This window comes from Dromiciops gliroides, chromosome 1 (assembly GCF_019393635.1).
Source record: "Dromiciops gliroides isolate mDroGli1 chromosome 1, mDroGli1.pri, whole genome shotgun sequence".
Classification (NCBI taxonomy): Eukaryota; Metazoa; Chordata; class Mammalia; order Microbiotheria; family Microbiotheriidae; genus Dromiciops; species Dromiciops gliroides.
In genome coordinates, this window is record NC_057861.1 from 214,085,295 (window position 1) to 214,157,383 (window position 72,089).

The 72,089-nt window shown below is 36.6% G+C and overlaps 1 pseudogene; it reads right to left on the minus strand.

Moving 5' to 3' along the window:
- Positions 1-44,241: 44,241 nt before the first annotated feature.
- Positions 44,242-46,275, minus strand: LOC122736228 (annotated as a pseudogene).
- Positions 46,276-72,089: the final 25,814 nt, after the last annotated feature.

Sequence of the window (72,089 nt, forward strand, 5' to 3'; positions counted from 1 at the left end):
TTTCCAGGCCTTTCTGAAGTCATCATGCTTGTCATTTCTTATAGCACAATAATATTCCATCACCTTCATATACCACAATTGCTTTAGCCATTTCCTAATTGATGGGCATTCCTTTGATGTAAATTTGTATTCACCACAAAAAAGAGCTGCTATATATATTTGTGCAAATAGGTGTTTTTCTATTAGCAAAATGATTAAAAACATTAGATGTTCCTAGAGAAGTCACTCTTCAAAGCAGTTTTGATTGATTTATTTGTCTGAATTTCTACTCAATCCAGGATTTTCTGCTATTTGTGCCATTTCTGTTTTTTTTTTTAATTTCCTGGAATCGAAATAATTTGACTTTTTTTTGCGTGTGTGGTTTTTTTTTTTTGTTTGTTTGTTTTTTTAGTGAGGCAATTGGGATTAAGTGACTTGCCCAGGGTCACACAGCTAGTAAGTGTGTGTTAAGTGTCTGAGGCCGGATTTGAACTCAGGTACTCCTGACTCCAGGGCCGGTGCTCTATCCACTGCTCCATCTAGCTGCCCCTGAAATGATTTGACTTTAATAGGAGATTAACAAATATTTGTTCATTTTATTTTAAGTATTGTTCTTCTCACTAGATTTACTCAACTAGATGTCTTTAACTTTGTGCAATATTTTCTCAGTGTTTACAGTTTTAAACTTAAACCTTATAACTGCATGAAGATTTTGCATGTATTGTGCATAAGTCTTTGAAAACATATTGACATTCTACTCAATGGTCTAGTTAATGGAATGAAAATTTGTGGTTGGTAAGGTGCTAAAAATATATAATTGAAAGACCAAATAACATTCCTTTTGTGCATAAGAAAGAGAATTCATCCCACATAAGATAGATCTATCTTATTCACTGTAAGCTAAAGGCAAGGTGTCATGCCAGTGGTTACTTGGATAAAAAGATAAATAAGACAGGTTTTTCCTTCAAAAAATGTTTAATCCAGGAGCATAAGATATAAATAAATAACAATAATAAAATATAGAAGGAGACAATTGACTTGACAGGTACAAAGTGCTGTGTGAGTTTAGTGGACTGCAAGGTTATTTCTCATTGGAGAGGTAAACAAATTGAATAAAAAGCATTAGTTAAGTGCTTACTATGTCAGGAACTGTGCTGAGCAAAAACAAAGACAGAATGAAATAATCCCTGCCCACAGAAAGCTTACTTTCTAGAGACAATCTGCATACCTATATGTATATAAATGATATGGACAAAATGCATACAATAATTAATAATAATCTGGGGAAAGAATTAGGAAACCACTCCATCTCTGCCAAGAAAACCCAAAATGGGGTCACAAAGAGTTGGACAGAACTGAAAATTGAGTGAAACAACAACACACATATTGTTTTTTCCCTATTAGAATGCAAGTTACTTAGAGGCAGAGACTGTTTTTTCTTGGTTGTACTTTATACCTAACACTTAGCACAATGACTGGCATAGAATAAGTGATTAATAAATGTGTTTGGTTATTTTTTTACTGTGAGACAGGGTGAGCAAAGGAGAAAGTTGTGATCAGAAAGATAAAGGAAGACCTTGAGAGTCTAGTTTAACTCAAATCAACAAGGAAGTTTCTCAATAAAAAGTGGGCTCTCTCTTTTAGAACTTTTATGAACTTAACAGGGTCAAAATATTAAAATATAGCTTTTGTATCTGCCTCCAACAAACATATCAAAGAAATATGTTTAATCTTCCCTACAAATTAATAAACAGATCAGCAAAATAACATCTTATATTTCCTATAACGAACCAGATCAGAGAACATGATATATCTGCCTTTCTCCTACAAACAGAACAGAGAAATGTTTAATTTCTCCTACAAATAAGAGACAGACAGAAAAAATCATACCTGTCCTCCTACAAAAACAGAGACAGACAGAAAAAACAAAATATCAATTTAATATTTTAATTTTCCCAAGAAGAAAGTTAACAAAACACATGATCATGTGGAGACTTCCCTCCTAATAGAGAAGTTCAGAGGACTCCCAATTTCTGAGGGTATATAAGGTTTTAGTCCACTGATTACAGGGTATTTTCAGTTCCAATAGTATGATACAGAAATCAGCCCAGAAGCAAAAAGTATTTTAACAATTTCAGTTATAACAAGTATGGAGGAAATACAGAAGCATCATGATAAGACTATGGGATTCCAAAAAAAGGGTTTGGCAAGCATGAAGAAACTCAGATGTTACCATAAGATAGGGACTTACTATCCCGAGGGAAAAGTCACTAGGTAGGGTCTTTTATCTGCTAGCTATCTTGGTTAAGTTTGGAGTTCAGTTGAAGGACATTTTAATCCTATTAATCCAGGGTTTCATAAAACTCCCCTGGGATAATAAGGTACCTCCATCAAATCCAGGTGATCCATGCATTCATATTAACAAGAACAACAGAGAATTCCAAGCAAACATTTTCTTTTCCTCCTTTCTTTCTTTAAGGAATTCATAGTCAGATACATTCCACAGGACAGCAATCAAGAACATTTTTTTCTTTTTCACATTTTCCTCTATTTTTGAAAGGATGTTTAGTGTCATTAACATGCAGAAGAGTAACAATGATCAAGAATGAGAAGGAAAATCTTACTTTGGGGAAGAGTGAATTTTGTATGGGAGTAGAATAGCAGGCTTGGGCTTCTTTGGGCCAAACAGCTTCATTTTACAAATGATGAAATTGAAATTTAGAGAGGGAGCAAGATTGCTCCTCTTTTCGTTAAAAAGCTAAATGCAGGGGCAGCTAGATGGCGCAGTGGATAAAGCACAGGCCCTGGATTCAGGAGTACCTGAGTTCAAATCCGGCCTCAGACACTTAATACTTACTAGCCATGTAATCCTGGGCAAGTCACTTAACCCCAATTGCCTCACCAAAAAAAAAAAAAAAAAACCAAACTAAATGTTGCGAATTTGTTGCTGCTGAATATACTGAGGTATTAGAAGGTAGTGACCAGAACTGAAAATGGAATCTGTTAGTATTGGGCAGAATTGTGGCTGGGGAAGTACTTTGTCTATCTTCCAGGTTCCTGGGACAGACACTGAGGATAGCAGGACTCCAGGGATAGGGAGAAATGGTCAAGTTCCCCTTGTCCATGGAGTTTCATTAATGCTAACAGTGGTGGCTCAAAGATTATCTCATCTGAGAAGAGGAGAAAACCCAAGGATCAGAAGCAGGCTGAGAAAGCTATTCTTTTCCTCCCTGAGATTGGCCTGCAAAGTTTGGTAAGGGACGTACTATCTCTAAAAGATGGAAAAAAGATTTCATGCCTGTATATAGCACCTGTTTCCTTCACCAAAGTATTGGTCTTTGGTATTTTAAAGAGGCATGTTCTTCCCCTGCATCTGTGTATGATGTTTTAGGTCATATTTGTACAGAAGGAAAAGAACTGAACTTGGCGTCAGAAGCCCAAGGTTTGAATCTTAACTCTGTTACTTACTATCTTTGTGACCTAGGGAAAGTCATTTAATTTCTCTCTGTCCCAGTCCCCCAATCTCATAGATAAGGTCATTGAATTAGATGACCTCTAAGCACTCTTTTTTGCTCTAAATCTATGATATTGTGATTCTGAGATGGTGGTAAACCAAGTTGGTTTTGTGTAGAATGCCTGCAGGTAAGGTTATGATGGAAAAAGTGAGATAAGGGGAAAGTAAAGCAAAAGGGTAATGGAGAGGGAGAGGGAGAGGGAAGGAAGGGGGAGGGAAGGGGAGGGAAGGAGAGGAAAGGCAGGAGAAAGAAAGGTGGGACAGGGCAAGGGAAGGAAAAGCAAGGAAATGAAAATTCCTTTTAGTGTTTTGTTTCTGAAGGTAACAGTGGATAGAACTGCTAAAATATGGCCTTCAGATGATATTAAAAATCAACAAAGAACTTTCTGAATGATTGCTACTTATGTGCAGTAAGTCGTTTTCCCTCCAAACCAAATAAGTTATTAACTTTAGAATGAACAGGGGAATTGGTCCTCATTATGAAGCAATAGCTTGCAACATTTATTATTTAAAAATAAAACCACTTTCTAGTCTATCAGGTATTTATATTTCAAGGTTGCTGGTTTAAAAAAAACAGAGCTTTTTAAAGAATTTTGAAACTTTAAAGTAATGAAAAGGCAATGTGTAATGTTTTTTCTCTGGTAAGTCACCACAACAACCATGTTTAAAATTGAGGGAGAAATGTGTATATACATATCTATATGCATGTTATACAGATGGATACAAATAAATTAAGATTTCCAATTTAAACACGTACTTTTTCTTCTTTGGACCTCTGAAAAAGGTAATTTTATGATGTTGTTCCCAAGAGCTTTCTGACTTTGTCCTTATCTTACCATGGCATATAGTTTAAATATCACTGCATACCTCCTTTTCTATAAGCAAAATTAGAAAGAAACTGAAATTTATATGCAATTGAAGAAACATTGATTAAATGTATTTTGTGTGTGTTATGATTCACACATAATAGGCTAGGTACAGAGGGATAGACAAATTGAGATAATGAATGTGTAATCCTTGTCTTTATGGAAAATATTGGATATATAACCCATTACACATAACAATAAAAATAACATGATAAAGGATTATGAGAAACAAAGTGCTTCATGGATTCTAGTCATTATCAATCTGGTGATCAGTTTAGCCAGTTTTACACAAATTTATCTCTTATCAAAAGCACCCTCTGTGTATTTGCTTCTTTGACCCCACCCCCCTCCAACATACTTCTTCCTGTTCTCCCAATTACTCATGCTTGAATTTTTAATTGTTCTTATTAAAAATCTGTCTTTAAATCTTTCATAGTATTAAATCATAGATGTGTTATGGGGAGAATAGGGTCGAGTTTGGGATAAGGGGTAGGGTTTGGGGTTCTTAGGAATTCCTCTTTATAGAATTACACCCTCTTGCACACAAAACCAATTAAAATAAAATGTTTATTTAGGGGCTAGGGAAGGGAAACCAAGAGAGAAATTCTTGGACTTCTCATGGGGAGAAGGCATAGCACAGAAGTATGGCTCTGAGATATCCATCTTGTTAAGCAGGAGACAGGCAGGTACTTTTATAGAGGACTGATGGGGGTGATCATCTGACTATGGAAAGTTTTCTTATTGAGGGAGGACCATCCCCCACTGGTAGTGGCTAAGGGAGTTGGGGGGGGGGGCTGCAGATCACTTAAGCCATCTCTCTCCTCCTCCCACCACAAAGGCAGCAGCCACACTTAATCTTATCTCCCCGGGGGTGGGGGAGACTGGAATGAAGGGTGGTGGTCCAGGAGCTAGCTCAGTTGGGATCCAGTGCCACTTATCTCTTTAGGTATGTCTGTCCTTTGGTTTAGTTTTTCAAGGAGAAGGTTCTTTGATGTACCCCAGAAAACTTCTGGGGTGGTAGGCCCATAACAGATGGATGATGATTCTCTAAAGTATTAGCATATCCAAGGGTACTGGCACTGCAACAGGGTACTAAAAGACAGTGGTAAAGAGAAAAGATTCCAATGGCAGAAAATAAGACATCTAGTGGGTATGTGGGAATTGGTAAAGCACTCATTTTTCCTTCCCATTTATGAAATCACAGTACACAGGCTGTAATTTACTCTGATAGTACATAAATCTGATACTAACAAAAGTATGGTATGAAATCTCTAAAGAGATCATATGTCCCAAGTGATAATACTAATATGGAAACAGGTGGTAATAAAAAAATCAAGTGGTATTTAAAAAAAACACATTTCTCAAAAAGCAAATTGTTAACCTTTAAAGTCAGTTTCACATTTGTATTCATTCATTCATCCATTCATTCATTCATTCATTCATCTATTCTGTCTTACTCATAATGGTCTTCCCAGAATAAAGATCAGTAATTTTGGTGAGTGCTTTAGGAAATGTCCTGTCAGAAACACCAACAAAACCAATTTGCTTAAAGCAGGTGGCCTTGTTTAGACAATAGAATTCCACTGACAGGCAACAATTCAAATGCATTCATTTGGAATGGGTAATAATGGGGATGAAATTAAGAAGAGATAATTGTTTGGGATAAGCATGAAGTAGGTTTGTATAGAATACTCTATTTGGAAGCCACAGATAAGTAAGACTACACCTTGACAATACTTGATGCTTGCAGGAGTGGTGGTAACAAGAAGTATAATGTAATTCAAAACCATCTGATACAGGAAATCTTGAATTTTAATGCATGATTAACATTATGTTACATTATATTATTATATTAACATGGCACTAAATAAAAATCAACCACTGCAACCATCATCCAGGGAGTCAATCTTTGTGGAAATAAAACCTGGCAAGTGATTTTCCAGCTGATATAGTGTTACCTCTTCAGTAATCACAACTACTGAAAAGCAGGGGAGAAAGGAATGAATACTGTTTTAACAATGGAAATATGTTAAAGATGTTGCATTATGATTGGCTTTGACATTGCACCACTACTACTATATCCTTCTTTGTGACATGCTGCTGAAATTTCTTTTCTTTTTTTTCAGGGCAATGAGGGTTAAGTGATTTGCACAGGGTCACACAGCTAGCAAGCATCTAGTGTCTGAGGGCAGATTTGAACTCACGTCCTACTGAATCTAGGGCCAGTGCTTTATCCACTGTGCCACCTAGCTGCTCTCTGAAATTTCAAATATGTGTCGTTTCTCCTGGTAAAACATCAGCTCTTTGAGAGCAGGGGCTCTCTTTCTTTTCTATTTGTATCCCTAGCACTTACGATAGTGCTTTGCATATTAATAAGTGCTTAATCACTTGTTATTTATGCATCAATCTATTCATTATATTTAACTATGTTTTCTCCCCCCTTAAGGGAGGATAAGGTTCTATACATGATACTTCTATCTTCTTCAATTGACAAGTAGTTGTTAGGCAGAAAAATATGCATATGGCTTCTCTTTGAATACTGTCTATGCATCACATAAGGCTATGTCCACATATAAAACTTTTCAAACCATGCTCTCTTGAATTGCCTTTGTATTGCTAGTATTCAAATAAAGAGGAATAAAACATTTATCATAGACATATGTGTATTGGTGATCCAAATACTAAGCATAGATTTGGAAAATCATACTCTATCCCATTTTCCTTCTTGCCTTAAAATGAGTTTAATAACACAGATTCATGATCACCTGGTTCAAATTTGCATTCACTCTGCCATTTGTACACATACACACACACACGTATGTGTATGCATGTGTATAACATACCTATATACATGTGTATGCCTATATAAATACATGTGTATGCACATACATACATATATGTCTACCAAACAACTTCTGATATGTGGTTTCAGCTGATAGTAGCCTTTTAATGTAACAAGAAAATAATTTGACACAATGATTGTTTCCTTTCTTCTCTCCATTCTCATTAGTTATGCCCTAGGTTCAAGGGCTAACTATAAGGGCTAAAGGGGTATCAGGCTCCCCTATTCATCTCTCAACATTTAACAGCAAATATTTTCCAAAAAGAACTTAAAAGGCAGTCAGGATATATGTTCTGTCAACCCAGGGAAAAGTATACTAACTTGTGCTGAAAAGTTGGCTTAATTAAATAGACTTACATCTAGAGATGTGTATGGGCTGTTCTTTCTTTCTTTTTTTGTTGAAGTAAGGATAACTTCAGAATAACAATATATTGAGAATTACTAAAATTAATCCTGGCACATCTCAGATGCTTATGACAATGGTTTGGGATTAGAAAGATGCAGTTTTGGTTAATAAAACATTCTAGCTGCAATTCATGCCTATGTGTAGCTTTGGCTGACCCATGCTTTATTTAGCACAAATAGCTGTTGTCATTACTGTTCTTTCTCAGTGGGAGAATAGGCATGCTAATAAATACACAAACAACTGCCACAGAAACACAAGCTCTGTACAACTATTCTGCCAGAAGTCATTTGAAGTAGAACATTCTATATTCAAAAGTAATGGAAAGAAGAATAAAATAGTACAATGTCCTAAAAAAAATTAGATATTCAATTTAAAATAATCTTTCAGAGGATTAATCAATGACACTGAAGAGACTATTTCATTTTCTCTTACAAAGTTATTACTCAATTTAAATATGGGAGAATTTATATTATATATATATGTTTATATAAATATATTTGCAGATAAATACACATATAACATTTGTTATTTGAAAAGATTGTTTAAAAACTTAATCATTGATTTTCTTTCTTAAAACTGAACTTAGGGTTTTCATTTCATTTCTCCAAATTAAATTTGGGGACAGTTTGATAGGGGCAAAATCATCTTAGGGAATAACATTCATTACCAATTATACTGTTTTCAAGGCTTAAAGAATGCTTATAATTTAATACCTGAGATCATACTGGAGTCCTTAGGGGAACAAGAAATGTTACATACTTTAAGACTCTAATGCAAATTTTTCAATCTTCTTTTCTCATCATTTAGTCTCTAATCATGTGCTTTTTTATTAATTGAAGAAAACCACATATGACAGCCAAAAATTATCTCTTCCTCTTCCTCTCCTTTCCCCCTCTTCCCCCCTTACCTCCTCTACTCTCACTCTCTCTGTCTCTCTCTCTCTCTCTCTCCATCACCACCCTCCACCACCACTCCCACCCTTCCAACATAAGAAGAGAAGGGGGAGGAGTTCAGGGAGTTGATTTGTTAATTTAATTAAATGAATGAGAATATAATATGCAGCTGTCATATGTAGTTAAATTTGGCCCTGGGGAACAAGAGACATATAGTCATTGTTCGGGGATATCTATCTATCGCTATAGATACATATGAAGATATTTCTGTAGGATCAAAGAATTAGAGCCAAAAAGGAATTTGAAGACCATATAGTTCATGTTCCTAAATTTTCCAATAAGGAAAGTGATTTTACCAAGGTCATATGAATGATAAATAGCCTAATCAGGATTCAAAGGCTGATTCTTTTATTGCAAATTCAGCATTGTTTCTATCTTATGTCAGTGCTTCCCTTATTTGAACTTAACTATTTGTTTGAAAATTGTCCATTTTGACCAACTTCACATTATATAGGTCTTTATAATTTTACATATTCCTAAATCCAATTTTAGGAATATTCAATTTATTAAAATATTTTACTCCAATATTCTTTATACCAAATGACAAATTTGGTTAGCCATTTATTCTCTAATTCACTTGGATTATTCATTTTCATATTTATGTTAAAATTATTTTTCTTAGTAGATGAGTTTTATCAAAGTCTATCTATTCAGTATTTTTAAAAGTAACAGTAGTAATAATAAATGAACTTTATGTCACAGCTTAAGGTCTACGAAGGACTTGTTATAGAAAACCATATTCAAAGCTTGCAACAATCCTGGGAGTTAGGCATTATAGATATCATTATGTTAATTTTAGAGATGAAGACATGGAGGTTAAATGAGCTGCCCTTGAACATTCAGCTGTGGATATCAGAGATGAGATTTAAAGCCAGGTCTTCTCTCCCTAAACCCCAATTTTTCTTCCTTCCTCATTCTAAAACAAAAATATAAAGTATTCTGTTCCTCTCCACACAGGTAAAGATGGTCTCATCCATAAGATTAAGGAATGGCTCCATCTTCTATGAAAAAAAAGTGGTGAATAATGGATAAAGGTTGGAAGAGAGTTGGAATACTTACTCCAACAGAAATGGAAAAAAAATTTCTTAGATTGAAAATGAAGGAGAAACTATAAAAAGAAAATTTGTTCAGCACAGGTCTGTCCAAAGACACAGTCAGAAGCCATAGTGAACTAGTTTAGGAGTCTAACCTGAAAACCCCAGATTGTGAACACAAAACAAGGAAGACTTCCGGTGTGGAGGAAATAGGGGAGCCTAGGAAACCTAAATCCTATAGCAGAATTATTAGGAGCAGAGAGTAAAGACCATTACACCAAAACACTAGAGCTATATGATTCTGAAACTAGATGAAGGGCCAGAAGCTTAAAGGGAAAGAAGGGGAGAAAAAAGGCAAGGAGAGGAGGAGAACAGGAGGGATTGAAGGAAACTCAAGGGGAGAGGAGGGACAGAAAAGAAAGAAAAGATGGAAGGGAAAGGAACATAAGGCAAGTCAAAACAAGGGAACAAGAGATATCCAACAATGAGGATAATATTGCAGGTTTTGTCTTACCCCCAATCTCACTAAAACAGAGGTTCTTAACATAAAGTCTCTGAATCTATTTCCTATTTTTGTTACTATTTCATTATAAATTATTTACTTGGGAATTAAACTTATTTTATTTTATGCATTTAGATTTTTCCCCCTGAGGAGACTCTAGGCTTCACCAAACTATCAGAGGATTCCATGATGCAAAAGCAATAAGGTCCCCAAACCTAACTTCATTCAAAGGTGACAGGAAAGACATCTGGAAGTTACTGTTACATCAGCTTTCCATCTTCCTTCCTGCAGACTGAGAACTGAATGCTGGGTACAGCTTCTAGGGTCATTTGATTTCTCTTTTGATGTCTGTGCTGAGGAATCATGAATTTCTCCAACAAAAGCAGGGTCAAAAGAAATTAAGAAGAATTAGAAAATTTGAGCATTTTCTCCATCCTTCCCTAAGGGTAGAATGAAGAAATGATCAAACAAAAGAAACTCCCAAATTAAATGAAGAAAAACTATGGGTTTAACATGTGGGGGAAGGGGGTCAGGGCCATGGGAAACCAACCAAATAAGTATAACACAGTTTTGGTATGTACCCAGACTACCTAAAATTGCATCATCCATCTTTCAGGAGACAGAAGAACTGCAGCATCCTTGGATATTTCATACCAGGTGTGGTTTTTGTTGCATTTGTATCTAAGAATTGAAAGGACACCATCTTTTTTCAGCTTGTAAGAGCATCTGGGAAAGTGACAGAGCCACAGCTAGTGCTGACTCAGGCTTTTGGATAAACTGACAATTCTCGGTACTCAACTCATGGAGAAAAGGTTCTTCTTTCAATATAGTAGAAGAATGCATGTCAATGCGAACTTCAAACCTAGAGTCTCCAGCAAGCAATTTCCTACTGCCTTCCATATGGATACCATATTCAATAGTCAAGGAATTCACTATACCTCCCTGTTACAGGAAAAATTATTAAAAATCTAAATTCCCTAAGAAGAGACTATTCATTAAAAATAGAGCACCAGAAAAGAAAATGGATTGTCTCTAAGAATTCTTAAAATGGGATAGAAAGCTTCATGAGGAAAAAGAGAAGAAAAGGTAGAGATAAGGAAACAAATTAAAGCCAAAGAAAACTTGGAAAAAGAATAAAAATTTTACAATATTTTTTCATGTGAAAACTTCAACTAGCAAAAAATAAAGTGGAAGGAACATATCTTTTTTTAAAAAAAACACTCCAACAATAAATGTTAAAGAAAAATCAAAAGACAAAAATAGAAAAATATATGATATTTAATATTTTAAAATCTACAAAGACAGGATAATTTCACAATCACTGGAAAGAACAACCTGGAAATCAGAATTTAACAGAATATTTGAGTATCTATGGCATCTTGAAAAAGGTTGATAAAACATAAGAACAACGACAACAAAAAACAATGGGCTTAGTTCCCAAAGGACCATTGAAAAAATACTGACATTTGAAGCTCTCTTGGTGACTGTCTAGCCCAATTTATGCCTAAATTAGAATCTACTCTACAAAATCTTCCATAGCTTTTGAACCACCTTTTGAACCTTTGCTTTTAAAATGGCCTTCTAGGGGGCAGCTAGGTGATACAGTGGATAAAGCACTGGCCCTGGATTCAGGAGGACCTGAGTTCAAATTTGACCTCAGACTCTTGACACTTACTAGCTCTATGACCCTGGACTAGTCACTTAACCCTTATTGCCTCAAAAAAAAAAAAAAAATATATATATATATATATATATATATATATATATATACACCTTCTAGTGGGCAATGGAGAGCACACAGCTCCAGAAGCAGTCCCTTCTGTTTTTGATTAACTCTAATTATGAGGATGCTCTCTGCTTTATATTAAAGTTGTATTTACATCTTTGCAACTTCTACCCTTGTTTCCTCCCCTTTGGGTCTATGTAGAATGAACCCAGTCCTTCCTTCATATAAATATTTCACACATTGGAAGATGGTTGTCACATCCCTAAACATCCTCTATTTTCCATAATAAACATTCCCAAATGCTTAGACTAGTCCTTATATGATACTGTCTCCACTTCTCTGATTGACATCGTTATAATGACTTATTTGTCAATGTTCTTTCAAAATTGTGCATCAAGAACTGAATAAGAGAGCAGCTAGGTGACACAGTGGATAAAGCACCAGCCCTGGATTCAGGAGCACCTAAGTTCAAATCCTTCCTCAGACACTTGACACTTACTAGCTGTATGACCCTGAGCAAGTCACTTTACCCTCATTGCCCCACCAAAAACAAACAAAAAACCTGAATAAAATATTTTAGATGAGGTTCCCCAAAGCCAGTAAACAATGGCACTAGTACCACCCTTGTCTGGAAGAATTTGCTTCTTTATCAAGTACACCTCATTAGTTTCTTTGGTTCCTATATGACACTGTTGACTAATCATACTGTTGATTAGTCCAGACCTTGCATTCAGGTATTTGTTTTTCAGACACACTGAAATTTAGCTATACCTCCATCCTATATATATGAAATTGAGTTTTTAATTGAACAATAAAACTTTTCATTTAACGACATTATTTCATTTTAATTTAAACAACACTGAAGAAGAGTTAAAACAGGAAGAAAAAAATAAAATAAACATGTTAGTTACCAAAAAACAGTGTACCCATAGGCAGTCTTTCCAGGGATTTGTTTAGGTATTTTGCATTGTCAATTAAGTTGGAGTTAAAGTCAGGTACTTAGACAAAAGTTAGTACACTCATCAACTGGCCAAAATATTCACTCTAAGTTCATTTTATCATTCAGAGAACACTGAATTTGTATATTCCTGACACTGATTTAATAAAAGAAGCTTCAAAACAGAAAACTCACTAGCTGTCATGTAGGAAATGTACTATGGCCATATAGATCTGAACTTTGGTTAGGTGAGTGTCACAATTCATTCACTGTATGACACTCCCCAAATCTTCTGTCTCAGCTAGTGGCAGTGAATTGCTTAAGCATGTTTCATTTTGCATTTACAAGACTTATAAAGTTCACATCTCAGCCAATATAGTGTCAAAGTTTAAAGACCAAATAAACGCATGGCTTACTTCCTAACACTTTTTCCTCTCTCAATTTTCACTTACGGCAAAAGAATTGTTGTGCTATAAGAACAATGCACACATCTAACTCACAAATCTGCAGGGTTTTATATAGTGTTTTAACCTGCTACTGAGGGGGTCTCATGAATGCTTAATCTTACATTCTTTCTTGTAGAGCATTAGGAATGAACACTTTTCTCTCCCGCATTTCTGTTAAACCTCAGCTTCTTTAGTACAAATCCAGCAATTGGAAAATGACAAAAAAGAAAGTCAATCTACACAAATTAATGTCCAGACAACAGCATTTAGATACCTTCCAAATGATTCAGAAAATTTCACCATAGTGCCAACTGGAAGAGGTTGTGTACATTTTCTACAGCTTGCCTGGAAAGACTGTCAAAGCTGCCAAAGAGTAAGCTCAAATACATTATACAGGATCGGCAGGAAGAGCAGAGAAAATGGGTATCATTCTAGTGGCTACTGGTGTATAAGATTCTGCAGAATCTAGAAGTGGTCACAAAATGTCAGGGAAAACCAAACCAGCCTAGTAAGATAATCCCTTTTTCTCATTGCCTGTGTATCAGAGTGAAAATTGCAGGGCAGATTTTGAAAGGTTGGCACTACACCTCCTGTGAAGTTCTGTATACTCACTTTGACATGTACAAAGAATTTCTGACAAGAGAAATTCAGTTGCAGTTATTCAGCTATCCATTGTCCCCTTCTACTAAAAGTTAGAGTACCTACATTTTATTGCTTCTAAGATCAGTGAAAAACTTAAAAAATTAAGTTATTTTATTTGAAGTTGAATAATTATACATTTATATTGCATTGTAAAGATTTAAAAGGTGTTTTTATGAATTAGCGTATTCTTTATGAGAACCATGTTAGATAGTTCCCTCTTTTATAGTGAAGTAAGCTGAACCTCAGAGAAGATAAATGATTTTTCTGTCTATAATGAAAGGAAGGATTTGACTTCAGGTTTTCCTGATTGCTGAGAAGGCAAAAAACAGAAATGACACGCAGAGAAAACAAAAGGACTAGAGAAAGGGATGCCAAAAAATCTTCATGTTTTGATGTGTATCCTGTGTTGTAAAAACATTGGGGTTAATATCTCTTCCCTACAACTAACATCAACACATAACTTTTGTATATCTCTTAATAACACTGCTACTCTATTATTTACTAAAGTTCAAATCTCTGTAGTCATTTATCAGAATTACATAAATCTCTTTTGGATTTCAAAAGCTAATCCACATCTCAATAGTAAATCCATCTATAACATACTAGTTAATGATCATCCGACTCCTAACTGGTACCCACTACTAATAGTACCTAAAGCTGGAGCTAATTCTACTATGTGACAGAGTAAAGTCAACAATAATTTATTAAGTGCCTACTATGTTTCAGGAATTATATTATACTGTGTTGTAAAGGATTTGGTATCAGAAGACCAAATGGAGTTCAAATCCCATCTTTGCCACTTACTAGCAGTAAGGCCTTAGCTAAGTCATTTCTCTGGGATTAAGTTTCCTCATCTTAAAATGTCACACATATAGCCTGAGGGCTGTTTGTGTTCCATAGAAATCCTGAATGGAGTCCAAATTAAAGTATAATTTGGAATATTTAACAAAATAAATTTTAAAATACAGTAAACCATAGGTAAAATTACATTTCAAAGCTAAATCAATATATGAGTCCCAAGGATCCTGAAGTACTATTTAGTGGCCTCCATTTCTGTCTGACTTTAATACCATGGCCTACTTGCTTTCTAAGCTTTCTTGTAGCTTTAAATCAATGATCCCATGATAATTATTAGGAGAAAAAAGTCTTTCTTTTAAAAGATTGCAGATGACAGAAAAAAGGCAGACTCACCTATGTTCTTCTCCAAACAACTTTAAAATAATGTCTCAAAAAAAAAAATCTGGAGTAGTAGAACTTACAAAAGGACAGGGTAAAACAGTTTTCCAGCCCAAGACAACTTAGAAGATGGCAGGTCTCTTGCAGTGGGATGAAAGGAGAACACAGTCCAGTGCAGACTGATCCCCAGTAAACTAGCAGTAGTTTGGGGGGGAAACTGAATCAATGCCAGTAGTAGCAGCTTCCATATCTCTTAGTCCACAGACAGTAAAGAAGTCAGATAGCTATTCAAAAGGAGAGTACAGGGGTCCATTTGCTGGCACCAGAAGTATGACTCTATTGCATTGCCCACATTTGGATCTGGATCACAGTACTGGGTGTCAGTCCTAGGGTAAAGAACAGCACTAGCACACAAAAGGTTGTGGCCGGAGGAAAGCTGTAACACTGGACATAGAGGTAGGGCAGAAAAAAAGTACTTGTGATTATTCACAGACCAGAGTACAGAACAGGATAGTAATAAACACGCCTCTTTTAAAATCATACAACCTTGGAATAAATGAAAATATACCATTGCCTAGAATTATTTCTGAAAACATCAGCACAAAGAACCTGAAGCTTGAGACAGTGCCCACTCTAATTCCACTTTAACATAGAGTTAAAAGTCAAGAAATATGCAAAAAAATGATCAAACAGCAGAAAAAGATCGTGACTATAGAAGGTTATTATGGTGACAATGATGATCAAAATCCAAACTCAGAAGGAGAAAACATCAAAACTACATCTAAAGCCCCCAAGGGGAAAAAAAAGACTGGTCTCAAGCCATGAAAGAGCTCAAAGAGGATTTTTAAAATCAACTATGAGAAGTAGAGGAACAATTGGGAAGAGAAATGAGAGTGATATAAGAATCATGAAGAGTCAACGTCTTTGTGAAGGAGGTACAAAAAAATTAGTGACTATAAAAAGACCTTAAAATAGGCCAAATAGATAAAAGAGGAACAAAAATCCAATGAAGAAAACAATTGAAAAGCAGTATTGGTCAAATAAAAAAAAGATATATAAAACCTTCACTAATATCAACTCCTTAAAAAGCAGAATAAGACAAAAGAAAGAAGAGCTTCAAAAGTGAATGGAAGAAAATAATCCCTTAAAAATTACAATTGGCAAATGGAAACTAAAACTACACAAGATGTAAAGAAACAATAAAACAAAATCAAAAGTGTGAAAAAATAGAAGACAATGTGGCATATATCCAAGTGACCTAGAAAATAGAACGAGGAGAGATCAGTTAAGAATTGTAGGACTATCAGAAATACATGATTTTTTAAAAAGAGCCTAGACATCATCTTTCAAGAAACTATCAAGGAAAATTTCCTTGATATTCTAGAACCAGAGGGGAAAATAGTAATTGGAAGAATCCACCTATGACCTCCTGAAAGAGATCCCAAAAGAAAATTTGAAGAAGATTTTTTTTGCCAAATTCCAAAGATCCATGGTCAAGAAGAAAGTATTGCAAGTAACTGGGAAGAAACAATCTAAATATTGGAGCCATGGTCACTATAAGATGAGATTTATTAGCTTCTATATTAATATAGAGGGCTTGAAATATATTTTGCAGGGAGAAAGAGCTAGCATTGCAACCAAGAATCACCTATCCAGCAAAACTGAGTGGACCAGTAACTCTTTCCTCTGCTTCTGATAAATAAGAAGCAGTAGAAGACACCCCTGCTTCTGAGTCATCTGATCCTACTATGTCCTTAAATGATAGTATGAAAGACTCTTTTCCTGAACTAAACATTACTCAATCTTCAAACACCATTGCTACTTAATACAATGTTGGTATGTATGATTTGTGGCAGGGGAGTTTATAGGATGATTTCTATATAGCAAATGTAAAATTAACTCAGTCAGGACTACTTGTTATTGGCAATGATTGTCCCATGGCTGCTAAATGTTATGAGAATCCAGTATTGTTGCAGATTTAAGAAATGTTTTCAGGCTGACTTGCAGTTAAGACCTTCTGCAATAAAGAATTATCAAGCTAATGGTCCATCATGTATAAAAGATTTTAAGCCATCATTTTATGGAAATATCACTCATCCTCACTGAGTTTCTAATTCTGTAACTATTTACTAATATGGATTATTCTAGTAGTAGTTATCAAGTTTGAGTTTTGCTGTACTTTTTGATTTTGTAATTGTGTTTTATAAGTTGTACTGATTCACATTATTTTGAATGTACCTTTGTGCCTCAGTAGAGGATTGCCCCCTTTGGAAAGTTTCACTGGCCATAGAGGACTTCACACTATGCATTGAATTGTATACATATTTTAGATTTTAATTAAACAAGAGACAAATTTTAGTATTTATCTTTGGATCAAAGGAGGGATTATGTGAGTGAGATTTTCCCCAATCCTTAGAGATTGTGACTCAATGTGCTCTGAGTTTTCTTTAGTGGCCTAACTGAATGCAGTAAGTAGGAAAGAAATTGTGTAACATGTTCCTATTGTGAATTTGTCTCTTGGCCATCTCCTTTCATTGTGGTTAAATGTCCAACCAAGGTACTAAAAATAGTATCTTCTAAGCTGAAGGGAACAATCAACATTCAATATGATATGCATTAGAGTTCTGCAAAAAGCTCTGAGAAGAACCCTAAATTGGCTGGCTGCCAGGTATTTATTTGTCCCTGTTTTATCAATGAAGACCATTTTTCTGACTTGGGCATGGTGACAATATTAAAATGTTTAGTTCCTGTACTATTTGGATCATATTCTATACCATTTGCTATATGTTCTAAAGTTGCAATGAGAGGGACTTACCAGGGTATAAATGCCACTAAAGCCCTAGGTTCAGGGTCTTAGGATCCTAGACAAGAGACCAGCTTTATTTTGAGACAGGATCCCTCTCTCAATAAACCTATCTATCTACAGCTTGGATATTTCACTGTTTCTTTTCTTCACTGTACTTAGAAATTTTGTCAACACTATGACACAAATATAGACTCTGTACCTAAGCTGAGGAGAGCAAAAACAGAGAAAGAAAAGTATAAACCAATTTCCCTAATGAATAGTGATGTCAAAACATAAATTAAATTCAGTAATAGCAGAGATTACTATATCACAAAAATCATACACTATGACCTGGTTGGATTTATACACATACTCATGTTTGGTTAAATAATAGGGAAACTATAAACATAATTTAACCTCTAAACAAACAAACAAAAATGATTATTTCAATTGATACAGGAAAAGCTTTTGATAAAATAACTAACCTATTCCTATTATAAACATGAGAAAGGATAGGCATTAATGGAGCTTTAAAAAAAAAGAAGTAGCATCTATCTAAAAGCAAAAGCAAGCATTCTCTGTAATGGGGATAAACCAAAAGACTTTCAATATGATTAGAGGTGAAGTAACAATGTCTGTTATCATCATTATTATTCAGTATTGTACTAAAAATATTAGCTATTACAATAAGAAAAAATAGTGAATAGACATAGATGATGAGGAAATAAAGCTCATTTTTGAAGCTGATATGATGGTTTACTTAGAAAACCCTAGAAAGTCAACTAAAAACTAGTCAAAATGATTAACAACTTATTAAAAGTTGTAGGATATAAAATACATAAAATCATTAGTATGTATATATATTACCAAAAAAGTGAGTAGGAGGAGATAGAGAAATTTTACTTAAAAAATTATAGATACAGGGCAGCTAGGTGGTGCAATGGATAGAGCGCCAGCCCTGGATTCAGGAGGACCTGAGTTCAAATCCAGCCTCAGACACTTAACACTTACTAGCTGTGTGACCCTGGGCAAGTCACTTAACCCCAATTGCCTCACCAAAAAAAAAATTATAGAAACTATAAAATACTTGAGAATCTATCTGCCCAAACAAACAAGAATTATATGCACTCTTCAACCCAAATGAGATTTAAGTAATTGGTGATATATTAATTGCTCATTTGTTGACCAAGATAAAACAATAAAAAGGAAAAATCACCTACATTAATTTATTTAACATCATACTAATCAATCTACCAAAGAATTACTTTATAGATCTGGAAAATAGAGTAACAAAATTCATCTATAAGAACAAAAGGTCAAGAATATCAAGGGAATCAGTAGGGAAAAGAAAAAAATAACAAACATGAAGAAAGGATGGCTAACAGTACCAGACCTAAAACTACATTACAGCTATAATTATCTAAACAATTTGGTACTGGATAAGAAACATAGTGATTGAACAATGGATCAGATTAAGTATAAAATATACAGAAGCAAATGGACACAGTAACTTAATGCATGATAAACCCACCAATTCTCATAATTGGGACAGGAACTCAAGATTTGACAAAAATTACTGGAGAAACTTAAAAGTAGTCTGTCAGCAATTAGACATACACCAATATTTCATACTGAAGGTAAAAATGGATACATGATTAGATACAAAGGATGCTATTACAAGCAAACTACTGGAGCATAGTAGAAATTATTTGTCAGAAATACAGACAGATAAGGGAAAAGTCCTCGACCAATGAGATAGAAAGGTTCCCAGGAGGCAAAGTGGTAGTTTTGATTACATAAAATTAAAGATAAAAGTTTTTTAAACAAACTAAATCAATGCAGCCAAAATAATTAAACAAAAATAGGAAATTGGAGAAAATGTTTGTTGCAAGTATCTCTTACAAAGGTGACACTACATAAATATATTGGGAACTCAGACAAATTTATAAGAATGAGTAATTCCCTAATAAACAAATGGTCAAGGGATATAAATAGACAATTACCAAGGAAGAAATCAAGATATCAATAGTCATATGAAAAGATGTCTAAATTATTATTAATAATAATTACTATTAATATAATTAATAAATAATAAATATTAAGACAACTCTGAGATACCATGATACACATCAGATTGACTAAGATGACAGAAAAGGAAAATGACAAATGATGAAGATACTGGATATTGGGAAGTAGATATACCAGTGTATTATGAATGGAGCCATAAACTAATCTAACCTTTCTAGAGAATAATTTGGAACTATGTCCCCAAAGCTATAAAACCATTCCTACTTTTTGACCCAGAAATACCACCACTATTGTCTGTAGCGCCCCCCACCAAAAAGAGTAAGTATCTCTGTCTCTCTCTGTCTCTGACTCTCTCCCTCTGTCCTTCTCTCCCTCCCTCCCTTCTTTCCTTGATTGCTTGCTTGCTTGCTTGCTTCTAGAACATGGCTAAGGCAGAAATATATTTTGTATGACTTCATGTGTATAATAGGTATTGTATTTCTTGCCTTCTCAGTGCACAGGAAGAAAATTTGGAACTGAAAATAAAATTAAATTAAATTAAATAATGCAATAAACAAAAAATATTTTCAGGCACTTTCTCTCCCTTGACCATACCAAGGAAACTTACTTCCCATCTTCCTTTCAATTTCCAATAGAATTAATTTACTATCACCACCACCAAATACCTTAACCTTGAACATTATAATACAAACATGATAGCTGATAGCTTCTAATGTCAGAACAACTTTAAGTTATTCTACCTGAATCCTGGCATATTGTAAATAAATTCCTCTATTTCCTTCTCTGGGTATAGGCAAGCATCCAGTCTGTTTAGCTTGCCGTGTTCATTAAGCACACAATTGTATTGTATTTTGAAATGTCATCTAAATATTTAGAATTGTAGAGCAACTGTCAGTGGGAAAAGCAAACATTTGTGCCCTGGAAGAGGTCACTGCTATTGCCAGGAATATATCATTTGACAGATTTGATATGTGAGGTATAAAATCCAGTCCAAAACAATTGAATAGGAGGTCAGGAACATTTTCCTAAGTCAGAATCCCAAGACATCATCACACTGTCGCATAAGAATCCATAGATTTTTTTTTCATGTAAATATATAGGAAAAAGACAGCATATCAACTTTGGTCTAAATAAGGTTTTTCTTATGAAAATACTTCTTTTTTTTCCTTTCTGAATTTTGCTTATTAGGCTTTATGACTATTATAAAATACAAATAATACAGGAAAAACATTGGACAGAGCAGGAATGAATAAAGAGTTTATAGTAATTAAGTTGAGCATCTAAGAAAATAGAAAACTCTAGACCAGAAAATAAGAGATAAACTAGATAGATAACATCTGCAGTGAAGAGAGCTTAAGTAGAAAGAAAGGCACTGAATATCATGGTAAAAGCCATCTAATACAAAGATGCACTATATAACCTCCCATATTGAAACAGAAGTAGGCCCAAGAGGAAAGGGCTGGTTCTCGGGCTCCAAATAAATTGAGAAAAGGCAACATATCTTGTGAATTTGAGAATAGGGGAAAGGGAAAGAAAGGCAACTTTTCTCATTATTTATAAACAAGAAAATATTTTCCCACAATAAATAATGAGATTTTAAAGGGTATTCATTTTCTAACATTGAATCTTTTACTGGTAATTAATGAGTCTTCTAAAGCAAACTGTAATGGAGTATGCTACCATTTCTCCTTTTAACTTAGCATCATTTATGTGGGCTTTTTTTGCAGTGTTAAGCAAATCAAAATTATTTCTAAGACTGCAGTGACTACTCAGAGAGTGTACTTTTTTAATGTTTAAATCAGTGGCATTTAATCTTAACATGGATATATTTGGTCATAACTTCTATTTATTGATTTATTTTTTCTATTTAAATTTCCACCTAAAACAAACAAAACCCAACTCTATTTGCCTTAAGCTGGTCAGAGGAATTAAAATGTTACTTAATACATTTAGTTGAGAGGAGTGCATGGGGTAAAATCTGCCAATTTTTGCCATTAAAAATGTATATACGGGGGCAGCTAGGTGGCACAGTGGATAAAGGACTGACTCTGGATTCAGGAGGACATGAGTTCAAATGCGGCCTCAGACACTTGACACTTACTAGCTATGTGACCTTGGGCAAGACACTTAACCCTCACTGCCCTGCAAAACCAAACAAAAACCAAACAAAACAAAAAACCAAAAAAAAGTGTATATACACTAATCGGTTTTTAAATTATTTGTCAGAAACTATATTTTTATAATGATTATTTTAAGAGAATTTGGTTTTGTTTAAATTCTTGAATATGTAGTTGTATTTGTGTGTGAATTTGCACAATCTATAATACATAATGTTGATTTCTTGGTTTCCCTTGATCTCTTCAAATAAATTCCACTTTTTACAATAAGCCTTTCTCAGTTTCTCTGTGAGTGCCTTCATCTCTCAGATTGCTTTCTAGCTTACTCTGTGTGTATCTTCTATGCATTTAATTATTTACGAATTATGTCACCAATTAGAATGTGCTCTCCTACAGGACAGGAGGATAGGGACTGGGTTTGGTTTTTTTAAACCTTTCTTTGTATTTCCAGAACTCAATAAGCACAGTATAAAGACAGAGGCAGAGAGTAAACAGGCAGGGGTGAAATGACCAGAATTTCCCAATGCATACACATACACACAAACATGGATAGACACATGTGCACTTACACATATAGTATACACATTATATAGTTATGTATCTGTAATATGGAAAATAACAAATTTTACCAGTATAGATATCACATTAGTTGTGTGATATTGGGGAAATGATACAAAGCATCTAAAACTCTTTTACTCATATGTAAAATGGAGTGTACTATTTGTCCCAAAGGACTGTGGTAAGGAAAGTATTTTTCAAACTATATGGTTCTATAAAAAATAAATATATGCAATGAGATATGGCAAAAAGGCCACTTAACCAGGAATCAAAAGAGATTTTATTTCCTGTACTTACTCTTACCCTTTATAGCTTTATGATCCTGTGTGACTTTAGTTCTCTAAATTTGAGTTTCTTCTTTTAAATTAGGATAGTGTTACTGAGAGAAATTATTATTTTTCTCATATCAATAACTAATTTTTAAATTAGGATTGAGATTGTCTCTCTATTTTCTCGTTCAGAAACCAGGTCCTATAGGTTATTCAGACAGTTTCTGAAGGACATTGTTGATAGATGAGATTGCCCAAATTCTCTGGGTACATGCTTCTTTATCTGGGGTGGGACCCCCCCTAACTAGAAGACCTTACAAACAGAATCCAGTCTATGAGAGTTCTTGATCTTAGAAAATAAGTTTGAAACCACTGACCTTGATTTATTGATTATTTGATAGCCAGAATTAATAAATTGATTATCAATTACTCAGAAACCTTGTTTCTCAGACTTTTCATCACACTACTTACTATCCCTACTTCCTATGACTATAATGAAGAAAGTGCTTTGTTAACCTTAAAATATGTAATAGTAATATCAGAGAAATATATGTATATATTGTATACATACACACAAACACACACAATCTATCTTACACTTCCACACTAATATGTAATCTACTCTGTGGCCTCCTTGCTTTTCCTTGAAGGAAATACTCCTTCACCTGACTCTAGTCATTTCACTGACTAGCCCTCATACCTGTAATTCTTTCCTCAACTCTACCTCCTATTTTCCTGGTTCCCTTCAAATCCTAGCAAAAATTCTACCTTCAACAGGAAGTCTTAGCTAATGCTTCTTAATTCTAGTGCCTACCCTCTGTTGACTATCTCTAATTTATCCTGAATATAGCTTATCTTAACATAGTTGCTTTCATGATGTCTCCCCCATTAGACTATGAGGTGCTTGGGTACAGGGAGTGTATTTTGCCTTTCCTTATATCCCCAAGGCTTAGCATTGTGTCTTCTTGGCACAACATAGGAATTGAATAAATGTTGTTGACTAATTAATTGAGAGCTGGGATCTAGAGGATATTTGGTCTAAATGTTCCAATTTACAGACAAGGAAAAAGAGGCCCCAAAATATGAAGGGACTTGCTCAAGGTAACATAGGAAATAATTGCCAGGTCTGGGCTTTGAATTCCCTATTTCAAGACTCCAAATTCACCTTTCTTTGCATTATCACCCTGATGCTTCAAAGAAATAGGAAATAATTATGAAATGTAAATATATACTTCAATTCTTCCAATGTCTACATAGAACAATCTAAAGTCATTAGCATGACCTTCAATAGTCTCCATAAATTTGGCACCAACCTAAATTCCTAGTTTTATCTCATGCTACTCTCCCACAAAAACCTGTATTTTTATTGAAATCTTTTTTTTTTTTTTTTTGTGGGCCAATGAGGGTTAAGTGACTTGCCCAGGGTCACACAGGTAGTAAATGTTAAGTGTCTGAGGCCAAATTTGAACTCAGGTCTTCCTGAATCCAGGGCTGGTACTTTATCTACTGTGTCACCTAGCAGTCCAGAAATCCTATTTTTATTTTTTATTTTTGCAGGGCAATGAGGGATAAGTGACTTGCCCAGGGTCACACAGCAGTTAAATGTCAAGTGTCTGAAGCTGGATTTGAACTCGGGTACTCCTGAATCCAAGGCCAGCACTTTATCCACTGTGCCACCTAGCTGCCCAGAAATCCTATTTTTAAACAATTATTTTTAATTCTTACTGATGGTTTAATGATGGCCATTTCCTGCCACCTCTAGTGATCCCTCCCTTGTAACTAAGAAAACCTAATCTATTATTCAAAAACCAGTTCAAACCCCTTGCATTTTATCAAGACTTTGTCTGAAATGCAAATGATGCTTAATTCCTCTAAAGTCTCCTAGAGCTAGTCAGTAATATTCACTTAGTTATTTGTATTATTTTTTTAATGGATCCCTGTCATTCTATCTCTTCACACATCTATCTTAAGTGTCCAGAGGGCAGGACCTCATCCTGTACTTATTTGTATCCTTTATACCACCTTGTGAAGAGTTTTGATCATGGTAGATGCTTAATAAATCTTCATTGATTAGTCAGCCTCTAGAGTTGCTGTCTAATCCCTAATGTTCTGTTTCCTCAGGTAAATATATGATCTGCATATTATGAAACAACCAAAGAGAAAGCCAATCCTGACAGAAAAAAACAAAACTCAAAAGCTAAGGAATAACAAGAATGCATCTATTCTTTGACATCTTGTCAAAATAGAATCTTAGTCCACTAATTTTTTAAATTAGGAAACTCAAATCAAAGCCAGAACCAAATATTTTCAGAGTGATTACTCTTATGTTGGAGAGTAAAGGCAATAAATATATGCATAAGATTATGGAACGATTTGTTACTGAACTTATCGATCCATGTTATCAAAGAGATGGAAGCATGCCTATGCTCTGCTATTTTAAATATTCAACGAAAAACAACAGAGTGTACCTACCTCTTGATTAGTCAGAATTTGACTTCATATTAGTTGTGTGACTGTGAGCAGGCCACTTAACTACCCAATGCCCCCAAATAGCACTCAAAGACAAAGTGTTGGCTGTAGAGCTAGAAAGATCCTGATTCAAACCCCACTAACTGCAGGATCCTAACTTAAATCATGTAACATCTGTAAGTATCTGTTACTGATGTTTCTTTATCTATAAAATGGAGATTGTGATAACATATATAACTAGTGCTTCATTGTGAAGCTCAAATGAGCCAGTATACGTAAAGGGTTGTGCATACCATAAAGTACTACATAAATGTCAGCTATTAAAATTTTTGCTAACTGCATGTTATTTTTGTGCTCATTTAACTCTCTATTTATAGGCAGCTGGGGGTGTAATGGATAAAATACTGCACTTCTAGTCAGGAAGACCAGAATATGAATGTTGCCTCCAACACTACATAACTATATGATGCTAGGGAAGTCACTTAATTTCTCTGTGTCTCAGTTTCTCCATCTGCAAAATGAATAACAATGATAATGGCATCTATATCCAGGAGTTTCTAGGACAAAAAATAACATTTTTAATGTTCTATAAAGTGCTTATATACAAATACTAGCTATCATCATCATCATAATTAATGATGAAGAGGAGGAGGAGGAAGAAAAGGAGGACGATTATTGAAAGGTCAGGGGGATTAAAGCAGTGGAAGATCTTGGTATGGGGAAAAGGCAACTAGAACACTTTATGATTACCAAAAGTCCTAACTCCCATTCATCTCCAGCTTCATCTTCTCTTTGTGATCAAAGCCTCTTTTTTTAACCTGTGCAATGGAATGATAACGATATTTGCACAATGTTCGTCACAGCATTGTGAGGAAATTATTTTGTAAACTGTACCATGCAATAAAGCTAGAAATTAAAGATTTTCATGTGGGTTAGTGTGGAAAGAATACTTCATTTTCAAATCCTACACTAAACTAGCTATGTCATTCTCACATTGCGAGAGGCGATGAAAAGGTTGAAATATGAAAAATACGATGTGGAAAAGGGCACAAAGAGAGTAAAAAGAGGGAAAGGAAAAAGAAGAGATCCAGAGAAGTTTACCCCTTCCCAGAATCACAGTGTCTCTAAAATTAAAGCTTTGGAAGGAAAAAAAAAAACTGAAGCAACTCTCCCATTCTCTCCTTTGTAGATTTTTTCTTTCCAAATTAGTTCCTTTGACATTCATGTGTTGTGGGACAAGAATGAGAAGATACTTCCAATATGCTCTTAGGCCAAGACTATATAAACATGGCAAATCTCAAGCAAAACTTAAAAGTGTGACAGTGGCAGATTGAGATTGAAATTGGGTCATTGGATATCAAAAAGTTCATAGCATTTAGAGTTGCAGGTCATCTAATCCAATTCTACATTTTACAGCTGAAGAAACTAAACTTTGAGATATTAAGAAACTTGCACTAAGTCAAAAAATAAATAAGTACAGTCAATTCTTGATTTATGGATGTTCACAATATTGTAAATTCAACTTTAAGTAAAGAATTCTGAAAGAAATCAGCATTCAAAAAAATACCCTCTTAATTTACTATACAATATTACACTCTCTCTGCTCCTGCCCCTCAGCTAGGTGCTCTGAGGCCTCCCACCCCCACCCCCACCCACAAAAAAAAACAAATCTCAAAAAACCCTCCAAGTGAAAACAGAAGAACTGACCCATGCAGAGCCTGCTACTGGATTGAGGACTTGGCTTGAGACCTCCGGTGAGAGAAAAGACCTTTGCCTGGTTCTGCCCACCCTCCTAAATGTCCAGGCCCTGCATGTCATTCCCTAAGTCCTTATGTGCCTTCCCTTTCCCCCTTTTTCCTCTAATTTGACCAGGTCCCTATGTAGCACAGCACCAGATTTAGAAAAAAAAATAGCTTTTCATAGAGATCTGCTGAAAGGTCCTCTTACTAAAAGCTAAAACTGTCTGGGATTCTTTGGCTCCTCTGGTTTCAAATGCAATGTTCTTTCCTTGCTACTTCCATTTGACAAGGAAAATTGGTCATTTATTTCACATATTAGTAAAGTTAAACAGTGGCAAAATACATTGAATGCATTTTATTCCCTATTTTAAGTAGAATTTAGTTAACATAAAACTTTCAGATCTTAGGATAATTAGAACAAAACCTGATCTCTTGCTCATGTCATATAGCCAATTACCTAAGCCTTCCATTTGACATTCTGTGTGTATTGATGCAACCTAAGGCTTCTACTCCTGTAAACCAAATAATATAAATATTCTAAAGTTTTCCAATGTTCTCTTGAAATCTTATAAGCTTTAATACTTTCTGTATTCATATTTTGTATGAGGTAAAAGTAAAGAAATACCTCTATTACAGAATATTTACTGATAAGAAAACCAAAAACTAGATCCCAGGAAAATGGGTGACAACTCAAGTTAAAACACCTCATTAGTGGTAGAATTAGAAAAAGATCCCAAGGCTTCGAGTTCAAAATCCATATTTTTTTCCTGTACAATGGGATATCTGAAATGAGTATATTTCTTACCTTGTTAGGCTGTAATATATATTTTCGAATGGTTGTAGCCTCTGGATCTATACTTTAATCAGTGTGAGGAAATCTTAGCATGGAAATTTGTTCCACTGAGGCAACTGACCCATCATGTCCACTCATTTATAGAGAGTAGAATAGAGTATTAAGAGGTTCAATCATTTGTCTATAGTCACACAGCCTCTCAATCAATTAGTGAATCCATAAGTCAATAAACATTTTTTACTATGTCCCAGGCACTATTCTAAGTGCTGAGGATACGAAAGGAAGCAAAAGACATTCTCTGACCATAAGAAGCTTAAAATCTAAAGCAAGAGACAACATACAAACATATATGCAATGCAAGTTATATATAAGACAAATGGACATAATTCATAGAAGTAAGGCACTAGAATTATGAGGTATTGGGGAAAGCTTCCTGTAAAAGATAGATTTAGGATTATATATCATAGTTCAAGTGTTGGGGACATCAGTTTCCTGCCTAGTGTCACTATGCCACACTCTTATTTAGTCACATTAAATTCTGTTTTATTACTCATCTGAATTTTCTTACTTTAGTTTCAGGTAGAACATGCATTTCATTAAACTCAGAAAGAAAAAAAGAAAGCAAGAATGAATGAATGAATGAATGAATGAATGAATGAAAAGAAAAGAAAAGAAAAGAAAAGAAAAGAAAAGAAAAGAAAAGAAAAGAAAAGAAAAGAAAAGAAAGGAAAGGAAAGGAAAGGAAAGGAAAGGAAAGGAAAGGAAAGGAAAGGAAAGGAAAGGAAAGGAAAGGAAAGGAAAGGAAAGGAAAGGAAAGGAAAGGAAAGGAAAGGAAAGGAAAGGAAAGGAAAGGAAAGGAAAGGAAAGGAAAGGAAAGGAAAGGAAAGGAAAGGAAAGGAAAGGAAAAGAAAAGAAAAGGAAAGGAAAGGAAAGGAAAGGAAAGGAAAGGAAAGGAAAGGAAAGGAAAGGAAAGGAAAGGAAAAGAAAAGAAAAGAAAAGAAAAGAAAAGAAAAGAAAAGAAAAGAAAAGAAAAGAAAAGAAAAGAAAAGAAATATCTCAGCCCTATTCACAATATCCAAAAAGCCATGGAAGTCTATTTCACCCATATGCATCACTCTCCTTTATTTTTCCATCCATGCTTCTTTCTTGTTGAAATGAGATGCTGAATATTATCACCCTCACAAAACCATATCCTTCACAATGCTATTTATTTGCAAATGCACTTGGAAACACGTTCTCTTCCAGATATTTCTAGTACATATAGAACAAAGGAGTGTTCCCCACCTGTCCCCTCTCTGCATAAATCAGGAAGCACAAACTCATTTTCAATTACAAAGTGCAAAGCATAGTGTGTTTTTTTAATGAGGCATGAAGACACATTAGCCCACTGCAAATTTTAGCTTATAAAAACAACCTTTCCTTAAACAAACAGCACTAGATTTGAATGAATGAATTGGTCTTCATGTTATTACTTACCACTTAATATATTCCTTCTGTGCTTTTATGATAAAGCTCATTTTTTAACATCAATAGCCCAATTATGCAGCTCTTGATACTGGATTCTAAGATTGTAAAGTAATAAATAATGAATGGAGAATATCTGCCCACAACTGACCAATGAATTTGCCTTCTTTGCAACATTGCATTGCATTGGTAATGAACTAGAATATTGTTGGCTCTGTTAGATGAGAAAGGTTTTTACAGACAGTGTGCCAGTCATCTAAGAGCATGATTGAAAATAACTGTTGGATTGGCATATTAATGATCACAGGAGACTGATGTAAATGTCATGAACTATTGGGAAAGAATAAACTGAGCATTAATACTACTACTCATCTGTTCCCAGTGTGCACAGATAAAAATTTTATCACAACAAACAGCATGGTAGTTTGCATGAATTATTAAATCATATGCATACAAGAGGGTTAGTAATTAAACAGGAAGACTTACTGAGGATTATCACAACTGACAATGACTAGAGCCTGCAAAGTCCAGCTATAAGTCAAGAGACTAATGTGGATGATTGCTTTTAATTTGTATGACAATTTGTGAGTTATTAATTTAAAACACTTTCAGATGTTGCCAGTGGGGAGTAAAATGTGAGATTAGTCTTTCAATATGTATATGTCAGACATGCACAATAAATGGTGAACATATAGGATTATTTATAAGCACTAATTTTATCTGCCAGTTCAAATGACTTTATTATAATCAACCATTAACTCAAGAATTTGAATTTTCTATAAAATTAGTCCTTATGTTCATTATTGCACAGTCACCTAATATCCCTCCTGTTACATGGGTTTTACATCGAAAAACTTGCTTTACTGTGACTGTGCTTCCTTGTGGTGTTTTGTTTTGTTTTGTTGTTGTTGTTTTTGCTAATAACCAATTGAGCCATAAGGTTCTGAATTTAGTTTTTAAGGACTGTGATATTTAGATTATTACATAAGGAATTATTTCCAACAAATATTGATCACATATAATAAGGTATTATTGTGGTTGCTGATAAAATATCATCTGCCTAAATCCCCTTTAAAATTAAACAGAAAACCCCAGATGAGGTATGTGAATATTAATGCAAATATATTATTAAATATTTATTACCAACATGAAAATTCTGACAAGTAGCGTTATACAAAATCGATTATCTTTTGTGACCCTTGTTCCTAGACTGCGTGTATATTTAGTTTTAGTAAATAATGCAAATTATGATTACATATTATAACTAACTTGAGAATCCAAATGTATATATGTATTCTGTTTAAGTATATAGGTATACTCTCTCTCTCTCTCTCTCTCTCTATATATATATATATACATATATATGTATGTATATGTATATGTATTACATACAGAAGCAGAGGAAGAGAAACAGAGAGATAAATAGTACAGAAAGATACAGTGTGATTTAGTACATAGAAAACAGGTGTCAAAGCTAGAAAGCTCTGAGTTTAAATCCCACCTCTCCCACATCTTATCTATGTGACTCTACGTGAGTCATCTAATTTCTTGGTACTCAAGGTAACTGTGACTGTAACATTGACAAGAAGGTGCCAACATGCATGAGAAGAGGAAGTTTCCTCACCCAGGACCTTAGTATACTAATAAAATGACAAGTCTAATACCTAATCCTACACATGGAAAATAATGTTTGTGTTGATCTCAAGCAGTTGTAATATTTTATCGCTATAAGCAATGTCATATAGAGTAGGTAATATTAATCTTACTGATAGATTTTTATTGCTTTACAAAATACTATAACTCATATTTAGGATACTTTTATCATCACTTCTATGAAAAATTGATATTAAGGATATAATTGTTCGTGTTATAGTTCCAATGCTTGTATAAACAGCTGTATGTGTAGATGTTTTCTCTCTCTCTCTTGGAAATTATAATCTAAAATAAACACCATAATCTAGGGATATATGTAATAAGATGTACCAATGATGGGGATGAGGGGAGTCAATTTGTGAAGGAGTAAATTGCTTTTATCTAAGTGCCTTCATTGTATACAGAATCAAAATCCATTATTATGGGAGGGTGTAGAACTTCTTTCTTTACCAACCATATTTTTTAAAATAGAACTATTTCTTTCCAGAATGGTTATATTTAGTCTTAAATCATTTAATCAGATGTCTTAAACTAGACCCACAGAAACTGCATCATAATGGAGTAGAAAGAAATCCTACTAAATCTAACATCAGAATCAGGAAGATCTGGGATCAGTTCTCACCTCTGAAAAATAATGGTTGTGTTATCCTGGACAAGTCAAATCATTTTCCCTATCAATGAAATCTTAAGTCTGATCCTACACAAATACATACACATACATTTGTATATATGTGTAATATATTCACATATGTGTAATGAGAAATGAGGTATTAAATGAGAGTGATAATCTGACATACTGATGTCAATTTCTGTTTCTGAATTAAATTAGGATTGATTTGTTAACAGGAGATGGGGAGGTTGTATTTAGGATGCTCTTTTTAATATAATTAAATGAAAGTTCTAAAGGCAAAGACTTTAATGAAAAATATGTATTAACTAATGCAAATAGTTGTATTATTTTCTCAACATGAGGATCATTCTGGTATGTTATACTTCTCATGATAAATTAATATAATGCCTGCTTATATTGGTTAATTAATTTTCCAACGTTGCACTTGCCTTGTAGATCTAGTGTAAGGGTCACAAAGCCAATTTAGTTTATAAAAATAGTGGGTGGCAATCTATAATTTTAAATTAATTTGTGAACACATAATTGCTGACTTTAAAAAGTGCTATTACCATGGCAAAGACTGCAGAAATAAGTGTTGCTACAGAGGCATACAAATGCTATTTTGTCATCTACATGCCATCCAGAATACACAGCATTGGATGTGTAATTATCTTACTATACTTCTCAATGAAGTAAATGCCTCCAAGTGGCAGCTGGGTGGTGCAGCAGATAGAGAACTGGTCCTGAAGTTGGGAGGATCTGAGTTAAATCTCATCTCAGACACTAGCTGTGTGACCCTTGGCAAGTCACTTGACCCTAGTTGTCTTAAACATTGAGGGCCATCTCTAGTCATACTGATGTACATCTTTCCACTGGACCCAGATGGCTCTGGAGGAGAGAGTAGAGTTGTTGACCTTGCACACCACTCCCTCACTTAAATCCATTTCACTGCAAGTCATGACTTAACCCTAATGTCATGATCCTCTTCAGGAATGAAGGGCAAATAACAATAAATGCCTCCAAAGATAAAAATTCTGAGGCATGTACAAGCTTATAGTTTGATTTTGTTTGTTTCTATTACAAAGAACTACAAAACTCAAGTAGGAAAATTAAAGCAATATTGATGAGAAATAAATTGAAACTGTGTTCTTATTCATCATGTAGGAAGGCAATTTGTATTCACATATACAGTCTATGACATTATACAAAGATAGCTATTATGATGAAGTAGCAAGATTCCATAGATTTCTTCAAATTTACATTTTAAGATGTAAACCTTAGTGCCTTTATTTTATGTACATCTACTTTGTCTGCACACCTCACCTGCAATACATCAAAAAACTCCTGATAAGTGTCCTTGAACTCCTCTAAATGGGGCCCACAGGGATCTAAAATGGTACCTTCCACATTAAAATGTAAATGAGCATCCTTGAACTGTAAACCAAGATCATTTTACACAGGTGTTTAAATATAACAAGGCCTTAAAATCAATCCTTCAGGGATAGCTCATGTAGCATACTTGCTGAGTTGCATCTCAGGCAAAATGCTTTCTATATACATTGCTTTATAAGTCCTGTGTAATAGTTGCTAAACTATCTAGAAACCATTCTGCTAAATCATATAAGAGGACCTGTTATAAGGGACCTAAATGAGCATCCATTTCAGGACAAAAAATGTACTGAGCAGAGCTCATTTAGTCATTTCTATTTGTTCAATATATAAATATCCATAATTTATCCAATGCCTAGTGCACCAATGTTTATTGAGCTCTCTTAGGGGCAGCAAAGGACAACAGACAGCAGGGCAGATGGGACATGTTTCCTATACCTAAAAGTTTACATTTACAGAGAGACAAATAATAAAACTGCATGTGTGGTTAAAGACATTTTTCTTTTCTTTACTGCTGTTGTTTTGTTAGTTTAACCACTTTTCCAGACGATTTACCTCTGGTTCATCTGAAATATGGTTACTCTTTATAAACTATCACATCATTTAGCACTGCAACTTTAAATAACCCGACACTTAACAACATTGTTGTGAGTGTATATATACAATACATTACAGAGGATGCATCTATAAATCTTTTCTCTCTATATGTAACATAAATAATATACATATTATATAAATAATACATATGTCAAGGATAATGATGATGATAATGGATGATGATGATTAAAGTTCATATTTATATGATAGTATCTAATGAAATCTTGACTTTCAAAGCCACTATTACAGTCCTACAATGGATTTGTAATTATACTGATATAGGCATTCTCTCCATTGGTGCCAAAGGTATTAGCTAAATTTTTAAATGACCAATTGTTCCCATTAGAATAATTACATTGATCCTAAAGGTACTAAGTGAAGTAAAAAAAATGTCCAGTTATTCCCATTAGAATAACCTCAGTCTGTGATTTTGTTGAATTATTTGCCAAGATTAAATGTTCCATGAATATTTATGGAATTTTACATTTTGTTGTGATTATACCCCCAAACAGCATAAAGCACAGTATTATATTTATAGACTTATCTCACATGCCATGCTCATATCCAATGACTTTAAGCTGATACTTTGCTAAAAATATTTTCATCATCCATTCTAGATTCCCTCAATTTTCTATCTCTACATCTCTATTTCTCTCAGTAGAAACTTCACCCATTTTCCCTCTTGTACCTCTTATCTTAATAACATTGAAATTATTTTGTCTGTCATTCAACATCATCAATCGTCTTCCCTTTTTAATCTTGTTGCATATTACTCCCCTATGCTCCAACCAAACTTCTGCTCCTTGTACACTCCTGTGTTCTCCCACCATATAAATTTGATCTTGTCTGGGATGCTATCCCTCCTCTGAATCCATTCAATTCCTCCCCATCCTTTAAAATAGACTGCAAATGCCACTCCCACCATAAAACCAGCCCTAGTTCTTCGACTAGTAAAAACCTTTTCCTGGTGGGGCAGAGTAGAAAGAGCTAGAGGACTTAGGTTCAAATCCCAACTCTTTTACTTAATACCTGCCTGGCCTCAAGTAAAGCACTTAACCTCTGTAGGTATCAGATTACTTATCTGTAAAATAAGTAGAGCTTGGACTAGACGAATGAATGTTTAAAGAAAAACAATTTATTAAGTGCTTACTTTGAACAAAGGATCCTATTATGTGCTAGTGATGCAAATAGCAAAAGACACCCCCCTGTTCCCAAAAACTCATATTTGAAACACATATAAGTGTTCTGAGCTGCAATTAGGAGGCAGTGGTCCTATGGTTCTTAGGGTACAACAGTAACACAGATCATGATGCCTCTTCTTTAATTTCCACTGCTAAAGTTATTTTTAATTCTGCTATTGAACCACTTGACTATATCGAAGCCTTTGGTAGTCTGTAATAGCTGTGACTGCTAAGGAGGCAGAGTCGTGCAACCCATGGAAGAAATACTAGGTCACATCACCATAGGAACTGATCTCTAAAATGATGGCTGCAGGGACTGGGATTAGTAGTAGGGTTGGTGGTATGGGTTTTGGACCAGGGAGATTTGCTCCTCTCAGGGCTTTTAGCTCTTAGGCTACATCCCTGTTGATTATACTTGTTGTTGCTGTTGATAGTGGTGGTGAAGAGAGTGAGCCCTTTCTTCATGGTAATTTCTCACTTCAATGGGTTTGGGGATTGAGCTGGAAGCAGGGATGGTGGTCTTAGCAGGGGTGATGTTGTTCAGTAATTCAGTCATGTCTGACTCTTTGTGATCCCATAGACCAACTGTCCTTAGAATTTTCTTGGCAAAGATACTGGAGTGATTTGTCATTTCTTTCTCCATTTTAGGCAGGGATTAAGTGTGTTTCTCAGGATCACACATGTAGCAAGTGTCTGAGGTCAAATTTGAAGTCTGGCCTTTCTGATTCCAGGCCCAGTGCTCAATACACTTTACCACCTAGCTGTCCCCTTAATGAGATTAGAGAGGAATGATGACTATTTCCAAGGTTCTTGGGTTCAGAATCCTGGGCAATCTTCTTTGGGAAATGAGGGGAGGTAGTGGTGGAGATGATGGTGGTTTCACTTGACTAGACTATCATATGGTATCTCCTTTAGATGCCCGGTTAAAGGGGTTTTAAGGTCCATTTCAATTCTAAATCTATGAACTTATGAAACCTCAGACCTTACATATTACTTCATCTTCATGGGATAAGAAAAAGCAATGATAAGACCCATTTGGAACAAATTAAATTTTTTAAAGTCTTGCAGTCGGGGGCAGCTAGGTGGGACAGTAGATAGAGCACTGGCCCTGGATTCAGGAGTACCTGAGTTCAAAACTGGCCTCAGACACTTTACACTTACTAACTGTGTAACCCTGGGCAAGTCACTTAACACTCATTGCCCCGCCCCCCCAAAAAGACTTGCTTCTATTTGGGGGAGGAGTCTATACCTAGTGGACACTCCATCAATAACAAATCAATTCCATGGCAATGAGAGCACTTTGCCCAATTGTGCAGAAGACAACCTTTCCATATCTTTTCAATCTTTTTGATGATTATCCACATCCTCCAATAAATCCTCCATAGATAATCCTGGATTAAAGACCTTGAATTTTTTGCTGTTGTTAGGTCTTTCAACATTCCACAGACCATGGTTACTAATGGACCATCCATCTGTTATTGCTCTTGCTTTTCTTTCCAGCCCATTTCTCTATCTAATGATGAATTTACAAGACAAATGAAAGAGAGGGAGAGAGAGGGAGGGAGGGAGAGAAAGGACAGGAACACGGAGAGGGAGAGGAGACTAGAATACATTCAGCACTGGAAGATCCATACTTTAGTATAATCAGTGATCTTTCCTAAAAAGGAAAATGTATAAAGCTCTCTAATAGTTGTCAACATTGGAACATTGCTGGACCCAGAGGAATGAATATTGTCTCTCCCACTAAGGGACCCCATCTCTGGTTTCATACATGGAGACCTATGTTCTCTTCTGATAAAGTCTGGCTTCACAAAAGGGGTAAGGCCCTTTCTTATTATCTCTGGTTCTTTACGTCCCTGTCAGAGTTCAGACATGTCTCAGGTCTCTCTAAAAACTGAGTAGAAATATTCTCAAGGTACAATGTATGTCCTATATAGGAAGGACAAATTTTTTTTTTTCAGAGAAAGTAAATGATTATAACATAAAAGGCTCATCAGCTTGCATTAACCAAGATATAAAGCATGACATTACCATTTCCAGGTGATTGATAATGAAAATATTCAAACAAGGAACACTTAGTGGGACTGCTGAATAGATATGTCATCTTAGCCCTTCACTATCCTAATAATTTCCTCAAGGTCCAAGGCTTCTAGACAGCAAGGCCAAGATTTAGAATCATCCCTTTGTGGTTGTCTTCTATTTGGAAGGTATATTTGCACAATCTTCCACCTACTTCTATCTCTGACTAAAGGATTCAGGAATGCCAGACCTCTCAAACTTGGTGATTTCCTCGCTATATATTGTGATTGCTGTTTAGTCACTTATGCTCAGGGGAACAAATAAGCAGAAAAGGGAATGAGGGGGCAAATTTCAGGCTTGCCTAGGTAGCACATATGTACAGTGTCATGTGTAAGCATCTGTCATGATTGCTGGGGATGGTGATGAATTCTGGAGAGTAGAGGAAAACAGTGAGAGCTTGTATTATCTCATCCTTTAAAACCCATAAATAGAGTGGTTCTTCATACCTTGGTGGCTAGTCCTTTTCAAAAAAAGCCCAGCTTCTGCCACTGAAGTACTTTAGCATTGCCACATCATTCCAAATGTTAAAACCCTTCATCATTTAATCCCCTCATATGCTAATTAGGGTTATGGAAATTCAGATATAGTGGGCTGATTTCCACCACTGCATAGGTGCAGGAAATAGAAAGATAGACATTATTCAAGTACTACTCTTAAGGATCTTAAAATACCAGGAAATGGGGGAAGAAGCAAGAAGAGAAAATACAAAAATAACTATATCACCATGTAGAGTAAAATGAGGACAAAAAGTTTTGGGCAAAGTACTATAAGAAACTTGAGGAAAGAGTTATCACTTTTACCTTATGGAGTGGGAGGCCACATAAAAGAGCAAGTTTCTGAGTTGGTCACTGAAAGAAAGAAGTGATTGGAATTGATGGAGATGGAAGGGAAGGTAATAGATCCCAGGTATATAGGACTGAGATGACATTGAGACCAGAAGATAAAAGTATGATAAAACAGTTGGAAGGTGGTTAAATTTGGCTGGAATGTAGATAATAGTAAGAGAAGTAGCAAAATTAAAGGACAGACATATGGGTTGGAAAACACCTCTGAAAGGCCTTAAGTAACAGATTAAAGGATTTATATTATATAATTTAGGCAAGTAAGAGTCATTGAAGACCTTGGAGTAGAAATGGAACAATATAATTATTCTAAGTTTTGAAAGAATTAACTTACAAATCCATAAAAACCATAATCTTGATAGATGGAATGCAAAATATATTTCATTCAAAAATAATGGGTTTGTGGTATACCTGTGATGTCATCCTTCCCTGTGTGGTAAAAATAATGGAATTTAGCAGACTGATTGGGATGGGCCACACCTGACCTGTCCTGAGTGACTTTTGCTGCTGATGTCAGAAGGAGAAACCACTCTCCACAGGCAGTTTGAAGGACCTCCCCTTTTAGGGGAGGGAGAATAAATGCTCACTGAGTGGAGTTCAGTCTCTTTCCAGAGTCACTTTCCTTCTGGTGGTGTGAACTGCAGGAATGGGCAGAAAGAGGTTCTTTTTTAACAGTTTTGTCCTGCTGGCCCTGACTGCAAAGCTGTTTTGCATTGAAGCTATGGACCTCAGGTGGTGAGTTAACATATGAGCCCTGCTCTTTGGAATTAGCTGAACTGGAAATGAGTTTGGGGATTGTATAGACTTAGATTAGAGTTAGGGGAATTATCCGTATTTCTTTTTCCCTATTCCCTTGTCTTTGATTTTATTAATTTCACCTTTGCTGTTTATTTTATTTCCCATTAATAAAACCTGATTCGTTTGTGGAAAAGAGTCTGTTAGGTTCCTTTCTTATTGGCCTGGGAGAAATATCTAAAAAGGCAGTTCAGAGGGAAGGGAGCTTTGGACCTAGAGGTCCCTCATTATTTCCAGGACCCCAATATTATGGTAAGCCACTCAATTAACTGTCACTATATTAAATTTGGCCCCTGGGGCAGCTAGGTGGTACAGTGGATAGAGCACCAGCCCTGGAATCAGGAGGACCTGAATTCAAATCTGGCCTCAGACACTTAACACTTACTAGCTGTGTGAGTGTGACCCTGGGCAAGTCACTTAACCCCAATTGCCTCACCAAAAAAAAAAAAAAAAAATTGGCCCCCACACCTGTCAAGCCCTATCAAAGGCAAAGGCCATTCAACTCCTTTTCAGCTCATTCACCAATTCCAATATGTCCTCACAGAGTTAGAGAACAATCACTATCATGTCATTATACTCAAATTATTTCAAGATCCTAGGGGCAGTCCTTTTGTAAAACATACATTTCCCTTACTCACTACTCTAACTCCTGAGTACTTGCTAGTGGGTCTCAATAAAAAAAAGAAAAGACAATTATATTATCATCAAAACTTATCATGATAATTTACAAAAGAATAAGACAAAAGCAATTAAAAATAAAATAACATCCACTCAAGATAAACAAATGCTGTGATTACTACTATATCAGTCTTCACATAAACCTGGATCATACTTTTTCACCAATGAACTCTGTATTTGTAGGGCATAGTGAGCACATACTTTCATAAACTTGGCATGGAGATAAATGAATGTGGAAAATCCTTTTGTTTGGGATACCTCACACTTACGGACATCAGTCTTTGATGTTATTAGTATATTCAGGAACCCCCCACATAAAGGCCGTTTGCTGATAATTGTTCCTCTTCTGATCTTCTGTCTCCTCCTGGCAAATCCTTGTAGCATAAACAAGCTCTTTTAACTCACAAATATGCACTTCAAAAATATTATACTAATTAGATGCTGTTATAAACAATTGTATACTAACTATATATTGTATTGCATTTGTATATATTGTTTTAACACTTTTTACCCAGAAAACTGTAAATCTCAGTTAGCTGTCTTTTTCAGGGCAATGGAGAAAAGCCCCAAAAAGCTGTTCACTCACCTTTGTCTCATTCTTACTCATTCTTCACAGTTTAATTACCTGTCAGCCAGGAAATCCAACAGCAAATCAGCTACAAAGCCTCTATTCCATTTTCTCCATTTTTCCTCTCTAACCACAAGGATCACAGAGAACAAAGAGCATCTCTGAAAAGCTTCACCTTTCTCAGACTATAGATGGTGCTAAAGGGAAATTCAGTTGTCTTCTAATGAGAATCACCTTTCTCCAGCCAATTAGGGAAGAAGCATTCTTGGCAGATGGCTTATTCTCCTATTGTTGATTTCTTCACACAACCCCCTCAGTACTGAATTTTCCACCTCCCATGGAGTTCACTCCTATCACTCCTTGATCATTCCATTCAAGTTCTTCATGCTTTCTGCTGGTGTGAGTCACCTTTCCCTTATAAGGTTAAAAAAACAAAACAAAACAAAAAAACCTCATGAACTCTCCTTTTCTTATAGTTTTAAAACCACAGTCCTTATTTAAGCAGGGCACCTTGGTGGCACAGTGGATAAGACACTGGCCCTGAAGTTGGGAGAACCTGAGTTCAAATCTCACCTCAGATACTTACCCGCTGTGTGGCCCTGTGCAAGTCACTTGACCACAATTGCTGGGTTAAACATCCAGGGCCATCTCCACTTGTCCTGATCTATATCTTGCCACTGAAAACCAGATGGCTCTGTAAGAGAGAGTGAGGTTGGTGACCTTTGACAGCCCTCCTTCACTTAAATCCAATTCACTTCAAGTCATGACATCATCCCAATGTCATGGTCCTCTTTGAGAATAAAGGGGAAAAAAACCAACCACCTTATTTAATCATAAGATAGTATTAAAACTTTGCGAGTTTTGACCTCTTTAACCTGAAAAGCAGTTTCATACAAATGAATTGATGGACCACAAAGCCCTGTCCTATAGCTATTTTTCCATCCTCAAACTGGTCCTCTAAATAGTTCATCTCTGAAAAACTTTTTATCAATAAAGCACATGTAAATTTTAGTTTTTAGTATGTAAAATTTCATTTCCTGCCTAAACTATTAATATACTTCACATCTTTAGGAGGATGTAACTATACATCCTTTAAAAGGTGATTTAATCCTTTTTATACATGGAAGAGTTTCTTTGCTGTCACTTTGGGCAATCAAATTGCTCACCTTCTGTCTGAAAATGGTTTCTTAACATATGGATTTTGTGTGAAATAGAAGTTATGTTTCTGTCCCTTTGGGGTACCAAAATGTTTATCCATGAAAGGGGTATTAATTTATATTATTCCTAGTTGATTTATTTTTCTCTTTTACCCAAAAATGTCTTTTTCCTACTCTTTCAGCAAACTACTCATTTCTTAGAGGGACAGCCTCTTACAAATATGTATTACTAATTTTCAAATGTACATAGAAGCTTGTTATAAAGAATAAAACATAAATTTACTTAAAACATACTGGTTCATAGCTGTTTTTGTCATTATGCATTTCTCATTCAAAAATGTTTATTAAGTATAAACTATACTCTAGGCCCTAGGAATAAAAAGAGAGAAAACAAGGTAGTCTGAGCTCTCAAGGAGTTTATATTCTACTGTCATGTGCATGTATGTAATGGAGAATATACAACATGCACACATATAAAGATAATACTAAAAGCAGTTAGACCGTAGATATAGCCACAGCTTGGAGTTAGGAGGACCTGAGTTAAAAATTGACCTCAGACATTTAGTGACAGTATGACCCTGAGCAAATCACTTAACCTCTGTTTGTCTCATTTTCTTCATCTGTAAAATAAGGGTAATAATATCATCTACCTCCCAAGGTTGTTATGACTATCAAATGAAAACAATTTTAAAGGCTTTACCACATAATAAGTACTATGTAAAAGTTAAATATTACTGTTATAATGAAAGATAAAGACATTAGCTATTAATAAAACAGTATCTTTAAGAAGAAAAATAACAATATCCATTACTGTTGGAATAGTAATGATGATTCCATAGAGGAGGTAACTCTTGAGCAAAGCCTAGAATGAAGAAAAAGGTCATGAAAGAAAAATCAGATCAATTCCTCAAATCTAATCATACCTGATCAGGCTGATCATAGAAGGACACAAGTGATCCACTGTAGAGAGTATTCAAGAAATGCAAGTAAGCCAAATACATTGCACCCTGACTTCCCATTTTGCCCTTTCCCTCCTCTTTTCATTTGACCTTCCTAATGTATTTATTCTAATGTGCAGCATAGTTTATTTTTATTTCTTGATTTGTCTTATCTCTCATCTTACTATACTCTCAACTCCCACACTCATGCCACTTCCCCACATCACTAATACTCCTTTCTACTTCTGTGGTTCATAATCTGTTTGAAACTGAAACCAAGCCCTTACCATACCTCCCTTTCCTGGATCATGATAAAGATGCACAAATTCAAAAGCTAGGAGATATTTAATAAAAAACAAATAGGAAGGGAAATAGCAAATAATTAAAGCATGTCTCTCTACCCATACACAACATCTCTCACATCTCCAGAGAAAAGGTAACATTGTCTTTTATTCTGCCTACTTAACTTTTCCATAGTAGACCAAGAATTTAATCACTTCAAACTTATGGCAACAAAGAGATTACCTACTATCAATTCTGTATATACTTTGCATGTAACTAATAATTTTCATTTAGGAAAATAACTTTCATGTTTTCTGTCTTTCCTATTAGGTTGTAAATGCCTTGAGGGAAGAGAATGATTTGAATGTTTTTAGATCTTCTTTTATCCCCACCATATAGCAAAATGCATAAAACATCATAAGCAATGAAAAAAAAAATCCTTGTTAAATTACTTAATGACTGAGGAAAGCTATCAATCTGTAAATTTATTTATTTTAATGTCACACTAGGTTGAGTTGGTACCTCATGGCCAACTGATACTTGCTGAATCCCTCTCCTCTCTCTTTGCTCTATGTGGCTGACATTTTTCTTTCCAGTGAAAATCACAGTGTTCTATTTTCATTGAGCTACTACCTTTTCATCTCACACCATCTATATATACTTCCATCTCATGAGGAAGTTACTGTGACTTTCAAGTGTATGACTAGCTGGTTTTCCTTTGTTGCTGTTGCCTCACTCCTCTCCTGACCTTTCTTGCCTGCTCTCTTTCCATGACTATTTTCTTCCAACTAGACTGTAGCCTAATGTTTTCAGGTGCAAGGCACCCTGGGAGTTACAGACCTTTCTATAATTAAAAAAAGCTCTGTCCAACACCAAGTACAGTATCTAGAACATAGTAGGAACTCAATAAATGTTTATAGATTGATCAATAGTTGAAGACTAAATGAAACAAATTATATCATCCCATGTTACATTATGTTCTTTGAAGGAGGGGATAAATTTGTAAAACAATTAGAACCTATATAGTGCTTTTTATGAGTTGAAATAAATGGAATTCTGATGTATGTGTCCTTTACATTTTGTACAGTCATGCACCCATTGGCTCTGCCCCAAAGACCTCAACCTCATAGCAGGCTATGCCCCTTCAATATCCATTCAGCCTGGGGTGCAGATAGGCCGACTTATCCCATCAACTGTTGCATTAATGTGCTGGAAGCAAAGAAATCCTTATCTCCAAAACTAAGGGTTGACATAGACAATGTGAATAATTTATTCCAGCCCACTTCCTGATTTGCAAGGAGCAGAGAAAAGTTCAACAATGTTGGTTAAGCTTAGTTGAAGAACATTGGTCTTGTTGCAGAATCATTCTTTTAAGGGTAATATCTATCTATAATCATGCAAAAAGGTCTGTGCAAAGATTCAAAGACCAAATCCTTTGCAGCATCTTAAAAATGACATTTATGGAGTTTATGATGCATTGGCTTTACCTTGAATTTTACATTAAATATCTTTGCTAGGGACACCAGCTAAAAATGAAAATGCATCTGCATTATGAAACTTTAACCTTCTGTGACATTTTAAGATTGTATTTTTGGCTGTCTGTGTGACATGTTGTAGCTTTTATTTCAAAGGGCATTTCCCTTCTGTTTGTGAAAAGTATTATTCCTATGTGAGCTAAGACTAGCAGGAGAAAACTACTACATATAAGGTACAACTCTAGAGCAATGAAAGAGATTTTTTTACAACAATACAACAGAACCAATATGTCTAAATGAGTGTGGTTTCCTTTGAAGTAGTGCCCTTGGGAGACATATCCCAGTGTTTCTCTTCAAAATATCTGTGATAGTACTATTTTGGAATTGTCTTCAAAACTTTATGAGATACACTAAAAAATATCATTTTATCTCCACACCTCATTTTTAATAAAAAATGGTTATATCTAACTTGGCTTCATATTGCATTTGCACATTTTTCCTTAAACGAATTTTGCTTATTTCCAAAAGTTAAAGAGACTTGCAAAAGACAAAGCTATGCCACTATTGAATGTATTACTGGGAATATCAATGAAGGGACATACACTTGAAAGGCACACTAACAGATGTCTCCTCAACCTAAGGTCTCTCCTAATCATCACAAGTCATGACTCTACTATTATCCATGGCAGGTTATTGATGTATCTCTATTTGGAAAATACTATGAGCTAGGATTATGTCATACCATTTTTTTAAATATATTTTTTATTTTCAACTGATCCTCAGTAGAAACAAAAAGGTACTTAATGTATTCAAAGTTACAGGAATGTTTCTCTCTCTTCCCTACCCCCTCGTTTTGGTCTAGAAGCGTCAGCAGGCATCTTAGGCTTTAGACAAGGCCGCCTTGACAGCCTGAACAATGGCGTCCTTGTCGATGCCAAACATCTTCAGCAGCTCTGCTGGCTTCCCGCTTCTGGGGACATTGGCAACTGCCAAGCGGCTGACAGTGATGCCAGGTTCACCCACTACGGCAGAAGCCACAGCCTCTCCTATGCCACCTTCATAGTAATGGTCTTCCACAGTCAGGATGCGACCATGGGTTGCACGGGCACTGTCAAGAATGAGCTTCTTATCCAAGGGCTTGATGGTAAAGGGATCAAGCACTCGGATATTGATCTTTTCTTTCTTCAGCTGCTCAGCAGCTGCCAAAGATTCATGGAGGGTCACCCCAGCTCCAATCACAGTCACCTGGTCATCCTTGCTCTTCAGGACCACCTTAGCCTGGCCAACCTGGAAGTTTTCATTGTTGTTATAAATGATGGTGTTTTCTGGGCGGCTGGTCCTTATGAAACAGATGCCCTTCGTGTTGGCAGCTAACTCTACTGCTTTCTCAGTAGCCACAGCATCATTTGGGTAAAAGACTGTTCCATTGGGAATGCTCCGGAACATGGCAAGATCTTCCAGGGCCATCTGAGAAGGCCCATCTTCACCAATGGACACTCCACAATGCGAGCCGCACAGGTTGATGTTGCTCTCAGAGATGGCCGCCATCCGGATCTGGTCGAAGGCCCTGGTGAAGAAGGCAGCAAAGGTGCTGCAGAAAGGCACGGTCCGGTCCCGTGTGGCACAGCCCACAGCAATGCTTACCATGTTCTGTTCTGCAATGAAACACTCAATGAAGCAATTGGGATGTTCCTTCTTGAAGAGTTCTGAAAAGGTCGAATTCTTGGTGTCCCCATCCAGGACAATCACACGGTCACTGGCATGCCCCAGTTTGGCCAGGGCCATGCCATAGGCTTTGCGGGTGGCCATCTTGTCTCCAAGTTTGTAATTTGGGGGAGAGGGCATCCGGATGTTGGTGATGTTCACCGCTGGGGCATCCTCTTTGGGGAGGGTGGCTAGAATCTTCTTCTTGCTTTGGATTTGGCCATAGATTTCCTCAATGACCTGTTCCGCCATGTTTTTAGGGAAGGGCTTCCCATGCCAAGATTCCTTATCTTCCACACCTGAGATTCCTCTGCCCTTATATGTCTTTGCAATGACAGCCAGTGGCTTGTGCTTGCCCTGGTCGAAGGCCTTGCAGAGTTCCTCCACACTGTGTCCATCCACCACGATTGCATTCCACCCAAAGGCTTCACATCGCTTCTGGTACACTTCCACTTGGTGCTGCAGCGGGGCAGGGTCGCTCTGGCCCAGCCGGTTAATGTCGAGAATGGCAACCAGGTTGTCCAACTTGTAGTATCCTGCGAAGGCCATGGCCTCCCACACGGAGCCTTCTGATATCTCCCCATCGCCCAGCAAACAATAAACACGGTAGCTGGCTTTGTCGAAGTATTTGCCTGTGTAGGCCATTCCACAAGCTGCTCCGAGCCCCTGGCCCAGGGAGCCAGTAGCCACATCTGTGAAGGCTTGTTTAGGGACCGGGTGGCCATCTAGAATGGAGCTGATCTTCCGCAAGTTCAACAGCTCAGCCTCTGGCAGGAAGCCAGCCTCATCCTAGACTGCATAGAGGATGGGAGCTGCATGACCCTTGGAGAGCACAAAGCGGTCATTGCTGGGGTCCCTGGGGTCCTGGGGCTTGTACTTCATGGTGTGGAAGAAGAGGACCGCCATGATCTCTGCCGCACTGCAGCATGATGTGGGGTGGCCCGAGCCGGCCGTAGTGGTGGCTTGGATGGAGTTGATGCGCAGCCGGTTGGCGGTGTCCTTCAGCGCCTGCAGTTTCTGTTGGTCCGGCTTATGGTAATCCTCCATGGTAAAGGGGGTTGGCATGGATCCCGAGCTTGTGGCAGAGGTGACCGCAACGTGAGCAAAGGGGAGCCCGGAGAGGAAGAAGGAGGAAGAGCATGTCATACCATTTTAATTGTGAATTTGGGAACATTATAGTGTATGTGATTCTTCATATTTGGTTTTCTTTTACTGCATGGCAAGACAATCTCTACTATTTGATATTCTAATCTCTGTGATTCAGGGGGAAAAATACACAGATGTCTGCATGGTCAAGACATTTTCCTCCTCCTTATTTTAACCCTTGTCCCAAACCAACTTTGTCATACTCTTCTACTGAGACCTTTGTACCCATCCTTCAAATCCCTTTCATTATTTTTGTTTTGTTTTGGAGACATTTGGCGGTCAATGACTTGCCCAGAGTCACATAGTTAGTGTCAAAGGCCAAATTTGAACTCAGCTTCTCCTGACTCCAGACCCAGTGCTCTATCCACCATGTCACATGCTTGATCTTCTCCTTTCCATTATTAACAAACTGTCCTTTATCCTTGATTTCTTTCTCTCAGATTCCTTTCTTCCAAATCTTTTCTTGGCATTTAAAGCTGTTCAGCCTAAGCTTCCAACCTTATTTTACATTACTCCTCTTCACATTTCAGTGTGATGCAACAAACATTTGTAAAGTGACTACTATGTACCAAGCATTTTGCTAAGCTACAGGCATTTCTTTTAAAAAAAAGAGGGTAAAAAAAAAAGACCTCAAAGAGCTCACAGTCTAATGGGGGAAACTACAAACAAATATGTACAAACAAGCCAGATAAGACTATAAACAGGAAATAATTTCAGGAGTGTGGGGACCAATTTTTAATTGGGGAGTGTTAGCTAAGCGGCTTGCCGCAATATTGGGGCACGGAAGGGGACCGGCAGTCTCCCTCAAAACAGAACAAGATTTATTTTAACAAGAATGAACTTTAAAAACACACACACACACACACAAACAGGATCAGTAGGATCAAGGGAAAGGAAATAAAATGGAAAAAGGGAAATTATACAACCTGAAAAAATACCACCAACCAGGAATCAGATGAGAATACACAGTCCCACTCCTGTCGCCTTCCAGCTTCCAGCTAGAATAATGACTTCTCCCCTTTCCCCAAAACCCCACACAGCCCTCAACCAATTGTCTGGCCGCTCTGGCAGTCACATGACTGGCCTCACTAGGCTTCCAATCATTATTATTTAGCCAGGCCCATGTAGGCATTAGCAAGTGGTGATGACATGAGGGGCCAGCACCATGGCAATGGCTACAATCAGTGGGTGGAGCACCATGCAGTTTGTGGAGCCCCAGGCCAATGCACACCAAGGTTTTTCTTTCAAATTCTAGCCAAAAGATGGTGTCATAAAAAAACTCAAATAACAATTAATTCCTTACAGGAGGAAATATACAAATTAGGAAAGGTTATAAAAGATTTCTTGAGACTAGGTGATTTTAGTTGGGAGTTCAAGGAAGTCAGAAAAAACAGTATGTAGAGGTGAGGAAGGTATACATTCTAGGCACAGGGTTCAATCAGAGAAAATGCCTGGAATTAAGGGATGAAGTGTCTTGTTCATTGAATAACAAGAAGGATAGGGGCATCTGGGTGGTGCAGTGGTTAGAGTACCATCCCTGGATTCAGGAGGACCTGAGTTCAGGTCCAGCCTTGGACATTTGACACTTACTAGCTGTATGAGCCTGGCAAAGTCACTTAACCTTCATTGCCCTGAAAAAAAAAAGAAGAATACTGTCTGGGAGTAAAAGAATATGTGGTGCGTATATGGTGAAAGAAGCCTTGAAAGGAAGGGGTTTGGGGATACTAGGTTATGAAGGGCTTTGAATGCTAAAAAAGGATTTTGTATTCAACCATAAGATGATAGGGAGCAGTGGGGTTTATTTAGTAGTATTACATAGTCAGACCTGCACTTCAGGAAAATCACTTTGGCACCTGAACAAAGGGTGAATCAAAGTGGAAAGAGAGTTGAGATAGGAAGACCCATCAGCAGTCTACTGCAATACTCCAAGCACGAGGTAAGGGAGTTTACAGTGATTGGTAGCTGTGTCAGAGGAGAAAATATATTGAAAAAGGAGGAGAGATATTGAAAAGTTGAAAATGACAGGCCTCAACAAGAAATTAGATATGGGGAATGAAAGATAGTAGAGGCAATGATGATACCTAGGTTGCAGGCCTGAAGTGTAGGGAAGATGGTTTGTCCTTGGCAATAACAGGGAAGTTTGGAGTGGGAGAATGTTCAGGGGAAAAAATGAGTTCAGTTTTGGACATGTTGTTTTTAAGATGTCTACTAGATATCCAGTTCAAGATTTCTGAAAGGCAGTTGGAGATGAGAGAATGGAGGTCAGCAGAGAGTTTAGGGCAGGATAGGTAGATTTAAGAAACATCAGCAGAGATGATGCCATAGATATTTCCAAACAAACCAGCCCTACTTACTGTTTTCTAAACTCAATCTCCTATATCCTACTTCTATGCCTTTGCAGAGTGTGCCCTTTCCTAATCCTTGAATATAACTTCAGTCTCAGGTGAGATGCCACCTCCTACTGGACACTTTTCATGATCCTATCAATTGTTAGTGTTTTCTCCCTCCTCAAATGATGTTTTATCAAATTAACTTCTAATTACTGATCTATTTGCATGTTGCATCCCCCAGCACAGTGTAAGCACCTTTATGTAATTATTTAATAGGATATTCAAAGAGTTAACAATTTTAGTATGAGAGTCAAGAATTAAAGCCAAGTCTGAAGTGGAAAGACTGAATGGCAAGGATTGCATACATTTTTGTTGGTGTTGTGACTCTTACAGTTTTCATATAGGTGGTGTATGATAAACTCTTGTTGAATTTAATTGAATCTTCTACTACTCATATAAATTAGATTTTCTCAAGAAGTAATTCAGTACTTGTGGCTTTTACAATTCTGGCCTCTCCTTCCATAAATATAAACTGTGTCAGGAGAAAGAATTGGGACATTCATTACTCAACAATGTCACTGCCGGATCCTCCATCTGTTACTATCTCTTCCTTTGAAATTCATATAACTTGACTCTCACTCTTTTTAGATCCTCACTATTTCCATTAATTTCTCAATGAGTAAAATGAATTATATACCTGACATATTCTTTCCACCTCAAACTCGACCCTAGTCCTTGACTTGAATATCTAAATTTTGTTGTTGTTGTTGTTGTTGTTGTTGTTGTTGTTGTTGTGGCAATTGGGGTTAAGTGACTTGCCCAGGGTCACACAGCTAGTAAGTGTTAAGTGTCTGGGCCTGGATTTGAACTCAGGTTCTCCTGAATCCAGGACTGGTGCTCTATCCACTGTGCCACCTAGCTGCCCCGAATATCTATGTTTATTCTAGTACCATGTAACGATTGGAATGACGCCACCTGCTGGATACTTACTGTAGAAGACTTCTGCCCATGAAGCAAAGGTCTTTGAGGGCAAGACCAGGCTTCAGGAAGTGACGCGGACTAGTGGGAGGAGGAAGGAAGAGACTGGCGCTCGGTCTCACTCTCTTTCCTCTGGACTCTGGCGGAGAAGGGAGCTAAAAATGTGCTCTCCCTTTAATAGATAGGAATCTAGGCCTTTTTCTCTCTCTTTACCAAATTCTTATTCTCCTTAATAAATGCTTAAAAGTCTAACTCTTGCTAAAGCTTATAATTTATTGGCGACCACTCATTAGATATTTTAGACAGTTTAGCTAGAATTTTAGCCTTAACAGATGGCTGACCACGAAGAGGAAAGCTAAACCTCAGTCTTCTTCTGATCTTCTGGTTGGGTAAGAAATTTCCCCTCCCTCTCCCTTTAACTGCTAAGTACTGGTGTACTGGCTGTGTTTTCCTTTGAATTTTTTCGAATGGACCTTTTAAACTCCCTAATTACCCTATTTTTGATTTTAGTCTGTTTAACCAGACAAATGGGAGATAAGATCATGTTAATGCTTTGTTTTTGTGGATTTTCTATTTTTCTTTTTATTTTTGTTAAAAAAGCCAGCAACTTACTCACACAAGGAAATATCTCTCCCTCTCCCAACCATGCTTTTTCAGAGAAACCTGAAGAGATTCCCGCAGCTTTTCCCAGTTCTAACAGTAATTGTTGCTTTAATTTTGCATGCCTGGAGGCAATGACCCACCCTCTGGAAGCTTTTAATCCCCTAGCACCTGGAGGCAAAGTGGGGGAAGAGGAATCCAGGCCTGAGTTCAAAATCAAGTCTGATTCAAATTGTGCTGGTCCCTCCCCTCCTCTCCAGACCCCACCCTCTACTCCTCCTATGGCCAAGCCCATTGCTTCCCCTGCCTGGGAAGTCCAGAGAACTGATGCGCATGCTCAACTTTCTCTAACTACATTTGCAGCTTCAGGCTCAGCCCTTCCCCAGCCTGGCTGTGCTTCTGAGACAACCTTAGAAAACCCTTTAAATTCCAGATATGCTCGTTTTGTTGATAATTTTGCTAACCTGCTTTTGTCTTTCATTAGTAATCTTATGAAGCATTTGTATGGTGAAAAGACTGACAGACAATATAGAGGGGTTAAAGAAGAAAAACTTAAGCTGAATAAGAATGACAATCATCAACATAGTTCAAGACAATGCTTCTTTTGGCATGGAAGGATATATATTGTACAGAAATGTAGAAGTAAGCAGCAAGGTATTGATATGAGTATTGGGGATTTTAGATATCGGAATCAAAAGTGTTCTGAATTCACTCAGAGTAATTGTATCAGTTCAGAGGTTACATAGGATTTCTATGCTATTACATCTACATTTTGAAATTAATGGTAATGGGTTTATTTTCATAGAGATTTTCATGCTTTTGAGATTGTGACTTATACTTAGTTTCTAAAACAAGGAGAATATTTGTAAAGCTTTTTATAGTCATATGATCAAGTTTATATTTTATAATACTCTTATTAATATTAAGTTCATATTCATTTAGATTTCCCTAGTTTGAATTTCATTGTCTTTTATTGTTCCGTGTGTATTTTTTTCTATTTATTCATCTCTCTAATTTTGAAACATTGCAAGATCGTTTTGATTTCATAATACAATGTTAATTCTAGGAGTATTGTGCTCCCATATTCTGAGTTGTTTGTTTTTGTTATTTTTTCTCAACTGATTATTTGATCAAACTCTTTAAAGCATTTCCCTAGCAAATTGTTTGCCATGGCAAGTGTAAATTGATTCTAGAAGTATTATTTTTGATAAGCATATTCCAAAAAAAAAAAAAAAAGAGGGGAACATTTGTAAAAGTTGTCTTTGAGATTGTGTTGTGCTTTAACTTGTATTTAAATATGTTCAGATTTTTCAAAAAAGTAATTGTATGCTAAGTAAAAAAAAAGGTATTATTTGAAATTGTTGCATAATTATATATTATATTCTGAGTCAAGATGTATTCACATTTTTTGCAATCATTTATTATCCTCAATTTTTAAATCCATATGAGACTTGGATTATGGGAACTTATCATTTAAGACATTAATTGCCTTTATTCTGAGTTATCAGATGCCAGTTGGCCAAGATGCCATCCAATCACAAGAGGAATACATGCAAGAGCAGACACTGAACTGTCACATGAGGGGAGACATGCATGAAGTCAAGGTATGGCCAAGGGAACGGCTTTTGACAAATGTTGAGGTTGGATTCTCTTGGTTTAATATTTTATTTTATTTTTCCCCACAATATTGTACAGATGGCTGGAAGTATTGATCCCACCCATCTCACTTCTACACCTGGCTTCTATGCTCCCTCCTATATGCCTGATGCCATGGACCATCTCAATCCCATGCATCTGATTAAGTCTGACTCAGTTTCCTCCAATATGTTCGGTGGCATGGACGTATATTCCATCCACCTATTTTAAGCCTGGCATACTGTATGGGCAGTACATATTGCTCAAGTGTGGGAATGCTCATATCCCATCATTTCTCTGTTCTTTTATGGTAACCCCCATAATTATCTCAGGTGTCATGATAAATAACAGTGTTGAATTTGGCCTTGACATCTGTTACTAATTATATTAGATTTTAAAATTTCTCATAATGGCATGAGGATAATTAGGCAGATGATGCAAAAAGTGATGAAACAGATAAAAATTATTTTTAATAATTAATATTGCAGCAATTGTCTTCTCAATTACCCTCCATAAGGGGGGGGGACTACAGTAATATTATAATTTTAAAGAATGTTTCAATTTTTGTTTTATTATATGTTTCATGTGTAACAACTAAGATTCTGTATTCCCTTAGACATGTTTTTGAGAACTTTCATTGTTTGATTTTATTATTGACAAAGCTATTTTAAAGTTGTGTTAAGCTCAATTTTGTAGGAAATTTCCTGGCTGATTACCAGCATCCATACCTCAACCCCTGAAAAGACTTCCATTCCACGACTACACCTAGAGGACATCTGAGAAAAGACTTTCAGAGACTTTAAATGAACAGTTTTGATTTGTTTTTTTTTTTTCTCTTTCTGTTATAATATACAACATCTGTAACATGTATTCTCTGCAGAGGCCCTCCCTTTGCAAGACCAATGTCAAAGCGTCGGTTCATGAGGACAAAAAAAAAAAAAATCGCCCCTCTGGACAAAACTTTCCTCTCTTCCTTTTCTATATTGTTGTTCACATATTATTAGTTAGCAATAGTTATTATATTGTTTTTACTGTTCCGTCAAGGAAACATTTTGTTTCTTGAGGAACAACAGGGGGGACTGTAACGATTGGAATGACGCCACCTGCTGGATACTTACTGTAGAAGAGTTCTGCCCATGAAGCAAAGGTCTTTGAGGGCAAGACCAGGCTTCAGGAAGTGACGCGGACTAGTGGGAGGAGGAAGGAAGAGACTGGTGCTCGGTCTCACTCTCTTTCCTCTGGACTCTGGCGGAGAAGGGAGCTAAAAATGTGCTCTCCCTTTAATAGATAGGAATCTAGGCCTTTTTCTCTCTCTTTACCAAATTCTTATTCTCCTTAATAAATGCTTAAAAGTCTAACTCTTGCTAAAGCTTATAATTTATTGGCGACCACTCATTAGATATTTTAGACAGTTTAGCTAGAATTTTAGCCTTAACAACCACAAATTATTATCCTCTTCACCTCCACTCTTACTCAGTTACCTAAAAGGAGATAACTGTAGTAGCAGCCTAGTAGGCCTGGGACTGGTTAGGGAGACTCTGACCCTGAGGGGGACACTCTGACCATGGAGAAATAATACAGTTGATCAGCTTGCTGGGGTTAGTTAGAGATTACTCTTTCCTTGGAAAGACAAAGTAGTTAATTAACCAGGTAGTGGTTAGTCAAATAGATAATAAAGCAGACATGTCATGGACACCCAGAAAGCTGGGTACCTTGAAATTTATAGCATGAGCTTAGTTGGGAGCCAGTCATGTTTACTATGTGATTAGGACCAGGTAATAACAATAATCTCAAGTTAGGAATGTGGGATTTTTATTATTCATGTATCCCACTCTCCATTTTCCAAACTGCTGTAACTTTTCAGTCCTAAGTCCGCCCCCCCCCCCCATAAAACTATCACCTTCTCCTTTGTTGGGGGAGTTGAAGTTTAGACTTGTTTTCCCAGTCATACTGTTATATGCTGACTGATTGAGGAACATGCCATGAATCTGTTCCTCCCCAAGAATTGAAGTTTAGACTTCTTCTCCCAGCCACACCTCTGTGTGCTGAATAATAAAAAACTTTTACATTTAAGTAAACATTTAAGTTGACTGAATCATGTCTGTGCGAGTAATTCTATGAAAGAGTAATATTTTCAGACCCATTTAAGTGGTGAAAGTAGCATCATGAGTCTCATCATTACCCCCAAAGTATTATAATTCTAAAATATTGAAATCTGGCATTTCTCTTCTATGATCATGATTTCCTGCCTGTGTCTGGGTTGAAAGTGGAAAATATTTACATCGGATTGTCGGGAAAATTTTTAAGTCTGACGGAAGAACAAAAACAACAAAGTTTCCAGGCTGAAGCAAACAGGTTTATTGAGAGAGGGTTAGTCCCCCAACAAAGCCAATAGGTTTATTGAGAGAGTTTTATTCTCCCAATAAATCCGGTCATCCAGGCATTGGACCTGAAAGACCCAGAATTACAAAATCCATGGGTTTATATACCCTTCCAAAATTTATACTTGTACAGTATTATACCATTAGTTGTGCTTCTAAAATTAAAACATATTCTTAGAAAATATGAGGAACTACCTAAATGACCATAAATGTCAGCATTATGATGACAATAGGCTGGGTCATTGTTAGGCCACTGGTCAGCAGCATGAACTCTTTATAGAAAAGTATGTCACTCGTGATTATTAAAATAGAGCATTGCTGACTACTAGATCTTGTGATATTACCTAATGCTTGACATTGGAAAATTAGGAAATATGAGAAAAGACTTAACCTTTTGACCTTATGTAATCTATATTAAATAGAATAAATCACAATTTTTTAGTTAATATATTGATTATTATCTTAATCAAATCACTTATAATTATGGTAAATCTCTTATAACTAAGGGATGGGGAAAATCTCACTCACAGGATATAGTCATTAGAACTATTAGAATTGTGCTGGTGTACAAACACCATACCTATTGACCTTGGTTTCATTCATCTCCTTTAGTGTTCAAGAAACTAATGTGAATCTATGGGCCAGGGAAAAAAAGTAAAAGTGCAGCAGCACAATTATGCTAGTACTGTCTGCTTTGCAGTTTTTTCACTGGGTTGGGTATGGTTAGTGGCATGTCCCTCCCCTTTCCCCCATTCCAAGAGGTAGTTGGAAAATTTTATGCCCTCCCTAGATTTCCCCAAATTTCTGGGTTTGTTTTGTTATTTTTGGGTACAGAATACCTCATATAGGACCTGTGAGTAATGATGACATGCTATAACCTAGGATCATGTATCTGGTTCTCACAGGTTAATATATCCCAAACTATCCCTCAGTCAGACAAAGACATGGGGAAAGATGAAAACAACAGAATATGACAAAATCACTGTGTAAGCAAGCTGCTTTTCTTATAATTTAGTGTTTTTATTTGTTCTGAGAACAACACAAAAAAAATACACTTGCCTGTTTAATACTTTCTTTGCTCTAGGTCAAGTGGCTCAATACAATAAACTTAACACACTCTTGTTTGTCCATTTCTGTTATTCTCTAGAGTGAAAAAAAAATCTAGTGGAGAGTCTATCAAGTGCAGTAACACTTCAGCATTTCACTGTTTTTAGAAAAGGAAGTAAATAAGCTAAAGATAACATTTATGGAAGTCTGTGAAACCTTTGAAATTTTTTTTTTTGAAAATCAAGAAAAAAGTATTTATGACCCTTAAATTACAATTGTTTAAAGCCATTTTAAGAACATTTAATTGTCAGAGAGACAGTTGGGGGCAACATTCCTGCACCCAACACAGATACAATTCATGAATTTTAAAGGAATTGAATATGTTAATTATCTAATCATAATTATACTTTATAATTGTGAGCTCTACTTTAGAACTAAATTGTTTAGCTTAGTCATCAACAACCTACAACATATGTGACAAAGTTAAACAAGACAGTAATAACAAGGCCAAGAAAAATGTCATTAGGGTAAGTTTTATCTTCCTTTGATCCTTTTCTCAGTTGCTGGAATATTCTGTCAGTCATATCCCAGGTCACTGTCCCCATTAAGGAAACAAAAGGAAAAAAGTAGTTTGCCCCAGAGAGTTGACTGGGAATGATAAATGTTTGGAATATCTTGAGCAGCTTAGCATTTTGTCACGTTTCCCCCACTCTGGACAATGTTCCTTACATTATTTCTTATTTTTTTATTTCCTTACTTCAATGATTTACCTTGAATCAATCCACTGTGACTGTCTTTAAATTCCATAGTGTTCTCTAGACTATCTTTTGCCTTTATTGAAATGCCTTCCTTTTCTTCTTACAGATCACCCTATCCAAACCCCACCCCCCTCCAGTAAAGTGATCTCAAAATCCATTTATTACTGAACACTTCTGTACCATTCCTAACATCTGCTGTCCCTTATATGCCATGTGCTACATTATCCACTGGATAGAATTTTTTAATTGAGTGTGTGTGTGTGTGTGTGTGTGTGTGTGTGTGTGTGTGTGAGAGAGAGAGAGAGAGAGAGAGAGAGAGAGAGAGAGAGAGAGGAGTTCTTCCTATCATTTCTTACCTATTCTTGTACCACCACCCCCCCCATAAACCTGAAAGAACAGGGGTCAAAACTTGGCACCCTGCTTTTGAGAGGCAGCTGACGCCTGGGTTTGATACGGTTAGGTCGATTAGGTCAAAGAGTTTGATTTTTAAAAGATTCTTGAATGTTTCAAGAAGCAGAAAAAGTTCTGCCTGATTAACTATTCAAGACTTTCATTCATTAAGTTCATGATCTAGTCTTCTGTGTTACCACTTCTTCTAGGTAATCTGAAACAAACACAATTTATTGGTCCAGAAAAGAAATCATGATTGTGTTTTCACAGAACAATATAAATAGGCTCAATGTATAGCTTAAATAGTTTTGAAGCTACCTTATTACAGACCAATCTGTCTCTTAATACAACATATGTCTAAAAGGTTTTCTTTAAAAGTCCATGAGCTGAAATGATCTTCTGTCTTTTATCAGCTTGCCTATTTAATTCCTGTCACCTCTTTCTTGATTGAGACATTGCATTATCTTGGGAACAATTGGCTTCTGTCAGTTACCCATTATCAGTGTCTGGGAATTGAAATGAAATAAACCATGTACCAAAAGCCAAAATGAACCCTGTTAAGTTACTGAAAACAATAACAACTTCAATTATCATTTTTTATTTTTTTACCTAAACCAGTTTATAAACTATACTTGAACACACACAAATGTACCTCCCACATAAAACTAGTTTGAGATAACACATACATGTATATATACATATTTTATAGAAAATGTACTTACTAAAATTATATACATTGTATACATGGCATCATATGTATTTCAACTACATGCAATATGCAAGAGCTATGCATATATACATATACACAAATATATACATTCATATATGACTATCTTTATTTTTGTGTGTATATCTGTTGATCTATGATCTAAACTTTTCTCTCTATAAATATAAACTTTTGAACCAGAACAACAATAGATCTTCTCCAAACTAAACTAAGGTTTAATTTATACCCAATGAATTGCTTATCAGCATGCATGCTTTATAAGACATTTATATCAGTGCCTTCATTGGTGACACAGGCATCTTGGCCCAGCAAAAGAGCACTTTTGGCTCTGGACCTCATTCGACATGCCACTTGTGCCACTTATTACCTTAGCAAACTTGGACAAGGCATTAATCATTCCTGAGATTCTTTCTACTTATGCATAAAATGAGGCATTTGGGCTAGTTAGCCTCTGATGTCCATTCTAGCTCTTAGATCTATGATCAAGAAATAATTGCTTTAAATCTTCCCAAACTTCATTTAACTGAACTCTGCTAAATATAATCCAACCCCAACTCTCCCCCAAGCAGAGGATAGTAAGAAGTCATAAACAAAAGGAACTTCACCCCTTAACTTCAGCACTTGCTGCTATGAAAGTATTTCTAATAATAATTATAAAGAGCCTGGGGATAGATCAAGTGGTATTAATTAAATAACCTCCAAATTGCAACCACCTATGAAGGTAACCTTAGCTATAAATGACAATAAAGCATTTTTTTTAACAAAAATCCTTAATAAACCAGTGGAAACAGAGAATGAGTATACATTCACAATAAACACACTTTTAACAGTGCTATTGTGGGGGCAGCTAGGTGGCACAGTGGATAGAGCACCAGCCCTGGAGTCAGGAGGACCTGAGTTCAAGTCCGGCCTCAGACACTTGACAACTTACTAGCTGTATGATCCTGGGCAAATCGCTTAACCCCAATTGCCTCATCAAAAAAAAAAAAAAAAAGTGCTATTGTGCTAGAATAGGGAATTGAATTGAATTAATATTGCCTTCATTTTGATAGTCTGATATTTTTAGTGTAATCCTAGCAGAAGAGTTCCAAAGGAAAGAACTCATAACTGCATTTTTAAATCAGAGGATTACATATCTGGATTTGTGCAAGGATCTTAGAGGTCAACCTTTTCATTTAAATGAAGAAAAAAATGAGTGCAAAGGAGTTTGAGTATTAAGGGACTGAGATAGAATTTGAAAATAGACACTCATTCTCCAAAAGAGGATGAGGAAAAAAGGGAATAAGCATTTATTGTCTATTATATGCTACACACTGTGTTAAGAGCTTCACAAATATTGGCTCATTTGATTCTTACAACATTATGAGATAGATGCTATCTTGATGCCCATCTCATAGTTAAGGAAACTGAGGGTGATGTGGCCATGATCACACAGCTTTAAGTGTTTGAGGTCAGATCTTGACTCAGATTTTCCAGACATCAGGCCCAGTGCTGTATCCATTGGGCAACTGAGCTCCTTCGAAAAAGGAAAAGTAAATGTTCTCTTCATTACGCCATCATGTTCTACCTTCCAACTTCTTTTTTTTTTTTTTTTTTGGCGGGGCAACAGGCATTAAGTGACTTGCCCAGGGTCACACAGCTAATAAGTGTCAAGTGTCTGAGGTCAGATTTGAACTCAAGTCCTCCTGAATCCAGGGCCAGTGCTTTTTCCACTGTGCCATCTAGCTGCCCCCCCAACTTCAATATGCATCATCACTCACATAGTCACTCCAGCTTAATCCCCACGGTCATCTTTGACTGTTCTTTTCCTTCATCCTGCCCCCTTCATAAAAACCAGTTAGGGGCAGTTAGGTCATAGGGGCAGCTAGGTGGCACAGTGGATAAAGTGCTGGCCCTGGATTCAGGAGGACTTGAGTTCAAATCCGGCCTCAGACTCTTGACACTTACTAGCTGTGTGGCCCCGGGCAAGTCACTTAACCCCAATTGCCTCATGCCCAAAAAAACGCCCCAAAACAAAAACTTCAACAAAAACCAGTTAACAAGTATTGTATATTCTAACCTCTATAACATTACTCAAATCTTGTCTCTTCACTCTTCTGAGAAGGAAATGACAATTCTGTTTATGTGGACAAACCTACCTATTAGGTTATTTGAAGAATGATACACTGATAAAGAGTCTTCTGGTACTTCTTTGAACATTTTCTTTACATTGTTCTATTAACTCTGCTTTTCCCAAGCAGAAACAATTTGTAGGGTTGTTGTTGGGAACTCAGTGAAACCCCGAAGAAACCTAAAGATCTCAACCCCAAGGCCAAGGGAAAACAATTCTGTCTCCCACCTCAGGTGTGAAGTGTGGCAGGATACGACCCCAGTATGCTGAAGCAATACTAAGGTCTATAAGAGGATATGCAGGATATGGATGGATGCTGCATATCCTACTGATGCCCCATTATCAAAGATCCCTTCTTAGTTATCTGGCGCTAGTTTTTGTGTTTCCCTTTTCTTTGTAACTCCCTTCGCTTTCTTTGTTTTGTAAAGATACCAAAGACCAAGTGTTCTTTTACACTAACTGGACAGTTCTCCATAGTGAGCTATTCCTGGGCCATGCTTTTCTCTCTCCTAATAAATCTCTTTTTCTTTTACAAGATTTGCAATGAGCCTCCAATTCTGTGGGTGAGCTAGCTCCCCCTCCCCCACCTAGGTTGCAAGTCCCCCCCAAACAGGGTGGCAGATGATTATGAAATAAATATTAACTGCAAGGTAGTGAACTGATTACAAAGATACAGAGATAAAATAACAATAACAAAAAGAACAATAAAAATTATTGGTTTCAAGGTGTTTACATTCTATTAAGATGTAAAGGGGGAAAATGGGATACTGGTTTAGGATAGGGGTTGGGGTTCTTAGAAATTCCTCTTTAAAGAATTACACCCTCTTGCACACAAAAGTAGTTAGAATAAGGTGGTAGTTTATTTAGGTGCAAGGGAAGGGAAGGGAAGGGGGTGGGGGGAGGGAAAACATGAAAGAAATCCTTGGACTTCTCATGGGGAGATAGGCACAAAGCACGTGTCTCAGAGGTACCAATCTCCTCGACCAGGAGATTGGCCAGTACTTTTGTAGGACTGATGGGGGGAGGGGTGACCATTTGACTGTGGAAAGTTCCTTTAGTGAGGGAGGACCATCCCCCACTGGTGGTAGCTGGGGGAATTGGGTAAGGAGTGGAGGACCATCCCCCACTGGTAGTGACTGGAGGAATTGGGTGAGGGGTGGCTATGGATCTTTCTTCAGGACACAAAGGCCACAGCCACACCCAAATTTATCTCCTCCAGTGTAAGGGAGTCCAGAATGAAGGGTGGGAATCTGAAGCTAGCTCAGTCCAATTTGGTTCCGCTTATCTCTCTAGGTGTTATCTGTCCTCTGGTTTAGTTTCTCAAGGAGAAGTTTCCTTGATGTGCCCCAGAGAGCTTCTGGGGTGCTCTGCACCCCATGACAAAGATATATCATTATCATCATTAACATTTATATAGCACATTAATATCTGCAAAGCATTTTGCTTATCTGATGCCAATTTGATCCTCAGGAAATCCTGAAAGGTAGGTAATTTTTATATTTTTAATTTTATTTATGAAGTACCAATGAGGTAGGTACTTTTCTTACCTCATTTTTAAAGATTAAAAAAACTGAGGTTGAGGGGTTAAGTGATTCTAAGAAGATAACATAGCTAGTAAGTTTTTGAGATAGCTTTCAAAGTCAGTTCTTCCTGACTCCAAGTCTAGCACTCTCTCTGCTATGCCACATAGTTGCCTATCACACAGATAAAGAAATATAATATAATTTGAGCATGGGAAAAGGGCTAACAGTTAGGTGTAAGCTTCCTGGATGAAGTTGCACCTGATTTGATTGTGCATTTCAGGTTGTTATAGGGTAAATTGGTTGGGGTGTTGGGGTTCTTAGGTATTCCTCTTTAAAGAATTACACCCTCTTGCACACAAATCCAATTTGAATAAAATAATTTTTTTTATTTTGGCACTAGAGAAAGGAAACCAAGAGAGAAATCCTTGGACTTCTCATGGGGAGAAGGCATGGCACGGAGACTTGGCTCTCTGAGATACCTATCTCCTCAAGTAGGAAAAAGGCAAATACTTTTATAGAGGACCGATGGTGGAGGGACCGATGGGGTGATCATCTTTTTATGGGGAAAATGGGGTAGGGGGTTTGGGTAGGGGTTAGGGGTTTCAGGATCTTAGGAATTCCTCTTTAAAGAATTACACCCTCTTGCACGCAAAAGCAATTAGAACAAGATAGTCTTTTATTTAGGGGCAAGGGAAGGGAAGGGAAACCATGAAAGAAATCCTTGGACTTCTCATGGGGAGAAAGGCATGGCACAGAGGGTGGTTCTGAGATACCAATCTCCTCAAGCAGGAGACAGGCAGGTACTTTTATAGAGGACTGATGGGGGTAACCATCTGACTGTGGAAAGTTCCCTTAGTGAGGGAGGACCATCCCCCACTGGTGGTGGCTGGGGGAATTGGGTGAGGGGTGGCTTCTGATCTCTCAAGCCATCTCTCTCCTCAGGACACAAAGGCAGCAGCCACACACAAATTTATCTCCCCAGGGTTGAGGGAGACTAGAATGAAGGGTGGAGGTCCCAAAGCTAGCTCTGTCCTATCTAGTTCCACTTATCTCTTTAGGTGTGTCTGTCCTTTGGATTAGTTTCTCATGGAGAAGGTTCTTTGATGTACCCCAGAGAACTTCTGGGGTGCTATGGGCCTATAACAATCTGACTGTGGAAAATTCCCTTATGGGGGGTGATCACCGGAGGGTAGGATGTCCCCCACTGGTGGTGGGCAGGGAGAAGTTGGGCAAGAGGTGGTTGTGATTGAGCTGTCTGTCTCCCTGGTGCCACTTAGGCAGCAGCCAGGCCTAGGCTTATTCCCCGAGGAGAGACTGGAATGAAAGGTGGTGGTCCTGAAGTTAACTCAGTACAGATCAGGTGCCACTTATCTCTTTAGATGTGTCTGTCCTTTGATTTATCTTCTCAAGGAGAAGTTTCCTTGATTTCCCCAGAAAACTTCTGAAGTACCACAGGCCCATAACAAGGTAAATAGGATTATTAATGAGAATGTACAGGAGATTATAACCTCCTCCCCTTCCCAAACAACCACCCACTATAATAAAAAAAAGAAACGAGGAAAACAAAGAAAAAAACCAGGAAAACTAACACATCTGTTAAAATTGATTTTGTATTCAGTGTCCCAAACAAATAATCCCCTACCTCTCAAAGAAAGAAAAAGGGTAAATAAGGTCCTACATTTTATCTTTGGGAGAGTTGAAAGCAGTTGACCTTGCCTGATCCCAGGCTGTGAATTGCCTGAGGGTGATTGAAAGCAGTTTAAACAGAAGTTTCAAGAGCTGTTAAAAAAGAAAAGAGGGGGAAAAAAGGAGCCCATCCACCCACCTTCTCACCAGATATTACCACTCCAGAGCCTCCTTCTCTAAGGACTTCAATTGTTATGCAAAACAACTTATGCTACAGCATCTTGAGGCTGTGCCTCCCATGAGACTCCCTGTTTAACTGTATTTAACCATGCCCTCCTCTTCCCATCTTGGTCACTCCCTGCACTCTGATGCTTCCTAGTGGTCCCAGATTGCAGTTTCCTTGCCTCAGTTTAAAGGCTTTAGTTTTGGCTATTTTGATAGTCTTCTTTATTTCAGGTTGACAGAACTAAGTTTGGTCATTATCATTTTCTAACATTAACTTTTCATTGTTGTTGTATTCACTTACATTGTTGAAGGTTTTTTGCAAATGGTTTTCCCAGTCTTGCTAACTTCATTTTGTAAAGGTTAATTTATCTTTCCAGGTTTCTTTACTATCATCATTTCTTTTGGCTTAGTAATATTCTATTACACTTATGTACCACAACTTGTTTAGCTTTTCCACAGTTCATGATCTAGTTTGTTTCTAGTCCTTTGCTGTTATAAAAACAACAACAATATCATATAAACATTTTGGTATACACCAGACTTTTCCTTCTTATCACTGACTTTCTCAGGGCATGTGTCTATCAAGGACTTCTCTAGTTTAAAGCATATGAAAATTATTATCACTTTCTGAGAATAATTCCAAATAGCATTTCAGATTGTTAGCCCAATTCATAGCTCCTCCAATAATTCATGAGTATACACATTTGTTTGTTTCCAATTAGAGCTAAATCTTAAGGAGTACCTTGCTAATACTGACTTAGAAAAATGGACTAGTATATAGTCACAGGCTAGTATGAATCCACTGCTAAAAGGCTTTAAGTGCTTACAGTGTGCTATTTACTATACTAAGAATTGGCACTGGGGGGGGGGGGGAATGGGAGCAGGGGTTTACAAATAAAAACAACAACAACAACAATAAAAATAGACACTTTCAGAGATCAAGGAGCTTTCTTTTCTTTTTTTTTTTTTTGCTGGGCAATTGGGGTTAAGTGACTTGCCCAGGGTCACTCAGCTAGTAAGTGTCAAGTGTCTGAAGCTGGATTTGAACTCAGGTCATCCTGATTCCAAGGCCAGTGCTTTATCCACTGTGCCACCTAGCTGCCCCAAGGAGCTTTCTTTCTAATGAGGGAAGAAAGTAAACAAAAGGTCCCTAATATGAGTTGTGGTGGGAGAGGTACTTGTGTAAGGGCATGGTTACATCTATAAAGTCAAAAGCAAAGACGAGAGGAAAAAATAAGACATTTGGAAGGCCTGACTCCTCCCCAAAATGGAGGACAGGAGGCAGAAGTCTACATTGGGGAGGTATGTTGTAGAATAAGAAGACCAAAGGTTAAGATGGATTTTGTAGGATAACAGAAGACATGAGCTTTCAGTGTCACAAACAATTAATACCATGTTAATAACCAATTATTAATTTGTGACCCATCCTTTTTCCCTCCTATTTTTGTCAAGTCCTCACTCCTGAAAAGGACAAGCAGTCTCTCTGAAGGTTGTGACCAAGTACTGTAATCACTTCTAGCCCATAAGGCATCTGATGGGTCAATAGTTTGAGCTGGGCCCTACCCAAATGGGACCCTGACTTCTGTTTATTAATGAAACCCAGGTTGAATCAGATGCTCCCCCAGGGAGCATGAGCTTTGTCTTTGCTCCTTTTATTAAAGTTTGGGGTGACCAGGTATACAAAAGGGAGAGAGCAAGCCAGTGAAAATCTGATTGATATGGCTTATGTTTTTAAAACTAAGATTGCTAGCAATTTGCATTCCTTAGGAGTCAGAAAGGGACCACATCTGAAAAACAGCTCACTGTCTTCCTTCCTGCCAAAGTTAAGGAGGAGCAGAGGACTCTTAGCCAACCTCCTCATTAAAATGTTCACCAATCAGGATTGCCAGGAGAGATCCCAATGCCGTACATTCAGGCCAATCAGAAGGAAGATCTAGGTATAAATGACCCTCCCAGCTCTCTGGGTCTTTGATGCTTACGGAGGCATGACATTCACCTGTCCTTTATTAATAGGTGACATGCCCCTATTAAAAATGGCATTGTACTTGGAAAAAATAGCCTCATTTTTTTTACTGGTTAAATTTCCCTTCTAACTTGCATTCTGTATCCCTGCGGAGCCTCCATTTTCAAAGGAAGAGTCCATAACTGCTGCACCAGATCTCCGGGCTTTGCACCATATTCACATTACTGTCTAATGAGGTAAGGAAAAACGTGGCCAGTTCTGAGGGTAGTGCTGATATTTATATCCTTAAGTGGCTGGTGTCTACCACTCTTTTTGGGAACTATGAATCTAGAGTCCGGCCACTACAATTCAAATAAACAGCTTAGGCTGGATCTAATTGAAGCTTCTATTATCTACTCCATTTCTGAAATACAGAGTTGATGAGATCTAAAGCAATCCAATACATGACCCAAGACCAAAAGATACCATGAACCTTCTCTCCAACCCTCCTCAACCCCCACCCAGGTAGGTTTGTACACACATATACTGATACATTCTCTCTCTCTCTCTCTCTCTCTCTCTCTCTCTCTCTCTCTCTCTCTCAGACACACACACACATATGCGCACACCCCGCCCCCCCAATACATGCTAATCTAACTCACTACTCACTTTGGCAACTCATAACAATGCTGCCATGGCAAGGTAATAGCATCTCAGAAAATTTACCCTGTTTAATCTAAGGCACTTTTTTGTGCCTTCTTCTATCTCTAGGACCAACAGTACTCCATTCCATGATTATAAAGTAATAGCCACTTCATTGTTTTGTCTTTATTCCTCCCCTCTCCAATTCACCCTGAATACAACTACTCTAATCTTCATTAAAAGAGCAGTTTGATCAAGTCACTATTTCATTCAAAGTTTCTTACAATCTATAGAATATGACTCCAAACTCCTTAGTCTGATGTTCAAGGTAGTCCTAGGGCAAGGCCTTATCAAACTAGTTCTGGCAGTTAAAATTGGGAACAAAATGAAAGAATCATAGATCATCTAACATGTAATTATTAGTAAACTGACAAAATAGCATAGAAAGGATATTTAGTAGTACTTCAAGAGTAAGAGGTAGATACAGGCCTCCTCATTTACATATAGAAATATATCTGATCAAAAATGTGTATGGACATCCAAATATTGGCATATCCATCAGGTCTGGTTGGAATAGACTCCTTATAGTCAGCCTTAGGTTTTGTTTTTGTTTTGTTAATGTACTAGTTCACTGGGAAACCGAATCTGCTATGTGAACACGAATCCCTTTGTCCAATCAAGTCTTTGTGATAGATTCAATGTCTTTTAAGGAAAAACTAACTGAGCCTACATAACACAAACTCTAATAATATTTTTTTAGGTTTTTTTTTTCTATAAATAAGGCTTTTGGGGCAGCTAGGTGGTGCAGCGGCTAGAGCACTGGCCCTGGAGTCAGGAGTGCCTGAGTTCAAATCCGGCCTCAGACACTTGACACTTAGTAGCTGTGTGACCCTGGGTAAGTCACTTAACCTAAATTGCCTCACTAAAAAAAAAAAAAAAAAGAAGGCTTTTCATAATATCATTTGAAGTTAATTTGATTTCAAGCCTCATCTTAGGACTTGGAATCATAAAAAAACATGTTTAAATCCTGCCACTATTATGAGCTTTATGGTCACATTGACTTCTTAGAGCCTCTATTTTCTCATCTGTGAACTGTGGATGACAGTATTATCCATATCATTGGGTTGTTATAAGAAAAAAAGGAATTTGTCAAAAATGTAAAGTCCCATCAAAATATGAATTGTATTAAACCCCCTACTCTGATATTCTATCGTGATGTAGAAGTGACCTTTGGTTTTAATGGTTATTTCAATGGAACATAAGCTCATTCAGTTATCATATTAGAATGATTTCAGATACTATCTGAATAGTTCATAACTATTTCCTCAAGAATAAGTTTACTATTGAGAAGTTCATTAATATCTCATGATACCTGACCATAGCTGAGAAACATGTCATGTTATAATAAATTCTTTGGCCACAGCAACCCTTGAATCAATGAAAAAGATCATTACTCCCATGCAATCCTTCTTTTGCTTTTGTTTTAATATTGGTAGACTACCAGAAATCTGGGAAGAGGTTGCTAAAAACACAGATTTCAGTCAATCTATAATCATTATATTAAATATAGATGTTCGAAATAAAATATCCTTATCCAGTAACCAAACAATGAACATAATACTTAAAGAAATGAATCATATCAGTCTTGATGTAAATGAAAACACATTAAGAAAGACCACAACTAGGGGCAGCTAGATGGTGTAGTGGATAGAGCACCTGCCCTGGAGTCAGGAGGACCTGAGTTCAAATCTGGCCTCAGACACTTAGCACTTACTAGCTGTGTGACCCTGAGCAAGTCACTTAACCCCAATTGCCTCACCCCCCCCCCAAAAAAAAAAGACTACAGAGTCTCCTTGTAGAATCAAAAAAAAAAGAAAAGAAAAGAGGGAGTTTATTGAATTGTTTTTATTATATAGCCAAAGGCAACAAAAAAGCATAAACTTATGGGAAACTTAGTTGTTTTATATCGCAGGGCTCAAGAGAAACAATTGCATCAAGAAAACAATGGAGATATTTTTAGCTTTTCTGTTAATAGGCATTGCAAAGGACAAGGGGATAGTGCAATTCTACAAAGAACTTGCTAAAACTCTAGAAATTAAATTAACAAATGCTATTAATAGCTCATTACCTGGTATGAAGCTGAAGATAAGGAAGAATGCCAAGAAATATTTTGGAAAACTTGGTTCAAGAATAACAGGCCAAAACCTTATGAATTATACTGGAGCCTCATGCCTATAGAAGGTAAATGTTTTCTTTAACAGCCTAATGGGGAGAAGCTCAATATAGTCAGTGCTAAATGAGAACAAAAACCCTGAATTTTTTCTTATGTTCAAACAGAAAATGTTTGTCTATTAGTGTGTCATTGCTAAATCAGCTGTCTTTGTAGAATCAGTCCATAAATTGTTAGAATAAATACCACAATCAATACTAAATTAGAAGAAAGAATAGAAATGAGAAGAAAAGAATGTAATTGAGGCAATTCTAACCTGGTTTACTAAAATAAGTTGTGAGTGTAAAAAACTGGAAAATGGAGAAAAGAACAGAAACCTATCTTGGTTATCCCCATTTCTTAAAGAAGTTTAACTGAGGGGCAGCTAGGTGACGCAATAGATAGAGCACCGGCCCTGGATTCAGGAGGACCTGAGTTCAAATCCGGCCTCGGACACTTAACTAGCTGTGTGACCCTGGGCAAGTCACTTAACTGCAATTGCTTCAAAAATAAAATAAAATAAAAAAACATTAAAAAAAGAAAAGAAGTTTAACTGATATCAATCAGATGCTAAGTAAAGCCTGGAAACAATTTTAGCCACTAAATGTTTGATCACCTCCAGAAGAGAGAAACTTGCTCTGGAAAGTATAAATCCAGGTTAGAATATAAAACTATTTGTATAATTTTTGAGGAGATAGATAAAATATTAATTTCAATATTATTTCCTAACATATCAAGAAACAGAGGAGGTGGAGGGAGGAAAGTTTGTAGAACCTTGATGTGAAAGATTTAACTGAGCCAGATCTTCAAAATCACATTTAAGATTAACAAATAGACAAAAAAAAAGAAAGGATCTTTATTTTAAAATTTCTATGACAAAATCTAATAGTGAAGCAACTTCATTTGTACTGTAGCATCTCTAATCTTAAGCATGAGACTTAACTGTTGGGCAGTCTATGTCTTCCACTGGTATTCAAAATATCAAAAGGAAATAATTTAGGTATCTTTAGAGAAGAATTCTGATATTTTGGGTATTACTATAGAGGATATTGTAAGCAGAATTTTTATTATAAAGGACATGAAGCAGCTAAATGGCTCAATGCTGGGCATAGAATCATGAAAGCCTCAAATATTCACTAGCTGTGTGACCCTGTACAAATCCACTGGAGAAGGAAATGGAAAACCACTCCAGCATCTTTGCCAAGAGAACCCCATGGGACAGTAAAGTGCATGGGGTTATGAAGAGTCAGACCCATCTGAAGAGTTGGACATGACTGAACAGCAATAACAATAGAGGACATGGATAAGAGTCACAGAATGAAAAGGTAGGAGAAGAATTGAGATCTGTCCTGCTGGAGGGAGTAACTAGATTGATCAGAGAAATCAGTCAGTCAGTTAATAAGCATTTAAGTACCTATTGTGTGCCAGACATTATTCTCTTTTTTTCTTTTTCTTTAAAAAAAAAAAAAATATATATATATATATATTTTGCTTTTTGCAGGGCAATGGGGGTTAAGTGATTTGCCCAGGGTCACACAGCTAGTAAGTGCCAAGTGTCTGAGGTTGGATTTGAACTCAGGTCCTCCTGAATCCAGAGCTGGTGCTTTATCCACTGCACCACCTAGCTGCCCCTACCAGACATTATTCTAAGCCCTACAGAATACAAAGAAAATGAGAGAGAGAGAGAGAGAGAGAGAGAGAGAGAGAAGAAGAAGAAGAAGAAGGAGGAGGAGGAGGAAGAGGAGGAGCAGGAGGAGGTGGTGGTGGTGGAGGAGGAGGAGGTGGTGGAGATGGAGGAGGTGGGGGGGGGAGGGGGAGGGGGAGGAGGGGGAGAAGGAAGGAAGAGAAAAAAACAAAGAAAGAAACAGAGAAAAGAAAAAAAGACGGCCCTGCTCTCCAGGAGCTCATCTCTTAATCTAATGGAGGAAAGAACATGCAAGCAATGACATATAAACAGGATATACACAGGATAAAGTGGAAATAATTAACAGAGAGAAGACACTAAGAGATTGGGAAAGGCATCCTATAGAAGGTGGAATTTTAACTTGGACTGGGAGGAATCCAGAGAATCCAGGAGGTGAAACTAAGGATGTATAGCATTTCAGACATGTAGGACAGAGAGATAAAGTGTCTTGACTGTAGAATAGCAAGAGGCCTATGTCAGTGGATCAAAGATTATATCGGGAGGAAGCAAGATATACAAAGACTAGAAAATGGGGGTAGGGGGCCATTTTATAAAAGGCTTTGAACACCAAACAGAGGATTATCTATTTCATCCAGGAGATGAAAGGGAGCCATTGGAATTAATAGTTTTTTTGGGCTGGGGTTGACTGGGGGGAGGCGGTGACATAATCAGACCTATACTTTAGGAAAATCACTTTGGCAGCTGAATGGGAAATGGATTGAAGAGAGTAAGAGACTTGTGTTAATCAAACTTACCAGCAGGTTATTGCAATAACCCAGGACTTAGAAGATGAAAGCTTTCACTGGGTGGTAGCAGTCCTATGAGAGAAAATGGCTTATTCAAGAAAATTTTCATCAATGAGATCCTACATCTATCAACATATTAAAGGTTGAAGGTTGGTGGGAATTCAAAAAGTAAATGAAGACAAAGATCACCAGCTTTTTTCACTTTTTTCCACCGGCCTCTGTAATCTTCATGACTAACCTGTGCCTTGAAGGCATTTGCATAAAACCATCATTCTTAGTGAAAATTCATTATTTAATTCTCTGTGTCTTGTGTTCAGACACATATACATATACACACATGTAAACATACACATAATGTATATACATATTTGTGTGTCTATATATATTTGTCCGTATATTTTCTGTTTTCTATTGGCTTCGATATTTTCTTTCTCTTTTCTATGTGTGTTCAAGGTAGAACTGATATTTCATGTAAAGGGAGTCAAATTTTGGACCTTCGATATACTGCTTGGATCATTTATTCTCTGTGAAAGGATAACAACAAGGAGCTCAGCTTGAACCTAGAAATTATTTCTCCTAGACTAATCCTTGGTTAATCAATCTATACCAATTAAGAGGGCCCCATGCAAATGGGCTTTGAAGTAATGTGGTAACATATGGTTCACAGTTGGCATCAGGAGAGTAAAAAGGAGTTAAAAGGAATTTTCTTACTCCAAGTCAAATATGACTTTAGACTGCAAAGATGTGAGTAGCATCACTAGTAGAATATCATTTCAAAAGAAAGGATGCACAATAACACACACTAAACTTATATTTTCCTTCCTCTATGTTTTTATTTATGCCAATCTCTTTTCTTGAAATGCTCTTCCCAATTCTATATATCTTTAATGAGCTCAATTCAATTTTTTCATTCTCCAAAAATAATTCCTAAATAAATTTGATAATAATGGTTCTATACATGTATATATATGTATATGTGTGTGTGTAAAATATGTATATGTATATGTTTTAAACATAAGCCCCCAAAAGTTAGTTTACATTTAAATGTTAAAATATTTTGCTAGTTCTAAGAAGCTACTTAAAAACCAGTCTAAAAAGTAAAAGCATCTTTGAAAATATCTATTTTTCACACAGAGAGACTAGTCTATATACATAAAGGGTCTTATTCAGATTTGAGATTCCTAAAATATCTCATTTTATGTACCTCATAACATGATACATATATTTTGTGCCATGAAATTTATTAATTTATCTTTCAATAATCCATGCTTCTTTTCACTAATAGAAAGGAAGACTTTAAAATAGAGTCTGCTTCTGAGAATAGCATAGTTTTGACACTAATATTTTCTATTTAATATGAGTACAGAGTTCTAAAGAAAATATTTGCAACTGTAGAATGCTCACAGTCTGTCCTTGAAGTTATTATGGAATAGTAGCTATTCATGAGCTTATAAAATTAGTTTATGCTAAAAGGTAAAGTTAATCAGTCAAAAAAATTTTGGAGTATCTACTGAGTGATCCCATGCCCACAAATTGAAATTAAAAAGGCACATTTATCCTAAAGTAAATTGGTAGTACACTGTTGTCATTCAATCTCTCTGGGACTCAGTTTCTTCATCTATAAAATAAGAGGGTCGAATTAGATAGTCTCAAAAATAATTTTTACTTTTAGGTCCACAATCTTCTTTTACTATGATGGCCCAAGGTCTCTCTAACCAGCATTTTCCAAATGTGAAAACTTTTATTCATATTCTGGCTCCAACAGCAGTTCTGTGGCCCTGAGCAAATCACTTGATTTTCCTCATCTGTAAAATGGGGATGAAAATATTTAAACTATTGCTTTGTAATATTGTTGAATGTAAAGATATCTGGGCCCCAATCTCCCTCTGATAATAATTGCATGTCCATGGACAAATCAATTAACCTCTCTGAACTCCAGGTTCCTCATTCAAAATGGGGATGATAATGCTATCCAAATAGTAACTACTTCACAAATCTGTAAAAATAAGTTTATAATATTTCATATTTATGTAGTTCCTTGATTTCAACAATACATTTTACATACATTATCATGTATGATCTTCATAATAACCCTGAGGTAGCACCACTTTAATTAATCAGTCAATAAACATTTTATTAATCTCCTACTTAGTTCCAATCATACTGCTAAGTGCTAGAGTTACAAATACAATAAAAA